A 72,089-nucleotide genomic window follows, 5' to 3' on the forward strand; every position below is an offset into this window, starting at 1 on the left:
GTTGGTGCAGAGCTCTGGCTGTCTCGTGGCCTCGTACCTCCTGCTCCACTTGACAGAGTGGATGTAGAACTCTAGTCGCATCTCTGCCTTGGGCCCAGTGTTTGACCACTGGACCAAGTGCCTCATTGGGACGGAGAGCCACAGCCTGACAAAGTACTGGTACTTGTGGCCGATGGGCTCCCGCAGCGCCCAACAGAGCTTGCAGTAGATGATGCAGTCGAGTTTCAGGGGGAAATGTGGGACATCTCGACCCCCTTCCTTGACTGGCTGACACATCCGGTTTCTCGTGATGTACTCGTACTTGCCGCCCCAGACGAAGCCAAAGATCATCCCTTGCAGCGCTCGTCTGAGTCTGGCCGGCAGCGGGTACACCACCGCCAGGTAAACCAAAGCCGGCAGGATGTCTGCTTTCAACACCATCACTTTCCCTGTGTAGGACAGCGACCGCGTTTTCCACAGACCCAGCTTCACGTTCACCTTGGCGATCCTCTCGGTCCAGGTGTTGGTCTCGTTGTCCTGGCTCTGAAAGGAAACCCCCAGTATTTTGAGGGGCTCCGTGCAGAGCTCGAGACCCTCTGGCGCCGTCATCCTGTGCTTCCAGGGCCCGAAGAACTTCAGTTTGCTCTTTCGGTGGTTGAGCTTCGACCCCGAGGCTCTGGAGTATTGCTCCATGACCTGCAGGGCCCTCCTCAACCCCCTATTTGACCTCAGGAACAGCGTTGTGTCATCAGCGTACTGGGAGATCTTCAGGGTTTCCCCCGCGCCTCTCGGTATCTCCAGGCCGTCGATGACAGGATCCCGTCTCACCGCCTCTGCTAAGGGCTCTGTGAAGAGAACATAGAGAAGGAGTGAAAAGCTGGAGATTTGCTGACGGATTGCCCCTCCACCCCACCCGTCTGGTCGCTGTGGATGATGTGGGGGAGGGCGGTTCTCAGTCTGCCGGTCAGAAGCTTGGACGGGATCTTTACGTCCATGCAGAGCATCGTGATCGGCCTCCAGTTTTTGAGGTCGGCGGCGTCTCCTCCCTTGAAGAGCAGGGAGATGACGCCTCCTCATGGTGTCTCCGAGTTTCCCCCGGCGGAAGATTTCCTGCGCCACTTCCACCAGATCTGCCGCCAGGGGGTCCCAGAAGCAGGTGTAGAATTCCTTGGGCAGTCCGTCCGGCCCCGGCACCTTGCCATTCTCCATGGACAAGAGCACCGCCTTCAGCTCCTCGGCCGTGATCGGACCCTCCAAGTCCTCCCTCACCTCCTCCGGTACTCGTGCCTTCAGCTCCTCCAGAAAAGCATCGCCTGCCTCCACCTCCGTCTGCTTTTCTGAAAAGAGCTCTGTGTAGAAAGCGGTGGCCGCTTCTTCCTTGTCGCTCTCATCCAGCACTTCCTCTCCATCTCCCCGTCTCAGGCTGTGGATCACCCTCTTTTTCTGGGCTCCTCGGACCTGATTGAAGAAATATTGCGTATAACAGGGATGCTGGCCGCTGGGGCTAAAGAAAGTGTTCTCTAGCTCAGCTGGCAAGACCTGGGTTCAAGCCATTGCAGTGAGGCATGAACTAGGGTGGGAGCAGCGAGGGGCACAAGCCCTAGAACCCGAATCCGTTACAATAACAAAAGGACAGACAATGAAATAGGGGCTATTTTGAAGTTGCAAATGTGAGATATAAAGTCGTAATTACGAGATATAAAGTCGGAATTCTGAGTTTTTAAGTCGCAATTCTGAGATATCATAGCACGTTTGTTTTTATTCCTTGGTGAAAACGGGCTTCCACAGTTTCAAGTCTGCTCTGTGATGCTCCTATGGTATCACTGCCACCTGGCGCCACCTGGTCGAAAAGGAACACTACTAAACAGACTGATCGATAAATAATTCCTGACTCTTGCATAGCGCTGTTCTTGACACTTCACTCAAAGTGCTTTACAGGTAATGGGGATACCTAAAGACAGAAATGAATCTGATTTGTAAGTCAACACCCACGGGATCTTAAATGATTAAGTGTGTCTCCTGTTTTTAACCTTCCTTATGTTCAGACAATTAAGAGAAATACATTGACTTTAAGTCTCATAACGTGATTAAAAAATGAGGAAAACTGGCGCCAAAACCTGCTTCCGGCTCGTCCTCCGGATGCCGCTGCTGCGCCTGTTGCTAAGCGACGCTCCAAGTTTGAGCGCTCGAGCTCTTCTCAGTGCTGTTTTATTCCCAGGTGAGGAGCCGCTTCTTTCCTGGAAATCCAGGGAATGACTGCGAATCACCCGCCAGCTCCTTCCAGCGGGAATCTCCTGTGTGCTGGGAGGCTCTTCCCTGGTGTTTCTGCAGACGAGGGGAGTCTTGGTGAAAACGCTCCCTGTGCTGTGTGTGTTGTGGGCTGCCGGTGTCTCCAAGAGAAACGGGCTGTTTGTGTGGGAAGATGTTCTTTCCTCAGGAGGGGAAAAGTCTGTCTGGGGCTCAGCTGGAATAACCGAGCAGGAAGGAAAGTTCTGGAAGTGTGTCTCCTCTCCGCCTGCTCCAATCCCAGTGACGGCGACACGGGGACAGAACAGGAGTGATGAGCGAGTCTTCTTTCCTACACGGGGTATTAGTGGGGTTTTTTAGGAAACGGGACAGAGAGATAGAAAAGGACACCAATGGGAGAGAGTCCTGAAACTGACTGATGAATCTCTCAGTTCTTGTCTTGGTCCAGGATGTACCCAGTCCCAGTTTAAACTGGTTTACAATGTGGGACTTCTGCCCTGACAAGACCCTACATGTGTCTCCACAGGAAACAGGAGTCCTATAACGTGTTTTTAGACAGAAACCCGCCAGAACAGACACATTAGAAGCGACCTGGAGGAGAGGTCAGAGCGGGGAGAGTCTCTGGACGAGTATAAAAACTGGGAACTTCACTTTTTACAGCAACACTTTCTAATTAAAGTGTCCCGTTACTTCACTCTCAAGAAAACAATTTAAAATAACAGAAATGCAGTAGTCCCATTTTATTAGAAAAGGATTTGATCTCCTGACTGTTACTCTCACTAATATAATACTGTCTGTGTTGTTATCAGTTACAGTTACTCCGACGCCGGGACTCATTACAGCTCATGACATTAATTACAGTTAATTAACTCTTTATCCTGAGTGTCTTCAGTCGTGAACAGGGGTTCTTCCAGTTTCCATGTGCTGTATCCAGTATGGGGTCGCGTCTTTCACACTAATGAAATGTAAAGAATGAAAACTCATTGAAATGAATTTACTAGATAAACAGCGGAATTTATTCAAACGAGACTGTATTAATACGAGTGAAGTTTATATGTAAATATTTATTAATACCTCATATTGTATTTCGGTACCTCAGCAGATATATGAACCTGGTATTTTCACCCACGGCTGTTTAAATAAGTTCATGGAGGCAGGTAGTTCGCTCTAAGTGTAACCCTGTCTGAACGCTTCACCACAGCCGGTAATAGCTACTAGTTACGAACTACAATTCCCACAACCCCCCTGGGCAACTTCCTGCGGGCGTCTGCACCACAAGTCCCTCACAGCCTGGACATGGTGACGTCACGCAGATCCCTTCCTGTGCTGGCTGCAGTCAGAGACGCGTGCCGAGAATAAACTCACACTGGATCCCTTTTTTAAAAGTTTTTCTAAGAAGTTAGTAACTATATGGGAGCGTTTCCAGAGGTTCTTATAGAACAGGAGAACTGCAGCTGGTATCGCGGATCTTCCTCTCAGACTCGTACATCTTTACACTCATTACAGGTGATGTTACACTGTCCCGTTTAAAAACTGTCTCACACTCTGTAACACACACACGACTGAACAGGACAGTTCCCCACACTGCACCTACACTTCACCGAACTCACAACACTGTTACACACGAGTGTGTTTTTCTCTTTTCACTCCGCGCTTCTGAAAGCTTCTTCAATTAACCCTTTTTATTCTTTATAAATACAAGTATGATTAGTGCTGAATACAGGGAGGTACAGTATTATTTAGACTTTATAGAAAGCTGGTAGTTTACTGTAATAACTCCAGTAAAATATCCACAATTTGGTAGAAATAAAAGATTATTTGAATAGAAATACATTCAAAATAATGTATAACCTGTGTGTGTAGTGTGTATAATGATTATGAGCCCAGTCTGGACTGGTCAGAGGAGCACAAGGACAGAAGACTGGGGTTAACAGCACTGAGCTGGTCTGTGTCACCTGAAAGTGCCCAGTGTAGAGTCTCACTGCCCCTGACTCTGGAGTCCAGCCTCTCTGATGAGTCTCTGTTAGGCTTTACAGACTGCTGTGGTTAAAAAAGAAGAGAGAAAACACAACGTTTTGGTGCTCACACCTGAAGAAGGCCGAAACGTTGTGTTTTCTCTCTTCTTTTTTTCAGCATGGAATAAACCTATTGTTCCTTTGCAGCCTACGCATGCTGACGCAGCTACCCACCTGAATCACCTGATAGTGCCCAGTGTAGAGTCTCACTTCCCCTGACTCTGGAGCCCAGCCTCTCTGATGAGTCTCTATCAGGCTTTACAAACTGCTGGGGTTAACAGCACTGAGCTGGTCTGTATCACCTGATAGTGCCCAGTGTAAAGTCTCACTGCCCCTGACTCTGGAGTCCAGCCTCTCTGATGAGTCTCTTAAGAATATTGGTCCATTAAACTGATGAGGTATAAAAACAGGAGAAAGATCCTTATACACAAATACTTTTTAATAAACAGTGAAACTCAATAATCTCAATAATGTCTTCCAATTACTGTATATATATATAAAATCTCAACATTTCAATGCAGCACATAAAGTAATACTATTGTACTGTCCCTTCCGTTGGTAATGTTCGTCTTAAAATGTTCGTTGATAAAGCTGTGATTCACTTGACTAAAGTCAATAGAAAAACCTTCATCTGTAAATGTTTTCAAGGCACTTGGCAACACAACAATCACATCATTACACAATAATACTGGCAAAAGGAGCCTTCTTCAAGAGAAGTATTGAGCTAAGATACCGTCTCTGCCATGTTGGAGTCTCCACAGGAACAGGAAGTAGGATGAGGGAAGAGGGAGGGGTTTCAGATGGGAGGCTGCTGTGATTGGATACAAGCTGGGAGGGAGCAAAGCTGCTGTTATTGTTCTCTTTAAACAGAATTTATTTAATTTAGGTTAAATACATCAGAAACATAAATTCAGATGATTAGAGATTAAAGAATGTTTTAAGCAACACCTTCCCTCAATCATCTTCTGTGGCCTTTCTCTCATTGTGCTCCTTCTGCTTCTCATTCAAACTCCTGTATGTCTTGTATGTCTCTTCTGCTTCAGGGGACTGAAATAACAAACTACTGTACTGTATCTGTCTACAATTGAGTCTCTCTACTGTCTCTCTCAGCTCCTCAGACCTCCTGCAGATCCTGTGGTCCTGTCCTGCTGAAGTGAACTGTGTTGTTGACACACTGACCTGCTGGAGCGTTTCTGCCTCCTCTCTGGCCTTTTCCTCATAGCGCTGCCTGAGCTCCTCCATCTCCCTCCTGTGTGTCTCCTCTCTTTCTTCCCTCTCCCTCTTCTGCTCCTCTCCCAGTTCCTGCTTCTCTCTCTCCAGCCTCTCTCCCTCTCCCTCTCTCCTCAGCTCCTCCTCCAGTGCTCTCCTCCTCCCCTCATCCCTCTCCTCCCTCAGTCTCTCCTCCAGCTCTGCTATCCACTCCTCCAGCACTCTGATCTTCTCCTCTCATGTCTGGATCTCCTCCTCCATCCTGCGGAGGTAGTTCTGCAGCTCCTTCTAGTGCTCTCCTCGTCCCTCTGTTTCCTCTCCTCTCTCTTCCTCACGATCTGCAGTTGTCTCTGTCTGATCTGGGACTCGACCTCCTGGTTCAACTGCAGGGTCTCCTTCACTCACTGCAACAGGAGGAGAGACAGGAGCATCAGGGAGGTTAAACATGAGAGGAGATTAATATTAATTGATGGCCCTCTGTTCATTCAGACTTCTGCTCCTGTTCTGAGCTCTTCTGTCAGTGATACACTGAGGAGTTTCAGCTCTATTGGCATTTTAGACTCTTGAGCTCAGATCAAACGTAGAAAAGTATCATTCACTCAACAGATAATAATTTGTTCAATTACAGTAAAGTGGACTAAGTCACCTCTTGTTAGAGTTTCTAATGATCTGCTGATGGGCTCTTTCATCCATTCCTGTCCTGCTGGACTTCAGAGCTGCCTTTGACACTCTTGGTCAGACAGTCTTGAGGAACAGATCAGAGAGGTTGTTGGTGTGACTGAACTTCGCTGTGATGGATTAAATCTAATCTCAATGATAGAAAACAGTTCAAGTACAGCACAGAAGACCAGTTTAAGTTGGTAGATATCAGTGTGTTAGTAATACAGTACAGAGTGGAGCACAGTATGATTTTAATTCCTTATAGGACACCAGATGGTTGAATCCCTGGGTTTGATGACAAGTAAGATAAGTGACTCGGTTATACAGCATCAATCACACTCACTGGCAGGAGGAATCCACTCCACACTGTTCCTCTTCTTGACAGGCAGTCTGGGCTCCTCTGTCTCTTTCTCCAGCTCCCCTTCCTTCATTGTTTTTCTCATCTTCTCCTTCAGCTCCTCTTCTCTCCTGCTCCACTCCTCCTCCAACCTCTGTCTGAGCTCCTCTTCTCTCTCTCGCTCCCTTCTTTCATACTTCTGTCTCAGCTCCTCTGTCTCTCTCTGTCTCTCCTCCTCCCTCTGTCTCAGCTCCTCTGTCTCTCTCTGTCTCTCCTCTTCCCTCTGTCTCAGCTCCTCTATCTCTCTCTGTCTCTCCTCCAACCTCTGTCTCAGCTCCTCTGTCTCTCTCTGTCTCTCCTCCTTGCTCTGTTTCAAATAATCAAGTCTGATCCTCTCTTCCATTTCCTGATATGTCTCAGCAGTAAAGTGCCACCCACAGTTTCCTTCCATCATGTCCTCTATCTTCTCCAGCAGTTCTGTGACCTGAGTGCGGTCGCCCCTGTTCTTGTTGTTGAGAACATGATACCTGTTCCCACATTTCTCCACCAGCCACTGGAGCTCCTTCCCTCCTCTCTCAATGTGCTGCTCAATGGTTGTGTGTCTCAGTGTGTCCCCCCTGGTAAACAGCACTATTGTGTGTCTCCAGACTCTGTCAGTGAGGAGCTGCAGGTGTTCCTCCAATGTGTTCCTTTCTTCCTCTGTGAATGAGGAGTCTACAGGTATGGCCAGGACGAGAGCGTGGGGTCCTGGGAGGCACAGAGAGACACTGCGCACAACCTCCTTTTTGATAACTTCCTGTCTGACCTGCTGTGGATCCCAGCCTGGAGTGTCGACCACAGTGACCTGCCTCTTAGCTATTTCACCTTGACTTCTCACACAATGGTTCCTAGTCTGAAACTCCTCTCTGCCCAGGATGGTGTTTCCTGCTGAGCTCTTCCCAGACCATCGTTCCCCCAGCAGCACGATCCTGATCTCTGAGAGACGCTGTGGTGCCTCCCCTGTCAGAGAGAAAGATCACAGATTATTCTTCTTCAGAAACTGACCATTGATATTTCACAAATTCTTTTCATAGATCTCTTGTATACATTCAATTTCTGATAAGTTTAAATTAGTATTATTATTTGTATTACAGGTATTGTTTTACTTTTATCAGTTCTCTCTACAGAACATATTTCTTTTCTCATTAGATACTGGCATTTTATTAATTTCACTGTTGTTTCATGGGGTTTCATTCAATTTTGTAGAAAAACTAAATTGTTGAATATGAAAAGACCTCTTTGTCATACAGAACAGTCCTACTAGCACTAAGAGTCCACCTGTGATTCCTGTATTTATAGAACCTCTACACCTGCCAGTCTGAAGGGAGTGCACCACACTGACAGGCTGATGAAACTGAGTCTCTTTAGTCTGAAGGGAGTGTCCCACACTGACAGGCTGGAGGTACTGAGCCACATACATACAAAATATTCAAAATCCTCAGTGACGATTAGTGAACATTTAGATATTGATATTTCAGACATCCTCAGAATTAACATTGAAACACAAAGGACCACTAAGACTTAAAATCAAAAAGAGGGTTTGTGTTGTTGAAGCAGATACCCTGGCTTTTCTCCAGACACAGCTGGATGAGCTCCCCCAGTCAAGACATGAAGCTCTACTGTACACAGAGAGGGGTGGGTGTGGGGAACAAGCTGCCCAGCCATGTTGTTGAAGCCGATACCCTGGCTTCTCTCCAGACACAGCTGAATGAGCTCCTCCAGTCAGGACAGGAAAAACAGCTGCATGAGAACCTGGAATCACTACTAATTATGGACCAAATAAATTCCTCTGTTGTTCATCTGTACTTATTCCTCTCTGGTATTATCAACTGTACAATAAACACAGCCTCTGAGCAACAAACAGGAAACGATCATATCTGAGCATGTCTGAGCATCATGAATACTAATGGTGTGAATCCAATACCATCAGCAAACAGACAGGTTTTACATGAATCATTTTTGCCTTAAATAAACACTTTATTGAAATATTTAGTAAGTTCCAAACAGCTTGGGTTTTACAGTACCGATCTCTGATCCCTGACAAGAGAAAGTGAAAGTAAATCAGCTCCTGTCTCTCTCCTAGTTCAGACCCTGTGTGTTTAACAGACAGAACAAACTCTCAGCAGACAGGAAGAAACTTCTCCAGATGCTACTGTGCAGAGAAGAGACCCTCAGTGACTCCCTTACTGACACTCTCACAGTTAGAACAAAAGAAAACTCACCAGGGCTGAGCGCTGAGCTCTCAGAAGCCATCTCTCTCTCTTTCCTTCTCTTCCTGCTGATGTGGGGTGGGGGTTTCCTGTCCTCGCTGTGACACAGCTCTGGTGTCACCTAGTGGATTTATAAAGTTAATTACCAACTGAACCGGTTCATCATTAAGACCAAAATAAATCACCAGAATATCCAGGTCAACTCTTACCAGCAGTCAGGACACTGGGGTCCACACCCCTACTCTCACACACAGGGGTGATATTTCTTATAGTGAGAGTGCTGCTGGAAGAGGTGTTAGTGGGGCCAGCATGGGACACTCACCCTGCGGTCTGTGTGGGTTCTAATGCCCCAGTTTAGTGACAGGGACACTAGACTGTAAAAAGGTGCCATAAAGAATTATTATTATCATCTTGTACTTCCTTTATTCTGAGGACAGACATGTCAATAAAGGGGTACTTTAATGCTATTCTTATATTCCAGGGTTAGAAAGCTTCAGCATTGATGGGTGCATTTCAAACACAATAAAAGTAAAATGGACACAGTAACATGAAAACCTCAGTGTTCATCACAACACAGTGAAATTTCCAGGTCTGCACAGCGCCATGTTCTGTGATTCAGAACGAGGCAACAAACCTTCCAGTGAGGTGAAGCAGCCCTGTGACACTGTAAACAAGCTGGCTTGTAAAAATATCTCTTTTGATCCGATGGAAATAGTGCTCTCATCTTCCTGATGGTTTTACTGACAAACTCTACTTACTCTGCATGCAGAGTTGAAACATTTCTGCAGGGAAATGTCTGCTGAAAAACCTGTAATTATTCACTCGTACATCAGTAATTATGGAGACTAATGAGCAGGAAGGACCGCATTACATCAGCATTCGAGGTAACTGGAATGGGAGTTTGTGACAACATGGTGAATGACAGTACTTCCACAAAGTCCAAGTTATTGTGATTCATTTCAAAATATGTAGATTTTTTCTACATGATCAATGAATTTATTTTGTTACTGAGATTTCATGTCGGGCGATCTAGGCCTCAGAGAAGCAGTCAGGAGATGTGATGTAATGGCGCCCCCTCTTGACCACAGGGTGCCACAACAAGTGATGGTCAGAAAGCAGAAGGTTTTTTATTGCAAGAAGAAACAAAACAAGCAGAAAATAACATACAATACAAACAAGGACATATATAACATCACCAGGGCTAAATAAAACAGGAGCATTTCACAAAAAAAGATTATGTTTTCATTCAAGTTCCTACACATCTGGAGAAAATCTGGAGAAACAGCCTTATGCCTGTTTAAAATTCTGTGTCAGCAGGCTGCACAGGAACAAGTAAAGGTTTGGAAAGGACAAGACTAGAGACACAACGTTTCAGTTGTGAATCTTCAGTACAGTAGCAATACAGGTTCAGAACAGAGAAGTTCAGTTCAGTTTCTTGTCATCTGCACAAGTGCAATGAGATGCTTATTTGCATGTGTGCTCCTATACAAGACATCAAGGAAACACCAAAAACACAGAACAGCAGCAACAACAACAAGTTAAATAACATACAACTAGAGAATAAAACACATCAGTATGAGTGGTGTGGGTGGAGTTCAGTGATCTGACAGCTTGAGGGAAGAAGCTGTCTCTGAGTCTAGACATTTGTGCCTTTATGCTTTTATAACTCTCACCAGGGAGAAGGGAGGAGAACAGTGTGGAACCAGGATGACTGGTGTCCTTAACGATACTCCCAGCCTTCCTGAGACAGCGAGTAGTAAAAATGTCTGAAATAGAGGGAGCTGTACTCCAGTGATGGACTGGGCTGACCTGATCACCCCCTGTAACTCCTTCTAGTCAGACAACAAGCTGCTGCCAAACCACACTGTAATCCCACACCGGAGCCACTCTCAATAGCACACCTGTAACATGTGGTAAGGACAGCTGAAGACAGTCCAAATTTCGTCAGCTGTCTGAGGAAGTAAAGCACTGTTGTACCTTCTCAGTAGCTCCAGTTACATGCTGGGACCCTGTTGGCGATGAAGATACCCAGGAACTTAAACCTGCTAACCATCTCTACAGCCACCCCATTGATGTGAAGAAGGGTGTGGTCCCCACCCTGCTTTCTGAAATCAATGACCAGCTCTTTCGTTTCGCTAACATTGAGAGAGGTTATTGTCAGTGCACCACTCCCCCAGGTTCCTGACTCATCCCTGTAGGCTGTCTCCTTATTAACAGTGATTCGGCCAGTGAATGTAGTGTCATCAGCATATTTGAAGATAGAAGAGGAGCTGTGTCTGGCCACACAATCGTGGGTAAACAAGGAAAACAGCAGGAGGTAAGCACACAGCCCTGAGGGACACCTATATTGATAGTCAGTTTGGAAGAAAGCTGTCCATCTACCCTCACAGTCTGTGTTCTGCTGGTCAGGAAACCCATAATCCCCTTGCACAGAGAGGTGCCGATGCCCAGGTCATTAAGCTTCCTGACCAGTCTGGAAGGAGCTACTGTGTTAAAGGCAGAGCTGTAATCAATGAATAGAATTCCGACGTATGTGTCTTTGTCAGCCAAGTGAACCAGGGCAGTGTGAAGAGCCAGGAAAATAGCGTCGTCAGTGGACCTGTTGCACCATATGCAAACTGCAGGGGGTCTAAGCACTCAGGTACAAGTGTGTTAATGTGCCTCATGAGCAGCCTTTCAAATCACTTCATTATGGTGGATGTGAATGCTACTGGCCTGTAATCATTAAAACAGGAGTATTTTTCTTTGGCACTGGAATAATGGTAGTTTTCTTAAAACACATGGGAATAGAAGATTGTAAAAGTGAAAGATTAAAAATATCCATAAACACCGTGGCCAGCTGGTCCGCACAGGACTGCTAGCTTACAGCTTCTGCTTGTGAGCTGGCAGGAGAAGCACTAACAGATGATCTGACTGTCTGAAGAGTGGGTGGGGGATGGAGCGGTAGGCATCTTTGATAGAGGTGTATCAGTGATCGAGAGTATCTGCACCCCTTGCTGGGCAGGAGACATGCTGGTAAGATTTCAGAAGAACCTTCCACAGGTTGATCTGATTAAAGTCTCCCGCAACAACAGATACAGCATCAGGGTAATTGTTTCACAGCTGTTAATGTTGGCATATAATACACTGAGTCTGTCCTGCATCACATGTATCTGTACTGTATACTGTATATGAGCTGGGAGACCCCAGTAGTGTGTCTGTCCTGCAGAGGTCTCCACACCTCTCACAGCGTTGTCGTTTCTGTGAAAGGTTGTCGTTTCTCAGAACCATGAGTGTGTTTACTCTTCATAAGAACCTCTGTAGCTGCCATTTTGTTTGTCATTTTGTGCTCTTTTCCTAACAGCTGGTGGCTTTCTCATTTATAAGCACACACAACCGAACAGGAGACACAGTGAGAGAGACAAGATCACAGAGAATCTCTCAGTAAACACACACACAAGAAGACAGGAGACAATGTGAGAGAGAGGAGATCACAGAGAATCCCTCAGTTATATACATAAACAACAGGACAGGAGACACAGGGAGAGAAAGGAGATCACAGAGAGTCCCTCAGTAATATATATAAACAGGACAGGAGACACAGTGAGAGAGAGGAGATCACAGAGAATCCCTCAGTAATAAACACACACAACAGGACAGGAGACACAGTGAGAGAGAATAGATCACAGAGAATCCCTCAGTAATATGCATAAACAACAGGACAGGAGACACAGTGAGAGAGAATAGATCACAGAATCCCTCAGTAAAAAACACACACAACTGGATATGAGACACAGTGAGAGAGAGGAGATCACACAGAATCCCTCAGTAAAAAATGAAATCCCAGCTCACCAAAATAATCACGGACACGTCGTCGACAGACAATTTCCCCGCAAAGACAGAGGAGCATGAAGCAGCGACATTAAGCGACTCTAACTTGGCGGCACCTTTCAAAATAAAAATCCCCCAAAACTGCCGTGTCCGTGATTATTCTGGTGAGCAGGGATTTCAGAAGTGATCTTTTCGTGAGAGTTTTTACTTTAAACAACCGCTCGAGTTTTCCAGAATCCTTTTCGTGAAATGCTTTGACAACTGCGATGATCTTCGTGTTCATAGTGCAGGCTGTGTTACACCATGATCACACTGCGTGTCAATGCATGGGGGTGAATACTTATGCATTCAGTTATTTTCTGTTTTTGTTTTTCATTAATTTAGTAAAAAGTCTGGATTTTTTTTCGCTTTGACATTATAGAGGACTTTTTGTTGATGGGTGGCAAACATTCTCAGTTAAATCCATCATGGTTCCATGCTGTAACTTCATGAAATGTGAAAAAGTCCAAGGGGGCTGTAGACTTTCTATAGACACTATATTACTGAGGGATGCTCTGTGTCTCCTGTCCTGTTAGTTAGAGTGCTGATTACTGAGTGATTCACTGTGATCTCTGTGATCTCCTTTCTCACTGTGTCTCCTGTCCTCTTGTGTGTTTTTATTACTGAGGGATTCTCTGTAATCTCCTCTCTCTCTCACTGTGTTTCCTGTCCTCTTGAGTGTGTTTATGACTGAGGGATTCTCTGTGATCTTCTGTCTCACACTGTGTCTCCTGTCCTCTTGTGTGTGTTTTTTACTGAGGGAATCTCTGATCTCCTCTCTCTCAATGTGTCTCCTGTCCTCTTGTGTGTTTATGACTGAGGGGTCCTCTGTGATCTCTTCTCTCTCACAGTGTCTCCTGTCCTGTTGTGTGTGTTTATAACTGAGGGATTCTCTGTGATCTCTTCTCTCCCACTGTGTCTCTTGTCCTGTTGTTTATGTATATTGCTGAGGGATTCTCTGTGATCTCCTCTCTCTCACTGTGTCTCCTGGCCAGCTGGGTGTGTTTATTACTGAGGGAATCTTTGTGATTTCCTCTCTCTTACTGTGTCTCCTGTCCTGTTGTGTGTGTTTATGACGGAGGGATATTCTCTGTGATCTCATCTCTCTCAATGTGTCTCCTGTCCTCTTGTGTGTTTTTTTACTGAGGGGTCCTCTGTGATCTCCTCTCTCTCACTCTGTCTCCTGTCCTGTTTATGTATATTACTGAAGGACTCTCTGTGATCTCCTTTCTCTCCCTGTGTCTCCTGTCCTGTTGTTTATGTATATAACTGAGGGATTCTCTGTGATCTCCTCTCTCTCACATTGTCTCCTGTCTTCTTATGTGTGTGTTTACTGAGAGATTCTCTGTGATCTTGTCTCTCTCACTGTGTCTCCTGTTCGGTTGTGTGTGCTTATAACTGAGAAAGCTACCAGCTGTTAGAAAAAGAGCACAAAATGACAAACAAAATGGCAGCCACAGAGGTTCTTATGAAGAGTAAACACACTCATGGTTCTGAGAAATGACAACCTTTCTCAGAAACGACAACGCTGTGAGAGGTGTGGAGACGTGCAGTAACACAGAAACACAGGTCTGCAGGTCACAGTACAGCAGAAATAGCCCACAGAAACCACAGAGAGACGTGCTGCACAATGTGCTTCCCTTACACTGAGAATGAAAGTGAAACAGGAGTGGTGTGTGACAACTTTTCTTTTCTTAAAATGTTAAGTGTTGCTTACAGATGTTTAACTGGTGTCCTGTGTACAGTGAGCAGGAGATGGTCTTGGGCAGTTTCATATTGAGCTCAATACACACAGTGACACAGAGCTGGGACTGTCCTGCAGGACAGACACATTGCTTGGGTCTCTCAGCTCTTATATACAGTACAGATACATGTGATAGAGGAGACAGTCAGTGCATATTCAGGCTGTATTGAGCTCAGTACACCAAGTAACACAGAGCTGGGACTGTCCTGCAGGACAGACACACTGGTCTCCCAGCTCTGATATACAGTACAGATACATGTCATACAAGAGACAGTCAGTGCAGATTCAGGCTGTATTGAGCTCAATACAGATAGTGACACAGAGATAGGACTGTCCTGCAGGACAGGCTCAGTGTATTATATGCCAACATTAACAGCTGTGAAACATTTACCCTGATGCTGTATCTGTTGTTGCGGAAGACTTTAATCAGGTCAACCTGTGGAAGGTTCTTCTGAAATTTTACCAGCATGTCTCCTGCCCAGCAAGGGGTGCAGATACTCTCGATCACTGATACACCTCTATCAAAGATGCCTACCGCTCCATCCCCCACCCACTCTTCAGACAGTCAGATCATCTGTCGGTGCTTCTCTGACATTTACTTTTTTCGAGAAATGGGCACACAGATAACTGGTAACAGATAAAGGAGCTATATCACCCTGCAACTCCCAGCTGGCAGCCCACTGGAGCTCAGCAGTGGGGCCAGCAGGGGGCACTAACCCTGCGGTCCATTTGGGTCCTCATGTCCCAGTATAGTGACGGGGACACTAGAGTGTAATAAGACTGTCCTTCAGATGACATGTAAAACTCAGGTCCTGACTCTCTGTGGTCAATACAAATCCCAGGGTGTTTCACAAGAAGAGTAGGGGTGTTACCCCAGTGTCCTGGCCAAATTTCCCCTTGGCCTTTACCCATCATGGCCTCCTGGTAACCCCCATCTCCGAACTGGCTTCATCTTTCTGCTCTCCTCCCCACTGAGAGCTGATATGTGGGGAGAGGACTGGGGCATCATTCACGGTGGGGCTGCACACTGGTGGCGGTAGTGGGATCCCCATGACAATTGAAATGGAAATCTAATAAGTAAATTGATTCTTAAAATGTAGAGAGCTTTAGGAAAATATATAACAAGGATGTAACTGCTGTGCTACGTGCAGATTTTTTGAAGACAGTGCGTCAACAAAGTACGCACTGTCTAGGTTCCTTTTAGAAGACAGTGTATCAAAACAGTATGTACTGTCTGGGTCATTAGATTAGCCGAACGTAACTGATAAGCTTTGGAAAAAATCTATTGGTGCTTCTTCTTTTGTTTTTATGATGTAATCTGTTTTGTCCTAAGGAAAGGAGAAGTATTAGAAGGGACAAAGTGCTGAACTTTCCCTTACATTGCAACATCTTATAAAATCCTGTACTGCTTGCAATGAATTGAGTCTCTGACGCACGCTGCAGAGTGACAGCAGGGCTCCCATATTGCAATATGAATAAAGACCTTACTGAGTGAATGAGAATACCTCTCCTGGCTTTTCTTTGATAAAATTCCACAACAATTTGGGGGCTCGTCCGGGATAGCCCTTGGCCGGGGACGGTGAGTTAAGCAGAGAGTGTAACGCTTACCGCCGACAGGTACTGTGTAACAGCCGGCTTACCAGAGCGGTGATGTCGCTGCCCTTCCCTGTGATAGCAGGACTACAGCTACTGGGCTGTAGAGAGATCTCTCTTTAGCTCACTGGGCTGGGTCCCTGTTGAGTGATGCGGGAGTCCCGGGTTTGAGCCCCCGACGGTGGGGGGCCGACCTAATGCGGCAAGGGCGCCCACCTGAACCCCGTTGTCTTACATCAGCTTTCACTTCTCTGCACAGACGGGTGATGGCTTTTTCCCATATTGCAATATGAATAAAGACCTTACTGAGTGAATGAGAATACCTCTCCTGGCTCTTCTTTGATAAAATTTGAAAAGCGAGCCACAGGGGTGTTCTCTTCGATAAGTCAGGGACCCGGCGAGTCTGGGACATGTGAAACGAACATATCTTAACACAGACGTGTGGTTTTGCTCTGCGGAGTAGTTAATGTGATAGTGTTCTAGAAACAGTAAGGCATTGTCGGGGTTAGCCGATGAAAAGGAAGTGAATGAAGATACTTCCACTGTAATAAAACAAATTTACTTGAGTGTGTTAAAACCTGATGTTGCCAAGAATGTACAACTATGCTTTCCTGATATTACGGACAGCGGAGACAATGGGCAATGCGAGCTCTAAAGGCAAAGCTGGGCTGAGCGGTCCATCAAAGTACAAAAGACAAATTCAGAGAAAAAAGGAAAAAAAAGAAAAAGCAGGAGTAGGTGGGTTCCCACTAAGCCCAGGTTAGAGTCCCGGCAGAAGAAAAATATTTTTATGTTCATGAACTGGTAATAGGTGTAAGGGAACTTGCACATAATTTATATATGATAATTAAGGGCCCATAACTATGAAGGATCTTTGTAAGTGGTCAGAATTGGCAGGGGAAAGTGGAATTAGGAAAAGAAGTTTCCTGAAGATGAGATGACAGGGATAAAATAGAAATGTTAAGGGGAAACTTAGAAGAGAAGGAGAAGAAAGGAAAGAAAGTGAATTGGAAAACTTATGTAATGGAAAGAGGAATCACAGAAATGATGGGAAGCTTCAAAATAAGACTAGTCTTGAAATTAAAGAACAGCAAGCTGTGACTAAAGTCATGGCCATGCGTACTAGAAAGAAAAAGTCTCCACCGAAATTAGAAAGTGGTCCGGAGCCAAAGCCTTTTCACTTGTTCGTGAAATGCCAATGTGCACTTTTCCAGGTCCAGAAGGAACTCCAGCATATATACATTGACCTTGGTCTCCTAGTGAATTATTTGCATTAGTCAAGTCTTTTCCTAAATTGCCTGATGATCGTAAAGAATTTAGAAGAAATAAAGCCTTGTTCTTGATTGTCTTAAGCCTAATTACAGTGACATAACCTTGTTGCTAGATCATATTGTTCCTAAAGGTTTACAACGTCCTCTAAAAAGGAGGAGGCAGATTGGCGGATACATGACCCACATGATGAAGAAGTATCCATCTAAATTAAACCAAACGGACATGGAGAGGAAAAGTTAGGCGGCCGCTTCTAAAAAGAGGTAAGGACTCCTCTTTTCTAAAAAGCCCCTTGTCCTCTCCATGTTGCTGTGGTGGGTTCAGGGTTATTCTGAAGCTGAGGTGAGTAGAACAGAAAAATGAGTTTATGGTGTATGTGTTTGTAGATGCCTGTTTTGTGAAGGTGGGGTAGAAAAAGAGGGATTGCTGAAGGAATAGCGTCTCGCCCTGCCCATGCGGTAAAACCGGGTGTTGTATCCTGGTCAGGTGTTGCATCCTGATACGCGGAAAAATCCAGGTGTTGTATCCTGGTACACGACTGCAGTAAGGCTGAGGGTAGTAACTCAAAATGTACTCGCAGAAGAGCCGAGTCTGGTAACTCGATTCATGTGTGTTATTAAAGCCAGGATTTGGAACCTGGACATTGTTCCAGAATTGTGATAGTTCGTCAGTTTGTCTCAACTGGGGGATTCCGCGGGACGCATGGGAGACGAGAAAATGGTTTGGTGTAAAAAAAAAAGAAATTATATTAATGGAAAGTGAAACTTAAAAAAGAAATATGGACAGAATTTAGTCTGAACAAGAATGTAGAAAAGTGTATGAACATTGGGATAAAAATAAACAGATAAGGGTTTTATTTTAGAGGAATATTTGAGAATTCAACAGAATATCATAGATGAGATGCAAAAATCCCTGACGGAAAAGCTAAAAGCAATGGCCTAACGAAACGAAGTTATATATGCAGAAAAAGAAAAAGCAAAAGAAGAAATAGAACGCCTTAAGAGAGAATCTGGGAGAAGGGTGGGAATTAGTGTGGAGATTTTTGAAAGAGCATTACCCACTGAAAACTGATTGGAGAAAAGTAACAGCATGTAAGCAGAAGAAAGTGAGGATGTTTCAGATTTTACAGAAATGTTTATAGCTTTATGGATAGTATACTCGGGGTTAGCCGATGAAAAGGAAGTGAATGAAGATACTTACACAGTAATAAAACAAATTTTCTTGAGTGGGTTAAAACCTGATGTTGCCAAGAATGTACAACTATGCTTTCCTGATATCACAGAGAGCGGAGACAGATTTGATTAAATAACTCACGAAGCATGTATGCAGAAGTGGGAGTGCTGCAAATGGTAGGTAAAAAGACTCCCAAGGAGGAGAAAAAGGAGCCGCCAGTTTGTCGCAATTATTGTGCGACTTTAATATTATACCAAGATATAAGACCCCTTCAAAAAAAAAAGGGGAACTGGGATAAATCTCCTGATTGGGCATATCCAGATGGGGGAAAAGGGGGACAAAACCCCAAAGATAAAACTACTAATAAGGTGGTGTGCAATTAAAAAAACTGTGTTTTTTTGAGAAATTGTAAGAAAAGAGGCTTGATTTCACAATTAAAGAACATGTCAGAAGCTGTAACGTGAACTAATAGATTTAATCTAGTAAGCCCCTTTGTAGCCTTCCTAAGTTTATCTCAGGATTTAAATAAAAGTGAAATAATCTTACAGTGTGCAGTAACTGGGGGACACAGGAGCACAGCTGTCCTGTTTTTAGACTTAAACAGCATAAAGATGTGATATAAAGTTTTCTAACGGGTAACAGGAGGCTACAGGAGAAGGGGGTCAATGGTTGTGTTTAAAGCAAATATAAGCTGTCACAGTATGCTTGGGAAAAGATGTACAGTTTCAACTACTGATGTGGGTGGGGGACACCCCAGACCTATTGGGCTGGGATACCCTGCAGCATTTATAAGGAATTCCTGTATGAAATAGCATTTATGTAAACTAACTCAATAGAGTTATGTGATATTGTGATTGTTTTACCTAATGAGGGAATCCATAAGGCCGGGCTACTCCAAGTATTAGATCTTCAGACGGGAAAAAAGGGGTATAAAACCAACTACATGATAAAGCCAGGGTAAATGCCTTCTCAGAATGAGCTTGTCTGGTGACGTATTGGCTTAAGGGGGGTAGTGCAGTCCAAAGACAAAATTGCCTTGACCCCAGCAGCAGAAACCATTTTTAATGTTTTGAAACAAGCTTTCTTGCAGGCACTGGCCCTGGACTGGATTCCCTCAGACGGATCATCTGTATGTAATCTGTCTGTAAGTGAAAGAAATGGGTTGTGAGCTGTTGTGCTGGTGCAGGAGCATGGAGATAGGCATCGTCTGGTGGGTTATTATTATTCAGGACCCCTTGATGCGGTGGCCAAGGAGCCGTGTTTATGTGTTGTGCAGGCTACCTGCCTGGCTGTATAAACTGTGAATAATCTGGTGTAGAACTAGCTGACCGAATGAAAAGATTTAATTGAAACTTGTAAATATGCTAAATGGAAAATTGTAGCGATTTATATAGACTCTATATATACATTTGGTGTATGCCACAATTTTGGATGGCAGTGGAGGAATAGGGATTTCCTCAACACGGCAGGGACTCCAGTTAAGAATGTTGGGTTTGTCTCTGAACTGTTAGAAGCTTTGCAGCTACTGACTGAAGTAGCTGTGGTAAAGTGTAAGTCACATAATAAAGAAATGTTTCCAGTAACTCGAGGGAACAACTTTGCAGATGCAGCTGTCAGGTGAGCAGTACTTGTAGAATAGGAGTCTGAGACCCCTGTGAAACCTCTGTTGGTGAAAAGGGGACAGGATATTCAGGCTGAGGCCTCTAAAGCAGAGAAAAGGACATGGTTAGAAAAGAATGTGGGGCTGCATGACGATTGGCTGTGGTGCTGCCAGCACACTGGACGCCCTGCATGCCCTCACAGCCTAATGCCCTTTGTAGCTCGAAAAATGCACTCTGTCGGACACCTGGGTGTGAGTCAAATGGTGTGCCGGTTACCCGAAGCTGGGTGGGGACCGGGTTTGAAGCATTAGCCACGTATGTGGTATCTCAATGTGACGCTTATCAAGGGAACTCAATTACAGTTCAGGTGCGGGTGCTACAGCTCAAAAGGCCTGCTCCTGAGGAACCTTTCATGCACTGGCAAATTGACAATTGTAAAGGGAAACCTTGGCTCTTATAATCTGTTTTCCCAGTGGGTTGCTGCCACTGCCTCTGTGACTACCAAATACTTGACGACAGAGATTTTTTTTTTCTTATAAAATATACTTTAATCAGAAAAAAAAACATCGCAAAAGTAAACATCTCACACATTAACTCTCCATGTAGTAAAAACAACGGCGGAATGGCGGTGATTGTCCGTTATCAATCATTGCAAGTGTGGGCGGATTTGCGCTATTATGAGAGTCCCTCCAAACCCTACCACTTGCTGTTGTCCATTAATCCCTGTACAGGGCCCAAAGTCCTTCACCCTCCTCCTGAGGTCCGCCAGGATCCTCTCCTCCAGCTCCCTCGCTCCCCACTTGATGTTGTGCTGGATAAGATTCTGCCCCACACCGCCTTGGCGAAGGGGTAGCTCCAGAACATGTGCTCCTGAGTCTCCTCGACGAAACACGTGTCCCGGGGGCCATGCGGGTTCCTGGTAAGCGAGTGTCTGTAGATGACCTCTCTGGTGGCCAGTCTCTTGTGTACGGCCATCCAGTTGAGGTCCTTCAGTTGATTGTCCAGTTCTTTAGGCTGCGTTCTTTCCCAAACTTGTCTGGGAACTTGCAGCCTTTCGTCGGCGACCAGATGCCCCCTCACCTCTTTGTACAGAGCTCTGTGGTTGGTGCAGAGCTCCGGCTGTCTCGTGGCCTCGTACCTCCTGCTCCACTTGACAGCGTGGGTGTAGAACTTCGGTCGCCTCTCTGCCTTGGGTCCAGTGTTTGACCACTGGACCAAGTGCCTCATCGGGACGGAGAGCCACAGCCTGACAAAGTACTGGTACTTGTGGCCGATGGGCTCCCGCAGCGCCCGACAGAGGTTGCAGAAAAAGATGCAGTCGAGTTTCAGGAGGAAATGTGGGACATCTCGACCCCCTTCGTTGACCGGCTGACACATCCGGTTTCTCGTGATGTACTCGTACTTGCCACCCCAGACGAAGCCGAAGATCATCCCTTGCAGCGCTCGTCTGAGTCTGGCCGGCAGCGGGTACACCACCGCCAGGTAAACCAAAGCCGGCAGGATGTCTGCTTTCAACACCATCACTTTCCCTGTGTAAGACAGCGACCGCGTTTTCCACAGACCCAGCTTCGCGTTCACCTTGGCGATCCTCTCGGTCCAGTTGTTGGTCTCATTGTCCTGGCTCTGGAAGGATACCCCAAGTATTTTGAGGGGCTCCGTGCATAGCTCGAGACCCTCGGGCGCCGTCGTCCTGTGCTTCCAGGGCCCGAAGAACTTCAGTTTGCTCTTTTGGCGGTTGAGCTTCGACCCCGAGGCTCTGGAGTATTGCTCCATGACCTGCAGGGCCCTCCTCAACCCCCTGTCCGACCTCAGGAACAGCGTCGTGTCGTCGGCGTACTGGGAGATCTTCAGGGTTTCCCCCGCGCCTCCCGGTATCTCCAGGCCGTCGATGACAGGGTCCCGTCTCACCGCCTCTGCTAAGGGCTCTGTGAAGATAACATAGAGAAGGGGTGAAAGGGGGCAGCCCTGTCGTACTCCGGATTCCTGGGGAATGAAATCCCCCAGGTTTCCATTCACGTTCACTCTGCTGCCCACGTCAGAGTACAGAATCTGAATCCAGCGACTGAAACTCTCTCCGAAACCGAAGCGTTCCAGCACCCTGAACAAATAGCTGTGGTTCACTCTGTCGAAGGCTTTCTCCTGGTCCAGGCTGACCACCATCATGGGCACGTTCCGGTCCTCGGCCCAGGCGATGGCGTCTCTGGTCAGCTGGAGGTTCCAGCTGACGGATTGCCCCTCCACCCCACCCGTCTGGTCGCTGTGGATGATGTGGGGGAGGGCGGTTCTCAGTCTGCCGGTCAGGAGCTTGGACAGGATCTTTACGTCCACGCAGAGCATCGTGATCGGCCTCCAGTTTTTGAGGTCTGCGGCGTCTTCTCCCTTGAAGAGCATGGAGATGACGCCCTCCCTCATGGTGTCTCCGAGTTTCCCCCGGTGGAAGATCTCCTGCGCCACTTCCACCAGATCTGCTGCCAGGGTGTCCCAGAAGCAGGTGTAGAATTCCTTGGGGAGTCCGTCTGGCCCCGGCACCTTGCCATTCTCCATGGACAAGAGCGCCGCCTTCAGCTCCTCGGCCGTGATCGGACCCTCCAAGTCCTCCCTCACCTCCTCCGGTAATCGTGCCTTCAGCCCCTCCAGAAAAGCATCGCCTGCCTCCACCTCCGTCTGCTTTTCTGAAAAGAGCTCCGTGTAGAAAGCGGTGGCCGCTTCTACTTTGTCGCTCTCATCCAGCACTTCCTCTCCATCTCCCCGTCTCAGGCTGTGGATCACCCTCTTTTTCTGGCCTCCTCGGACCTGATTGAAGAAATAGGAGGAACAGGTTTCATTATTTTCATAATGCTCCTGTTGTGCCTTGACCAGGAAAGCCTTGGCTTTCTCGGTGTGCAGTTTGCGGAGCCTCTCCTTCAGGTCCCGTGCCCGGGCTGAATTGAAGGCTCCTCCCCCGTTAGCCGAGCTGTACTCCTCCTCGAGTTGTCTCTGGAGTCGTGCAGCTTCCATCCTCTCCCTGGCCGCTTTCCGTCTGCAGTACGTCTGCGCCAGGGTTCGGGTCCTGTCCTTCACCGACTCCCACCATTCCACCACGGAGCTGTAGCCGTCCCTCAGATCGACCCAGCTCGCGTAGTCTTTCCGGAACAGTGACCTGAAGTCATCTTCCTCCAGTATCTCCCGGTTCAGCTTCCAGTACCCACGACCGAATGCCGGCAGGCTGGTGTTAGCCACCACCGTCAAGCGTTCGTGGTCGGAATATCACGCCGGGGACACCGTCGCCGACTCCAGGGAGCAGGTCGTGTACAGGAAGATGTAGTCCAGGCGGCTGCACACTCCCCGGGAGTTTTTCCAAGTCGTTCCGGCGTCGTTAGGGCGGCACCGTCTGAAGCCGTCTACCAGGGAGAACTGCTTGAGTAGCGACTCCAGCTCTGCCGAGCTAGCGTCGCTCCCCTTCTCCCGGTCGACGTTGAAGTCCCCGCCGAGCACCACCTGTCTGTTGGTGGTGCAGCAGCTGGCCAGGTCAGCAAACACTTCCTTCCGGATAGAGGGTTCCGTTGGAGCATAGACGTTAATTGCTCTTAACTTCTGCCCCCTCCAGTCGATGTCTGCGACCAGGATCCGGCCCTGCACCACCGAGAAGGAGGAAACCAGCGTCATCTCTGGGTTTCCGAGGAGGATTCCCACTCCGGAAGAGTGGACCCCTCCTACGCTCCAGCATGATTCTCCCTTCGTCCATTCCCTGGTGAATGTCAGCTTGTCGCTTTCATCCTTCAGGTGGACCTCCTGTAAGAAACAGACTGAGAAAGACTTTGAGGCCAGATCATGAAAGACTCCCCGTCTTTTCACCGGGTCTCTCAGCCCTCTCAAGTTAGTTGCTAGGAAGGTAAGTTTCACAGTCACGATTAAACTAGTGAAAGTTAAACCTCTTCTCTGTGCTTACAGTTGAAACTTGGGAGTCTACATCTGGGCACTGTTTAGCCTAGATGTAACTCCTCTCGTTCGGGTCCTGGGGGGAATATGCTGGGCTCCCTCCAGGTCTCGCAGGGGACTGAAAGGTAAACATGCTGGACAGGTCCAGTCCTACCATCAGTCCCGGCTCCAGGGCGGCTTCGAAGTAATCCTCGTCTTCCTCGAGGATACTCTTCGCCACCGCTTCGGAAAGGCTCTTTTCTTCCCTTTTTCCAGGAGTTTCGGGGACCTCCAGTTGCTCCTGGGCTTCGGGGGAGGGGGGCTCCATTTCCTGGGCTGCCTCTTCCTGTTGTTCCTGGGCCTCGGGGGGGGGGGGGTTCCGACTTCCTGTGCTGCCTCTTCCTGTTGCCCCTGGACCTCGGGGGAGGGGGTTACCTCTTCCTGGGCTGCCTCCTCCTGTTGTCCGTAGGACTCGGGGGAGGGGGGTTCCGTTTCCTGGGTTGTTACTTCCTGTTGTCCTTGGGCCTCGGGGGGGAGGGTTTCCATTTCCTGGGCCGTCTCCTCCGGTTGTTCCTGGGCCTCGAGGGAAGAAAGTTCCGTTTCCTCTAGGGCGAGGAAACGGTTCTCCCTTACCACTTTTTTTTTCTGTCCTTCCGAAGGTGGATCCGCCCTGCCTCTCTTCTCCCGCTTTCGCTTTCCCTTCTTGCTGGGAGTTATCCAGGGCCCTTCCTCCGGTCGGACATTTTGTCCATCTTCCTGGCGGCCATCTTGTGGCACCGGTGCGGCTGGGGGTGTGGCCTCGGCAGTTTCGGTTCTCTGCGGGGGAGGTGCGGGTTCTTAGTTCTCACCTCTCTCCCTTTGTCTTGAGACCGGTTTCTGCCGGCCGGCTTCCACCACCTGCGCAAACGAAGGTTTGCTTACCTTGCATTGGCGAAGGAGGTGTCCCTCGGCGCCGCATCCGTTGCACTTTTTGGCTGCCCTGCAGGTTTTTGCCAGGTGCCCCTCTTTGTTACAGTTGTGACATCTGACGATGTCACACGTGTTTGCCTTGTGGCCGGACTGTCTGCACTTCCTGCAGAAATCCGGCATTCTGGGGTAGTAAAGGTACCCCCTGTCGGCTCCGATGTTGAAGTGAGCCGGGGGGTGCTGGAAACCATCGACGCCCTCTGGGTCCTCTTTCTGGAGGACTCGGTACTGGCGTTTGCCGTACCAGACGCCGTCGTCCCTGATCTCTGTCGGTTTTCCCACCACAGTTACATACCTCCCTAGGAACGCTGTTACCAGTTCCGTCGGTACGTACGGGTTGTATGTGTGGACTGTTATGGTCCTCTGATTCGTCTTCCTCATAGACTCCGGCCTGAAATCAGAGAAACCGGGGTGCTTACCTTTTTCTCTGATCAGTCTCGTTGCCTTTTCATACGAGGCGTCCGTGGCCATGTAGGCCTCCATGTATCTCTCTGCCTTGTTGTCCTGGAGGCAGTAGAGATCTCCGGCCACCAACTGCAGGATCCCTCGCAGGAAGGTCATGAAAAAGGATTTTGCAGTCGGCATCGTCTCTGTTTACTTGGTCCAGTGGAACTGGATCAGTGTCCTCTTGTCTGTCATCTGGAGAGGAGAAAAGGGGAAAAAAAGGAGCGAAAGAGAGAGCAAAGGAAGCTAAAGGAGCAGCGAGGGAGCCCTGGCCTTTGTCCTTGTGGGCAGAGCCCAGCTAGGTGCAGGCGCAGGAGGAGAGAGAGAGAGGAGAGCGGAAAGTGCTTCCGAGTCTCGAGGTGGAAGGCAAGCATCGCGGGCAGGCCACATGTACCTGCTCCCAGCCAAGAGGCCAAGGAGGCAGAGAGAGCGAGAGAGAGAGCGAGAGAGAGAGGGAGCGGATAGCGCTTCCGAGTCTCGAGGTGGAAAGCAAGCACTGCGGGCAGGCCACGTGTACCTACTCCCAGCCAAGAGGACAAGGAGGCGGAGCAAGAGAAAGGGGGAGGAGAGAGGAGAGGAGAGAGCAGAGAGAGAGAACGTTGCTGCCGGATCCCACCCAGCTCAGCTGCTGCTTGGCCTTAACCCCCTAGGCTCAACCTAGAGCGATACCAGCTCAAGCACTCTTCAGGATCTTCGATCGCTTTCTAGACCTTTGGAAAGACAAGAACTGCGGGCATGCCATACCTGTTTCCACACTTATCCAAACTTATCCAGCAGTGATTAATGAATAAGGGTATTAATCCATCCATCATGTCTTCTGTGTGTTAGTATTCCATGTAGATCTCTGTAGACCAGTAAATTCCTCCTAAACGATAGCTACATCCACGATGTCCCTCTTGGATCCATGACAGTGATGCAGTATTCAACTCAGATGCTATCCAGCCTGTGCACCATCTGGACATGTGAGGAGGAGAATAGGATAGTTTGATCAGAACAGATGTATCTACCTGGTGGGCCAATACAGAGACACACAATGGCATGTACAGAAGCACCAGCAGCCATGGTTGCAACAGGCTATAATGTAAGGTGTGAGTAGACTAGGCTGAAGTAATAGGTCTTTCAGTCTGGATTTGAATACTGAGATTGACTCTGCATTCCTGAATATGGGGTGTGAGACTATTCCATAAGCTAGGGGCCCTGTAATTAAGGACTTTACAGCCAAATGTTTTTTTATTAATCTGTGGAATATGAAGACCTGCATTCAGTGATCTAAGCAGGCAACTTGCATGGTCAACATTAATAAGTTCCATTAGATAGACAGGTGCCTGACCTCTGAGAGCCTTGTAAGTAAGTAGAAGGATTTTGAAGTCCGCCGTGTACCTGACAGGAAGCTAATGAAGAGAGCTAAGTATGGAGGTTATATGGTCGTACTCTCTGCTCCTAGTAACAATTCTAGCTGCTGCATTCTAAATTCACAGTAAGGTGTTGAAAGAGTGGTGGGTGCTCCCTGATAATAGGGCATTGCAGTTGTCTAACATGCTCTATACTAGAGCATGCATTGATTTCTTTGTATCTTAAGTGGAGAGAAACTGCCATAGTTTTGCAATATTTCTTAACTGAAGGAAGCATGTTTTAGATACTGTTTAAACATGAGAGTTAAATGAGAGCCTTGTGTCTAATATGACGTCTTGGTTACGTGCTGAGTCTCTGAGGCAAATTTTTAATCCTCTGAGTTAAGTGCTGAAGTTATAGTAGTCCTATCAGTATCATTTTTATCAGAGTTAAGTAACAAAACGTTTTCACACATTCAAGTCTTTACTTAATTAATGCAATTAAATAAAGTGATAATAGACGAGTTGTTGTTAGGTGTAAACGAAATGTATATTTGAGTGTCATCAGCATATGAATTAAAGTTAATATTATGTTTTCGGATTATCCTACCTAGCACCAACATGTAGAGAGAGAACAATATTGGTCCCAGCATTGATCCCTGTGGTACCCCAAATTGAACATGTAACAGTAATAGCGTCATCCTTTTGGAACTTTAATCTATTTGGGATAACCAATGTCTAAAATCACCATAATGCTGGAAAATAATAGACTCAACAGTGCAATCTTCCACTTTTGTGGTGCTATTTCAAGCTAACTTTGTACTTTTAAGTCTTAAAACAAAGGTTAGATTACAGCACTCACCCACTGTCAGGAACAGTTCTTTCCGGGCCCTGTACGGACGACACGATCCGAAAGGTGAAGAAACAATAGGGAAAAATATCATGCAGGAGTCGGTCAGGAGACAGGGGGGCGTGTCCATGCAGTGCTGGTGTCCGGGGGGAGTGAATCCAGGAAGAACAATCCAAGGGTAAATCCAGAGGGGGAATCCAAGACGGGAGGTTTAGTCCAAGACCAGGGGATCCATCCGAAGTTAAAACCAGAACCGGGTTGGGACCGGCGGGGCAGGGAATCAGGAACAGGAAACTAAAACCATAACGGAGCCAAATGCAGCAGGACCCCAGGCTCTCACGATGCGGAAATCAATGAGAAGCCTCGGGCAAACGTATGCATCTGGCTTTAAGGTGGAACTAAAGAGGGGCTGGAATAAGGAACAGGTGTGGGCAATGGGACAGAACGAGGAAGGGCTGGAGCGCCCTTAAGAGGAGGAGTAACAATCGTGACACCCACAGTCTCATGACACATCACACAGTGACACACCACAGCTCATGACACATAGAGCTACTTTTGACATTTCTAAAGGAGGAAATGTGTTTTGTTCGGACTTTACTATGTTCCTCATCCTTTCACTAAACTCTTCCTCAAACTCTTATACAGTAGATTTTGTACATAGACACACAGTACCCTGGCTCCAAACCAGTATCATCTTTAGACCGTATGAAAATTTGAAAATGGGCTCCTTCTATGGGTGACCGGTGAAGTTTCAGAAAAAAAATGTACTCTGCTGTGTCACAATATATAGTGTCATAGTGTCCACATACTTGAACTGCACCAGTACAGTTGGCTCAACACCAGTATAAGTTTCACACCAATATACTTGGCTCCACACTAGAATGAGCAGCACACCAGTCAACATACTCTCAATGTCTGTTGCTCCGCTGCAAAATCATCTTCTATTACCCACTGAAATGCCACTTCGAATCTCCTCCTTGATACTGCAGACACCAAGATTGCTGGTCTTTCACCCAAAAGACCAGCAGATCCTTCAATCTGTAAGTGTAGGACACTCCCTTCAATCTAAAGAGACTCAGTTACTCCAGCCTGGCAGCTTTTTTTCCTTCAGCTCAGCTCAGTTTGCTTCAGCTCAGTTTGCTCTTCTCTACACTAATTCCAATATACAGTAATTTCTATAACATCTATAACATGGTGACCACTTTTGTACACAATATTTTAAATGAGGCATCACTAGTGCATTGTACAGTTTTAATACCACTTCCCATAATTTTAATTATTCAGTTTTCACTACAACTAAAGATTTTGTTTTCCTTTTTAACTGCTTACCCACAGCGTCCAGAAAATGTGAATGTTTCTGTCCTGGATTCAAAATTGACAAAAACAAACACGTAGTGGTCCAAGCTTAATTCAACATGTTCTCCATGTGTCAGTAGGACTGAGTGCCTCATCCTTGCAATTTCCCAATATCCCATGTGAATGTGGCACTTGGATCAGTGGTTAAAATTGATCCTATTTCCAGATCGGTGATAAAAGTTCCTCATATGGTTGCATGGTGTTCAATCCAAATATCACTCTCTCAACCACCCTCTAAAAATACTCTCATTATTACAATGTACACTATGTGAATGAGTCTCCGTGAACACTCTATGGACACAGTGTATGATCACAGTATAGAAACTCTCTGGAGAGGAAAGCGCAGTTCTCTAATCCACAAGGTCACTAAGATATTTGACAATATAAAACAAACATAGGCTAATGGTGTTTTAAGCTGTGTTCTATTGTGTGTGCAGATATGCTACATTTTTCATACATATATACTGTGTATTATCCAATAGCCATTCAAAAGTATCAGTGTCAGATGATCTGCTATACAATGTCAGATGGTGCACTCTGCCTGCAACCATCATTTGTAGCCAGGAAAGTGACTCACTGATTCCAGGTAAAAGATGTACTCTGCAGAGAGCTGTCTGAGTTCTGTTCTCAGACTGACTCTTCCAGCTGGGAATGCTGTATGTGTTACACTGTGGAAAAGTGGAAGAAATCCTGCAGCCTATTGAGTAATGAGAGGATTCATACATGAGATAAAGACTAGTTTATTGAAAAGAGGCATTAATGCGAGCAAGAGTTGATGTACCTGAAAGGATGAGGTCTAATGGAAACATATGAAGCTGAGGCAAGCGATGATGGAAGACTCCGAGGCGGATTTGCAATAATGGACAGGAGCAGTGGGAGTGATGCAGGCAGGTGACTGTGCAGCACAGCAGGACTGGACAGGATAATCAGGAACAAGACTGGAAATGACCAAAAGTGCGCAGACCACCAGGTAAGCAGGAACTGGACCAGGAACAGAAGCAGAAGTGTGCAGGATCGCCAGAAAGTAAGATGAGACTAAAACATGGAAAATAACAGATCAAGGCAGAGCGAGACAGAGTGCAGAAACAACATTCAATAAAGAACATTTTATATTTTGGTCTAAAATCAACATGCTAATTATTATAGAAAATGCAAGTTAATTCCTGAACTTTATACCATGTTAAGAGAAACATAATCCACTTTCAAACTGGAAATCAGTTAAAAGCAGAATCATATCAGCAGGTTAACAATCCATACCCTGAGTGAACACTCCTGGACACTGGTTATTATCACTCTACTTGCTCCAAGAGGAAATACCGTAGAAGGACTGGAGTGCTGAATTTCTTAGACCTCTTTACTAGGTTCATTTTTAGCATGCCACTCATTGAAGACCTGCTTAAATAACTCTTATCTCCTCAGAACCATGGTATCAATAAATACACAGCCTCATTTTGAAAGTGAAAGGGTAACTGTATCTGAGCTTGGGGGCATTCTGATGTGAAACATGAAACTTCATTGTAACACGAGGTTCTTGGGTGGTGAGAGCAAAACTACTATTCCATACTTTCTGTTTTTCTACACAGTGCTGGTTGTGAAGAGCTCATGTTCATTCTCCTAATGACTAAGGTCATGGGCTGTGAGAGCCATGTCGGCCCAGAAAACAGTAACAGAAGAGATGAGCCAGGGCTGATTGCTTCTATATTACCCCCTATCAGACTATGAAAACTGGTACAAACAAAATATGACAGGTTAGAACACAAACTCAACATTGTTCTCTATCAAAGTCACCTGAAGATCTCTTCTCTTGTATTCATCTAAAACTCAAATGTCACCAAACGTCAGAGTCAATTTTTTACGTTTATGTATAATGAATGAACAGTGCCTGCACACATGCTTTAAAGAACTCAAAATCAGGTTTTGACATATATCCTCATGTGTTGAAAATGGGTGTTGAGCAACATTTTTGTCCGAACACTGAAGAGGCAGGAGAAGGACATGAAGTAGTAAGAAAAGAAACACACACAGACAGTGCTTAAAATGTCAGGGTTGATTTTCCTCCTTCTCTTTCTTGAGGCGATCCTTGACACGAACGATTTTGCTCCGACCACTTGAGCACACAGTAGTCGGTTCTCTTGGACAGGTGGAAAGGAACAACCTTCAAAAAAGAAAGTAATTCATGAGTCAAGGTGAAGAGTTTTATATTTTGGGCTGAAATCAACATGCTAATTACTGTAGAAAGAGCGAGTTAGTTCCAGAACTTTATACCATGTTAAGAGGGGAATGATCCGGTTTCAAAACTGAAATCAGATAAAAGAAGGATGATCGTTTTTTGGGGAAACCTGCATTTCCATGAATCAAGGTAATAAATACTGATGGGTTCAAGAGCTGTCAAGCAGCCGTCCAGATATCTGAAACAGAAGTGTACATTTGAACATCGACACTAAGTACAGAGCAACAATATTTACACTTCTATGTCTGCCTTTGCTCAGTCTCAAAAGAGAAAAGCTCCTCAAGCAAGCGTTCAGTAGTTCTAGGGCTTTCCTTAAACACCTGCTTACTGTTTAGCTTTACTAAACACTGGAACAGAGTTTAGACTGGAACAGACAAGAAGGGGGGATCTTACAGTACCATCTAACATGCAAATTCCATGGGCTCTTGAGCGTAGCTTGAGCCTTGCTCCTTGGGAATAAGCTACCTGGCGCTGATCATGAGGTCAACAGCCAGCAGATTCATATCAGCAGGTTAACAATCCATACCCTGAGTGAACACTCCTGGACATTGGTTATTATCACTCTACTTGCTCCAAGAGGAAATACTGTAGAAGGACTGGAGTGCTGAATTTCTTAGGCCTCTTTATGGGCAGTTAGTTTCACAGGCATTTCTTATGAGTGCAGTTGTAATAGATAGGAAGCTTGTACTGTTTGAGCAGCACTATGTTGATTTTATCTTTGGCTTTGACAGTACTGAAGCTCTAATAGGCCACACACATTTTAATTTTAAAAGTGACTTCAAAAGTCCAGTCAACAATCTATAATCTAGAATCTGGCATCACAGCCATCCTACTATTCCAGATCTGTCATCAAGTCTCTGACCGCCTGAGCTGGTGTGAACAGGCCCCTCAACAGATATTTTGCTTTGCCAGTTGTAGTTAATAAGACCACGATCCCAGGAAGTGCAAATATATTTCTATTGTTGCAGACTTCGCTAGGTTCATTTTCAGAATGCCACTCATTGAAGATATGATATGCTTAGTTTTATGACCTGCTTAAAGAACTTTTATCTTATCTCCCCAGAGCCATGATATCAATAAATATACACAGCCTCATTTTGAAAGTGAAAGGGTAGCTGTATCTGAGCTTGGGGGCACTCTGAAGTTGAAACTTCATTGTAACACGAGGTTCTTGGGTGGTGAGAGGAAAACTGCTATTCCTATACTTTCTGTTTTTCTACACAGTGCTTGTTGTGAAGAGCTCATGTTCATTCTCTTAATGGCTAAGGTCATGGGCTGTGAGAGCCACGTCGGCCCAGAAAACAGTAACGAGAAGAGATGAGCCAGGGCTCATTGCTTCTTTATTACCCCTCTCAGACTATGAAAACTGGTACAAACAAAATATGACAGGTTAGAACACAAACTCAACATTGTTCTCTATCAAAGTCACCTGAAGATCTCTTCTCTTGTATTCATCTAAAACTTAAATGTCACCAAACGTCAGAGTTCATTTTTTACATTTATGTATAATGAATGAACAGTGCCTGCACACATGCTTTAAAGAACTCAAAATCAGGTTTTGACATATATCCTCATGTGTTGAAAATGGATGTTGAGCATCATTTTTGTCTGAACACTGAAGAGGCAGGAGAAGGACATGAAGTAGTAAGAAAAGAAACACACACAGTCATTGGTAAAAATATCAGGGTTGATTTTCCTCTTTCTCTTTCTTGAGGTGATCCTTGACACAAATTATTTTGCTCATTGCACTTGAGTGTCACAATTGTAATCCCTCCCCCTTAAGGGCACTCTGTCTCTTTCACATTCTAGCTGATTTTGTGCACCTGCCCTGTTTCAGCCCTTCCCTACGAAAGCCAGACGCTCACACCATTCCTGGCTCTGCATTAGAAGATGGACGTCCGGAGGCCTGCCTACCACAAAGTTGCCCTATGCCTGTGGCCTCCATCAACCCCTCAACTGCCACCAGCTCAAGTCTAGGCAGCCACCTTCCTGCCAACCAGTCCCCCAGGATTCAGTCCTCACGAATTGGGATGAGATAAAAGGGGGCGGCCCTAAAATTCACATTCACAGTCAGTCAGCACCCGCTCGCTGAGGACCTCTGCGCACTGTCCCATCACCGTTCTCAGGCGCAGGCTGATAGTCTCCCATCCTGGGGGTCTGGCTGTCTCGATGCTCAGCCCTCAGTGAGGCAGGAAAGGAACAAACCCCATGATGGCAGACGGGGTCTAGCACTCCTCCGGGTTTTCCTGCCCCCCTTTAGGCTGCTCCACTCCTGTTTCCCGACAGCTTCCGGCTCCGGCGCCCGACACCTCCTGGGTGAAGTCCACAGTGGTAAGCAGGTGGCCAATTCCTCCTCCCCACCTGATTCCTCTGATGTGGCCTCTGTCGCCCAGCAGGGAGCGCCCATCTGGCTGTGCCCGCCGGTTTCCTCAAACACAGCATCGGCCAGCTCCACCAGAGCCAAAAAGCCTGCTCCAAGGAGACTGGCGTGGCCAGCATCACATGGTGCTGCAACCCTGTCGCCTGGGGTGCTATCTCTCATTGCGCCTCTTACGGGAGAGTGGTGTCACCCTGGCAGGCGAAGTAGGCCACGTCTGGGATGACCGACCCCAGGGGCTCTCCCAGTAGGTGCCGTTGTTGGGCCAGCTTTGCCCACAGCAATCTGGGTGCCTCCCCTCCTCCACTGAAATGCCTCTGGATGGCCAACGCCATATAACTGTACCACTGGTCAGTGGGGACATCCAGCAAAGCCTGGCGATGGCAAGGTGGCCTGGCATCTCCCCCTGGGACCAGCTGTTCTCCCAGGCCGCCATCTGAAACTGATACTGATACCTCGGTAGCTGGTCCCCACTGGTCCATTGTCCCTTTCCCATGACTTCAGCTCAGGTGACGTGGTAAATAGTCCCCTCTCCATTGGGCACATAACCGCAGGGTAGCCCTCAGAAGGACTGCGCCAGTGGTGCCAAGGAGCGATTCTAGTTCTTGGCGCTTAAGGGTGTCCCTCATCTGCTGGGAGAACTGGCACATCTCTGAGTCCGACAGGTGCTGTAGGTCTCTGTCCATCCATCCCACCCTAACACCAATGTAACAAATTTTGGTTCTCTGACTTGTGCCCCCACCGCTCCCAGTTCCCAGTTCCCAGATCCCAGATCTTCCCTCTACCACATGGGCGTGAACCCAGGTCTCCTGCATCGCTCAACAGGGGTCTTGCTGGCTTCCTCAGCCCGGGCGGCGAACATCCGTGTTATGTGCAGGGGCATATTTGTTACAGTATTTTTTATTTATAAGCGCCTGCGAATGAAGGTTTTCTAAGCAGGGAAATTATATATTTTTTTTCCTGTTATGAAATTTGAATGTAAACGATGCAGGACGGAACCGTTACATTGAGGATTACATTATTGTATAATAAATTCAGGCAATCCAAAAACCACAAACTGTCCTAGCCTGATTATTTTTTCACAATGCAGCAAATCCGAACTTTCTGTTAAATGCGAATTACGGGCAAAGAGCGGGTATAATGTAATTTATTTTCTGAGAATGTAATCTTCGATTAAACGACTTATACAATATGTAAGAGGTTGTCATATATTTTATATTATTTTCACAGTTAAGTATATATTTTTTAAGCGATAGTACTTTAACCCTTGCAACGCTAAATCTATTAATCTTAGCCTGAAGGCACGAGATGTCATCAGTCTGAATGTTACATAATGAAGACATCAAAGTATTAATTTCACTCTCACAACCAGAAACATGCAAACGTAGCTTAAATCGCTCTCACATCATTTCCCCCGTCTTTTAAGGAAAACTATAACAAAAGTAAGAAAAAAACGACAGATCGTATAAGGGTACTAAAACTTGAGGTAGGAACTTCAAGCGCTCGACGGAAAGATCGTTTATCAGGCATTGCTGTTCAGATAATCGACTTCAGTATTATTTTATGTATCAGAGCATGTAGATCGGCCTAGCTCTGTCAATCACTACTTTGTTGATTGATAGCTATTTTATTTTAAACCACCGGTAGGTTAAAGGAAAGCGTGGCTGCAGCTCTCGGTGTAACTCTGTTGAGGGCGAACTTGAACTCATCTGGGACTGGACAGAAAGCACTGATGTCCGCTCTTCTTGCGGCAATGGACAGAGGAAGCTATAAGAAACGGAAACCTGCTTCGGAGAAGTAAACTAAACTGTAAGTTTATAAAACATGCTACTGATAACTAGAATATTATTATTATTATTATTATTATTATTATTATTAATAATAATAATAATACAAATGCTGGACCTCCTTAGCTTCCCAGCATAGAAATACTGATATACTGAATACTAAAACGTGCAGTAAGTTTCTTATACAGAGCATGTGGCGCGAGTGGATATTTTTAAAGACTGGTAAAAAATTGAAACTGCAACAGGATATCTAACCACCGCGATAACGCTAGGCTATGTGCCATGAAGACCTTCAGTTAAGACCCAGATGTCCCGATCAAAACGTAGGCGGAGACATCGATAACCACCTAACCTACCGCTTTGCTCTCTTGCCCTCTCCCTCTCCTCTAAACACATTTAAGCGCCACTCACCTATCCTCCTCGCTTAGTATTGTGTTTACCTTTTGATCTTCCCTTACCGTTGGCTGTTCATTTAGAGTGTCTTCTTGTTTCCGGACCTATTTTGTTTTTTTTTATTTTGGATTGCGGCTTTGTGTGACTTTCGGACTTGTCGGTAAAGGACTTCTGTTTTTTTTTTCCTTTTTTTGAGCAAGTCTTTCGGATTGCGAATTCACTACCGAGGAACTTCCTGGTTACTGTTCTGTCTACTGAATCCGCATAGGATCCATCCTTCGGTTTAGGAAGACCGACCGTAGCACCTTCTTTTAAAAAAATAATTTCTCTCTTTGACAGAAAACGCGAGACAAAATCACTGTGACTGTGCATGTTTTCCATGAGTCTATTGCCGTTCTTGTGAATTCTAGTGATATTCAATGCAATGGCCTCTATCCAGAGTATGCCCAAAAGTTTCCATGAAAGCATCGCCGTTCTTGAAGTGAATTCTATCATAGACTCAAATCCCAGCAGGATCTACGAATCCTCCTCTGCTCTGCGATACACAACCCCGTATTTCCGAGCTTCGACCCGGGTACTGGTGCCGCCCATCGCTGCTAAGGAGACCTGGACTGTGGGCTGGATTCAAGCCTGCAACCACATGCAGTTTTACAGTGAATACGGGGATGAAGGAATGTAAGTACCGCGTTAGCACGCGAACTGATGTTCACATTACAGTATATTTATATACAATGGGTTATCAGGGCTATCTACTAGACCTCAGTAAGAAATACATATATAGCCCTATAAAAACACGTTTCTGTGTAACCTCTAAGAAGTGCTTTACTGCATAAAAACACAAAACTGAAAATGCTCAGCACAACCTGCTACAGTATACAGTATCTACAAAAAACGTTTCAGAATCTTTTGACCTTCTACAGCCTGTATAAATTGGTGAACAGACGCAAATCTGATAACATTATTCAATAGTTCAGGAGGGTAGCTGCGTCAGCATGTGTAAGGTGCAAAGGAACAAGTAATACTTTTATACCATGCTGAAAAAATAAATTAAACACAACATTTCGGCTTTACAAAACGATGAAACCAAACCGGCTGAACACAGCAAACCCAGTCTGTTTTCACAAGTTGCTTCCACTTCTTGCCATGGGCAATAAAAGCTGCTGAGCTAAATAAGGAAAGCTGTAACTATTACGACTGCTCACTGTTCTTCAGGCTGTGACAGGAGATCACACACTATTATTGTTATTATTATTATTGTTGTTATTATTATTATTGAGAGACAGGCTCACTGTCTGTTCCTCAGGCTGGGACAGGAGGTCACACACTGTATTATTGTTATTGAGAGGCAGGCTCACTGTCTGTTCCTCAGGCTGGGACAGGAGATCACACACTGTATTATTATTATTGAGAGACAGGCTCACTGTCTGTTCCTCAGGCTGGGACAGGAGATCACACACTGTATTATTATTATTGAGAGACAGGCTCACTGTCTGTTCCTCAGGCTGGGTCAGGAGATCACACACTGTATTATTATTATTGAGAGACAGGCTCACTATTCCTCAGGCTGGGACAGGAGATCACACACTGTATTATTATTATTGAGAGACAGGCTCACTGTCTGTTCCTCAGGCTGGGACAGGAGATCACACACTGTATTATTATTATTGAGAGACAGGCTCACTGTCTGTTCCTCAGGCTGGGACAGGAGATCACACACTGTATTATTATTATTGAGAGACAGGCTCACTGTCTGTTCCTCAGGCTGGGTCAGGAGATCACACACTGTATTATTATTATTGAGAGACAGGCTCACTATTCCTCAGGCTGGGACAGGAGATCACACACTGTATTATTATTATTGAGAGACAGGCTCACTGTCTGTTCCTCAGGCTGGGACAGGAGATCACACACTGTATTATTATTATTGAGAGACAGGCTCACTGTCTGTTCCTCAGGCTGGGACAGGAGATCACACACTGTATTATTATTATTGAGAGACAGGCTCACTGTTTGTCATGCTGGGACAGGAGATCACACACTGTATTATTATTATTATTGAGAGACAGGCTCACTGTCTGTTCCTCAGGCTGGGTCAGGAGATCACACACTGTATTATTATTATTGAGAGACAGGCTCACTGTCTGTTCCTCAGGCTGGGACAGGAGATCACACACTGTATTATTATTATTGAGAGACAGGCTCACTGTCTGTTCCTCAGGCTGGGACAGGAGATCACACACTGTATTATTATTATTGAGAGACAGACTCACTGTCTGTTCCTCAGGCTGGAACAGGAGATCACACACTGTATTATTATGATTGAGAGACAGGCTCACTGTCTGTTCCTCAGGCTGGGACAGGAGATTCACAGCCGAAACGTTGTGTTTTCCGTCTTTTCCATTATTCTTTTCAGCATGTAATAAATGTATTACTTGTTCCTTAACATTAGTCTGTGCCTTATGTTGATTGAATGTAGACAGTAAGGAGTGAATTAAACAGGCAGTTATGCTTTACCTTACTTCAAACCCCTCTTACCCACTTTTGAAACTTCAGAAGTTTCTAGTTTCTGCAAGGTGACGGAGAAAGATGCTCCCCGGTGTTCCTGTGTGGTTTAACAGTACGCGCAAGCAAGGTGCGTTGAGCATCAACAGAAGCGACCTTTTAGGTTTATACCTAAAGTATACCTGATGATGAAGTGCAGGGAGGTTCACTAGCTCAGGGAAATACTGGATGAATCAGTGGCAGAAGTGGCATGTGAGCTGGGAAATCCTTGTTGACAACCTATTTCCATTAACCATTGCACAATTGCAATTCATTTAAATGGAGATTTTGTGTAGGGAGTTAGGAGAGCATACTATAGGGAATGCTGGCTAGCAAGTGAGTCTTTGGTTTGATTCCAGCATCAGGTGCTTTCTGTGTGGAGTCTGCATAGTGCATGCTGTATATTACGTTTTCTTCTGCTCCAGTTTTCTCCCATAGTCATGATGCTGACATGATGCTGTCCAGATTAATTGGCGTCTCTAAATCATGCCACGTGTGGGAGTGCCCTCTGACAAATTAGTGGCTCATCATGGGCTTGGATGCACCATCATTATGGGATGCATCCTGTCTGCCAGGTTAGACTCTGGCTCTCTGCTAAGGATAAAACAGAATATAAACCAGAAAAGACACAGCCCAGCATTACTGACAGGTGTTTCAGTGACACTATCCATAGTGGTTCACTGGTGTTCAGTGGGAAAGTGCGAGGAAGTCACTGTATCTACAAATCCAGAGCCTCCGAAACGCTCAACATGTTAGCTGTTCCACAAAAGCAGTAATAGGTTGTCCTGGTTTACAGCTCCGCCTCTTGTTTGACATGTTTTCCTTCTTTGATGCTAAGCATTTCTGATGACAACCAGTATTTGCAGTCACGGGATAGTCAGCCATTCAACTTATAACAAATACATTAAAAGACATTATTATTTTTTCCTTCTTGTAATTTGCCTGTGCTGGCAGAAATTTGACCATGTCAAGCAAGGCCTATGTATAAAAAATTACACCCAAGTATTTGGTCACCCAAGAGCTGCTTTCCTCCTTTGAGGTAGATTATTAACTGGTGGCTGTTTGGGAGAAAAAGGGTATAATGTAATGAAGGTTCTGTTAATGAGCAGGGTGATTGAACAAGTAGCGAGGGAAAAGTAACCAGGCACCACATTTAGAATGTTTACTTTTGGATGGAAGACCTCCTGGGGAAAAAATAAGGTTGCTGCTGGAAGAGGTGTTAGTGGGGCCAGCAGGGGGTGCTCACCCAGTGGTCCATGTGGGTCCTAATGCCCCAGTATAGGGGCGAGGACACTATACTGTAAACAGGCGCCGTCCTTCGGATGAGCCGTAAAACCGATATCCTGACTCTCTGTGGTCATTAAAAATCCCAGGGCATTTCTCGAAAAGAGTAGGGGTGTAACCCCGACGTCCTGGCCAAATCTACCATTGGCTCTTACCAATCATGGCCTCCTAATAATCCCCCTCTATGAAATGGCTACATTACTCTGCTCTCCTCCCCACTAATAGCTGATGTGTGGTGAGCGTTCTGGCGCACTAGGTGGATGCTGCACATTGGTTGTGGTGTAGGGGAGTCCCCATTACATGTAAAGTGCTTTGAGTGGATTGTCCAGAAAAGGGCTATATAAGTGTAAGCTATTATTATTATTATTATTATTACAATTGTAATATAAATTGTACACAGAAATAAAGCAGAATGATCAAATCCAGGGCAGCATAGTGGACTCCAGGGGCTAAGGTTCAGTTCCTGGGGTGCTGTCTGTGTGGAGTTTGTATGTTCTCCCCATGTTCACATGGGTTTACTCCCACAGTACAAAGACATGCTGGTTGATAAATTGGCCTCTGGGAAGATTGGCACTGGTGTGAGTGTGTGTGTTTGTGTCTGTCTGCGCTGTGATGGACTGGCGTCCTGTCCGGGGCGTGTCCTGCCTTGGACTCTCTGCACTGTCTCCCCCACTTCCCTGAAATCTAGGTCTAGTGGATAGTACTTGCAGCCCTGTATTTAGTCTTAACTGTGAGGTTAATGTTAACATGGCTCAGTATGGAAGAGCCCAGCTTCACTGTTTGTATAACCTTCTTCCAAACTTCCAGCACAGCACAGCACAGCACAGCGCCCCTAGAACCCCAAGCTGGCAGTGCTACTAGAGTTATTGCAGTGTTCTTGTGTTATCGGCTAATTCACAAGTGGTGCACATTTCTTTTGCTATGTCCTAAATTAAAAAGCAAAGTTTCATGTGTCAAGATGGCAAACGTTTTGGTTTCACTTTTAGATTTAGTGTAACTATCAGTATAATCAGTATAAGTGAGGTTTAATTAGCATTTAGCATGTTCATACTATGCAATATTTATACATACAGTATATATAATGGAAGTATAGAGTTGCATTCTAATATATTTTTACACATGATAAATGACTGGATTTATTTGTATCTGTTTTTATTTTTGAAAGCTTTCTTTCCTCAGTAACTTCCAGTACCTCTTGCTTTGCTCAAGAGTATCAGATTATCAGGTATTTGATATCCTCAGTGAACTGTCTAAGGGATCACTAACAGGTAGAAATCAATATTAATCCTAAGTGTGCTGTTATTTTTATAACTGCTGTTCTTTCACCATTCATATTTGCCTGTGAATGTTTGCCTTTATTTAAATCATGATCTTTAGCCAGGAACTACTGTAGCTACATGACTGGAACACGTTCTGGTTGTGTTTGAAGGACAAATAACTGAACTCTAATGACTGTGAAGTGGACCTATCAAAACATGTTCAAAACTGGTATTATTTAGGGGGAAAAAATAAGGTATTATCTGATGTTTAGTTTCTTAATCAAAACTAATTGCATTCTTCCTATGCCATGACACAGCCATGGTCAGCTAGAATGAGATGTACAGATGCAGCCATTCAAAGTGCGCGTTACAGACACGTACCGCAGGTGACGTCGCTCAGTATGACGCAAGATGACGCGCGGCACCGCAGTACGTGATTGGTTGACCGACTGGGGCACTCGTGGTCCGTTGGTCTGTCGTAGAAAGACTTACAGTAAACGTCTTTACTGTGCCCGTTGTAGATATTGAATTTTACCACTGAAGGGAAATCTTAGTAGCTGAACATAAAAAGAATAGGAGCATACTGTAACGCGTGTGAAAGCCATAAACGATATTAATTTTGGAACATAAACATACAGTGTATAGCTGGTCTTGGTACTTTAAAGAAAAAAATACACACCATTATTCCATTTCTCCCTAAACATTGTAAGCTTCGAAGTCTTTAACGTGATACCGGAGTCAACAAGTATACTTTTAGAATTTGATTAAAAGGGAATATAATATGGAATCGCGTATCTCAAGAATTTAATAACGGTATGATTATATCCGTGTACTGCGGCAGGGCTGTGTAGGGCTGTTTCGCCTGCCTGCTCATGCGAGCTGTCTTGTAGCCTACTGGTCTAGGTGTGTGACTACCAACTCGCAGGTTGTGTGTTCGAATCCAGCTGGTGCTGGACCTTACAGTTTTATTTATTTATTTTTTAATCGCGTAACATAAACATATTACCGTATGCAAACTGTACTGTATACAGTATGTATATGTATATTTAATGTCTTAACTGTGCCCGTTTAATTGAATTTAAAAAAATTATTTAACACGAACATTAAGCTGTTTACATCTTCCGCCTGAGAACAGTCACCCGTTGCTACCCAACGCAGAATGGTGATTGGCTGACACCATCTGACACCCCTCTGATTGGAGAAAAAAGACGTGCTGGTTTGCTATACATACTGTACCAGGAAGAGGATTTCTTTCTATTCAAAACGTGTATTTTAAAAGTTTAAGAAGTAAAAACCTTACAGCGTACACAGATTTCTAAACTGATCAGGATCGTTATCTTTGTCTTATGCATAATAATGTTCACCGCTCTGTCCAGCAAATTAATAATAAACTTTATTTTATATAGCGTTTTAAACGAATAAGTAATTAGATTGCTCATAAACCTAATCACTTGCTTTTTCTTTTTATTTAGGCTCAGATTTCAACTATAGATCGTATTATTAATAACCATAATAACAACCAACCAACAAAAACAACCATATAAACATAATACCAACCAAAAACATAGATAACAACCACAATACAAAATCAAATATATCAAACCATTTTACTCTCGCAAAGTCCTCCAATTATCATAATCCCGCCCCTTATGCAAAACCAAACCTTCCTCCCATCCCAGTTTATCCTGTTTATCATAAACAAAATCCACCTCAATTTTCAACATAAAGCATTACACAAAATCAATACCTCAACACTCCATACTCAACAACGATAATTCACAAACAGCCAGAACATGTAACTACACATTCCCAAACAGACCTAATTTCCATAGCCCCGCCCCTTATGCAAAACCAACATCCCTCCCCTGTTCTCTCTCTCCCCTGGCGGTTGTAATTGTTTTTATTTTCAAATAAATTTTAGCAAAGTCATGTATTTTAAAAATCTTAAGATTTTTATATTTATGTCTTTATTTAGTGGTTTCATTAGTGACAAAGGCTAAACTTTCTTGGAAAAATGTCTTTTATGTAAACCATGTTTGCTATTAATTCATTCAGGGCTAAAATATGTTCATTGTATTCTAATGAAAGAAGGGTTCCTTTCGCCGTAGTCGGGAGCCTAGCCTTTAACTAGTAAGTACTGTACTTACTGGGTTTTTGAGGGGGGGGAGGTGTCTTTCGCTGGAAATCTCGCCTCCTACTTTGAAAATACCCGTGAAACTGGTTCAATTCGTCACAGCCAGCACTCCTGCAGAGAGGGGGGTTGTACTTGCAGTGTATACAGTACATGTGTTATGCTCTTCGTTAATGTCTAAGCCGGAACATATCATTATATCTCATTTTGTATTTCTTAAAAAAAAATCGTTTTCCCAGCCTAACAGTATTGTTTTTAACCTGTAAATTTGCTGGACAGAGAGGTGAACATTATTACACAGAAGACAAAGATAGCGATTTACGTTGCATTGTGTATCGTGCTACTTTAGTACAGTTTTAAATAATTGAAAGTCTAAACAGTATCAGCTTTATTTATGGGTTTTAAATAAAGGTGATTTAAACGCGATTTAAATCAATATAAATATTTATATTGTAACGCATAGGTGACTATTCATTGTTATTAAAATGACTTAAATTCGATCATGTTGTGATATTTAGAAATATACATTTGTTTGGTGCGAGTGAAGTTTTATTTAATCTCTGAGCCATACTGATTCTTCTGGAAGCCAGTTTCCGCCAGGGAGTAAAAAAAAACACACTATGGTATTCTCTCCAATGCAGTGCAGTTAAAAACATACCTCTGATGCTGCTCCTAAATGAATATCGTTTATGACCATCAGAAGCTTTATGCTCCTTTTCTTTTTTCCAGTGGATTGAACAGGGAGAGGCATTTCATGATGTACTTTTCACTGATGAAACAACAGTGGCTCTGGAACAGTTTTCAACCATGTCGTTTTATAAAAAGGGGAGATATGTACATGTTACTGAAGCTAAAAGTTTAGCCTTTGTCACTAATGTAACCACTAAATAAAGACATATAGAAATCCCTACGTTACAGACTGTATATGGCTGGTATTGGTAGTTTAAAGAAAAATACACACCAGTATTCCACTTTCTCCCTAAACATTTTAAGCATCAGAGTCTTACATGTGGTTATTTATTGCATAATTTAATTTTGAAAGCCACTGAGACATCAGGTACTACTGTTGTATTTATGAAAAAGAAACAAAACAAAAAACATACTAACAACTGTGCCATCCTACTCCTTAGTTAATACATTTTATTATTCATAAACAGTTAACATTGTTAGCAAAATATTTTGAATTATATTTAACCCTATTTTTTCTTTAGTTTTGTATTTAACTTATTATATGATAGTCAGACTTAATGTATATTTGAACAATGAAAATATATTTTTTACAAGATTTTACATTAAGCACTTAATATTAATATGGTTAATAATAGTAAACTGTAACATGCTGTAACAAGATTGGTTAAACTGCGAAGAAAATGCTTTCAGAGAAAATGTTTCAGGTGTGAAGAACATAGATCTCTAATGCAATTTCAACCAAACCTGTTCCCACACACCCTGCCCCCACTACCATTAGAATATACACAAACATTTTAGCGTTTCATTCTGAGCAGAAGACCCTCACACCTGAAGAGTGCTGGCTGTGACGAATTAAACCGGTTTTACAGGTTTCAATCACAGACCATGTGACATGGGACTCAGTAAACTAACAGCGCCACTGGATTTGATAATACCTAACCAAAATCCGCAATATGGAAACAGAACCTGTGTGATTGTTGATAGATGATGTACTCGTAACATTTTTTCAAGACGAACTACAACATTTAAAAAATGACTTGTATGTACTTGATATCTCTAATCAATCCACGGGTCCCAGCACAAAACGAAAGTAAAATGCATACCGTTTCGCGCTTCTTATTAGTTGCTCAAAAGTAATTTGACCGTATGAAATGCATAATATAAACCTAGAAACATATACGTGAGCAGTACTTAAGCACTGTAGTATCGGTGTTAAGACATACCTCTCAAATACTGTAAATCAAGTTAAAAATATCTCAAGACCGATTCTGGTCGTAATGAAACCATGTTTCGTGTATGTTTTCTTTTTCATCTTGAAATAACTCATTTCTAAATACCTTTTTCACTGTTAACATCTTGCAGCAACTTTGCGAACAAAATATACACTCTGACAGTTCATCCTGCTACCAACATTAAATAAAACAAATCTTAAGATTTCTATATTTATGTCTTTATTTAGTGGTTTCATTAGTGACAAAGGCTAAACTTTCTTGGAAAAATGTATTTTATGTGTTGCAGAAAAAACTGACTTGCTTTAACAAAATATGTTTACAAATCCTTTCACCTGGCATTTTCGTAGTTAGAAATTATGGAACGCTCTGTTAAAAGCAAGGGAGTTTTTATGTCCATTGCAGTTCTTTTGCAACATGAATATAATTATATCGTTATTAATTTCTTGAGATACGCGATTCCATATTATATTCCCTTTTAATCAAATTCTAAAAGTATGCTTGTTGACTCCGGTATCACGTTAGTTAAAGACTTCGAAGCTTACAATGTTTAGGGAGAAATGGAATACTGGTGTGTATTTTTTTCTTTAAAGTACCGAGACCAGCCATATACTGTATGTTTATGATAAGATTTCCCTTCAGTGGTAAAATTAGTTATGAATAATCAATACTTAAACGGGCACAGTTAAGACATTAAATATACATACTGTATACAGTACAGTTTGCATATGGTAATATGTTTATGTTACGCGATTAAAAAATAAATAAATAAAACTGGAAGGTCCAGCACCAGCTAGATTCGAACACACAACCTGCCAGTTGGTAGTCACGCACCTAGACCAGTAGGCTACAAGACAGCTCGCATGAGCAGGCAGGCGAAACAGCCCTACACAGCCCTGCCGCAGTACACGGATATAATCATACCGTTATTAAATTCTTGAGATACGCGATTCCATATTATATTCCCTTTTAATCAAATTCTAAAAGTATGCTTGTTGACTCCGGTATCACGTTAGTTAAAGACTTCGAAGCTTACAATGTTTAGGGAGAAATGGAATACCGGTGTGTATTTTTCCTTGTGATATTTTAAGCTCTAGTTGAATGATAGGTGTCGCATTTTAAATCATTTTCGTAGTTAGAAATTATGAAATGCCCTGTTAAAAGCAAGGAAGTTTTTATGCCCGTTGAAGTAAAACAAAATGCCTGACAAAGTATGGCTTGGACAGATTCCAAGTGCTTGTACAAATGTGCTAAAGAAATTATACTTTGAGTATACAGCTTGTCCAAAGTCATCCATTATTAATACTATTGGTAATATCTTCAGTAAAGGCTTTGATGCATAAATATTTCTGATAAAGGTAGGTTGTGTACTTTTGTCCAACTGAGCAATCTTGCTTTCATAAAATATACCAACATTTTAATGACTGATGATTAACATGCTGTAATACACAGTTCAAAATTAAAGGCTCAAATGCTGTACATGAGAGGTTAAGCTCCCCCTGGCGGGTTTACAAGGCGACGCCGGATAGTTTACCACGTGACACCACATTAACTGCGTCATACCGCGTGATACTGTGACACGCCCACCGGGGTATGCCGCGAAATACCTCACGCATTTTGAATGGCTGCATCTGTATGCAAACTGATCTAATGAGCTCAGCAATGGTTTCTGGATTAGTACCAAATGAAGGTTAGAGAATGGCTGTGGAGAAAGTGACAAGGTCTATATTAAAACGCCTGAAACAGTGGCACACGTCAAGATGTGAATATTCTCAGAAATTTCACATTTCCCAGCAGAGTACTTGTTCACACAGTTCTTAATAGATTCAGCACCAGTAGCCTGGACTCGAATTTCCCTCTGGAGAAACCCTTTTGTGTCTATGAAATGAAGAGTGACAGGGAAGGGATTGAGAGAAATGAGAAAGAAGGAGACGCAAAAACAAAGAGACACATATTTAATCTTTTGTTTTTATGTACCTGTAATAAAAAAGGAAATGCTGCTACAGTACATAATCAATCAGTGCTTACTGTAAAGATGTACACAATTGTGTTCTGCTGTACAGTAATCTTTTTATTGCCAGGTAAAAGGTTAGGCTTAACCTTCTCTAAATAGTCATATGCAATCTCACTACTACTACTGACACTGTGCACACTACACATTGCATTTATACGATTTTCTGCACTTCTTGGTATACTGTATAAGGATTTTCTTGTATTCAATGTTCAAGAGATGAACTCTGACAAAACTCAATATAAATAGAGCTGCTATGTGTCCAGGGTGCAATACATTATGTCCAAGTAGTGCAGTATGTTGAATACAAAGAAATAAATAAAAACTGTATGTCCATGTAGCCATTACAGTGATTTGCTGAAGGAGCTGCAGGTTGGCTATTTAGCAGTCTTATTGACTGGAATTAGACACTGTTGCGTAATCTGTTGGACTTTGACTGAATGCTTTGCTACTAGGATGATTGGGTCCTTGAGAATGGACCTGGCCTTCTGAAGACATCTCGCTGAGTAGATATCCTGGCTGTTTTGGTAGCTCACAGCCGGTTATGAGCTGCACTGACTTCACCACCCTCTGCAGTACTTTGTGATCCCAGGCGGAGCAGTTCCCATACCAGGCAGTGATGCAGCCTGCCAGTCAGGATACTCTCAATAGTGCACCTGTAGAAGCTGGCCTAGATATGTGATGGCATGCTGAACTTCCTTAGCCTGCGGAGAAAGAATAGGCGCTGCTGTGCTGTTTTGACCACGATGCTGGTGTGGTGGGTCCAGGTTAAGTCCTCAGTGATGTTAACTCCCAGAAACTTAAAACTGCTGACCCTCTGCACTGCAGTTCCATTGATATAAATAGGTATGTGATCTCCCTGGTGGTTACTATAATCCACAATCATCTTCTTAGTCTCTCTGATGTTCAGAGAGAGGTGGTTCTCCTGGCACCATGCTGTCAGGGTTTCAACCTCCTCTCTGTACGCAGACTCTTCACCATCTGTGATCAGGCTGATGACTGTTGTATCATCCACAAACTGAGTAATGGAGTTTGAGTTATGCCTGGCATCACAATCATGAGTAAGTAAGGAGTAGAGGAGAGGGCTAAGCACACAGCCATGGGGAGGTTCCAGTTTTTGGAGTCTGGCTAGAGCATACAGAAGTGCTAGAATGTTTGTGAACCCTTTAGAATTTTCTGAATTTCTGCATACATTTGTAAATTTATGTAAAGCATAAAAAACAGGTTCACACACTTTTTCCAACAGACATTTAATGTTGGATCATTTTGATCATTAAATGAATGAAAAAGTATATCCTTTTGTGTTATTTGTTTCATTGGGTTCTCTTTATATATTTTTTATAACTTGGATGAAGATCTGATCACATTTTAGGTCAGATTTATGCAGAAATTCAGAAATGTATGTTGGTGCCCACCCTCACCATCTGCGGACATCAAAAAGTCCAGGATCCAATTACAAAGGGAGGTGTTCAGTCCCAGGTCCTGGAGCTTGATGACAAGCTTTGAGGGCACTATGGTATTGAATGCTGAGTTGTAATTGGCAAACTGTATTCTCACATGTTCCTTTCTTAACCAGGTGTGAGAGGGCAGTATGGAGGGCAGTGGCTATAGCATCCTCTGTTGACCTGTTCTGGCGATACGCAAATCCTAGTGGGTCTAGGGTATCAGGCAGTGAGAGGTGATGAATGCTTTGACCAACCGCTCAAGGCACTTCATGATTTCACGAGGAATGACAGCACCCGATTGGGAGAAATTAGAATCGTTTATTGGGATGTGAAGACTTGGCATAACCCGCTTGGCTGAAGGCCAACCTCCCGGCCATTGGACGGGGAGGATAGGACCCCCAAAAGAACCAAGTGGGACCCCCAGTCACCAGTGCAGAAAAGCAATGATTATTGAACTAACTCTGCCGAGGAGAGAAAGTGCCTGCTTGAGGATACCAGGGTTAGTTTCAATGTATGCGTGATAAGCCTCGGAGGACCAGCGGCCGAGTTGCTTGATGAGATACTTGGGTATGCCTTGGCGAGCGGCAGAGGACATGGCCCCTGATCTGAAGGAGTGGCCGGAGAATTGTTCAGGGGGGTATCCGGCGGTTAGAAGGATGTCGTGGAGGTGAGAGAGACACCAGTCATGATACGGCCCATCTCGTTTACGAACAGAGGGTCAGTAGGCAAAGCTCCGGCAGAGGTGCGAAGATGCGCATAATGAGATAGAGGCTCGTATGGGCTTACGTATGAACAGAGTTTGAAATAATAAATGAGAGTGCCGGACCTGAGTTGCTTTTCTTGAGATAGAAGGTCAATGTATTGTAAGATAAGATTGAGATGTCAGATAAGCAGGGTTTAGAAGAAGGATCGAAGGATGTGGAAGCAGCGGTAATTTCGGAGCATCTTAGGATGCCGAAAAAGGCTAACAAGAATAAAGATTCAAGAGTGCGGTCGACCCAGGGTGAGTGGTAACCCGACCTGAGAACGTAGACGCAAGATTCAAGAATGTCTGAGGTAAGTGGTGCGCGTTGGTCCGGAAGTGGTTTTTCAAGTCACTGAAAGCCTTTAAGAAGGAGAGTAATTTGAGGGTGGATAAGGGATGGACAAGTCGTGCCGAAAAGGAGTTTTGGAAGAAGTGGATGCCGCCCAGGTATACTTTGGTGGTGGATGCTCATACCTTGAGTGAGTTTCTACAATGGCAGACGAAGGATATGGTGAGAATAATTGAAAGAAGGGAATTTTATGTTCGCAGAGAGGTGGAAGGATTGGAAGCCCTTCCAGGCAGTCCAGTAAGAATTGAGAGTTCGAGGGTCAATCCCTGAGAGGATAGTTTGCTGGGCCAGCTGAAGATAGTGATGAAAAGGATGATTCAGAGGAACGTGAGTTCTGAATAGGGAGGTACTGTGCACGGGTTCGGTCTTGCATCTGGTGCCAAGTTCCTGAATTTCTGAAACTGAAAGCGAGAGAGAGTGTCAGCAATCTCATTAAGGTGGCCTGGAATATGAGCTGCTACGAGGATGAATTGATGTGTGAGAGAAATCCATTTAAGGCGGCGGAGAAATTTCATGATAGATTGGGATGAAGAACTTCCTTTGTTGATTATATGAACTACTGCGCAGTTGTCTGACTGGATGAGGATGGATTTTTGTTTCCAATTGTGGCCCCAAAGAAAAGCGGCAACGACAATTGGAAATATTTCGAACAAGGCCGGTGACTGGTCGGCGAGAGGGATTGAAGAGAATTCGGGAGGCCAAGGAGCTGCAAACCATTGGCCTTGGTAATAGCCTCCAAAACCAACTGAGGGGACTGCGTCTGTGAAAAGCTGGTTATCCTCGGGATCAGAGAGGAGGTCATCGTAGAAGAGAGATATGCCATTCCAGTTGGCCAAGAACAGCTGCCAAAGCCTGAGCTTGGATTTGCAGTCATCTGAAAGGCTAAGTGGTGGTAAAAAGAGGACACAGAAGAGGAGAGGTTGAGAAGGTAGGAGATGAATGATACGCATGGCATAATTGAGATGTCCGAGCAGAGTGAGAAGTTCCCTCTTTGCACAAAATTTAGCGGAAAAATAGGTAGAGATATACATCTGTCAATTTTGTCGCGAGGCAGGGAGGTGGAAAAATTGATGGAATTGAGGGTGATACCGAGGAATTGGATGGTATGAGAGGGGCCGGTTGTTTTGTCCATGGCGAGAGGTACCCCTAGTTTCCTAAAAACGGAAATAAGTGTGGAGGAGGCTCTTGCAGGTGGGGAAAGCGTCGTAAGGAAATCGTTGAGAAGGTGGATGAGAAAAGGAAGCTTATAGTTATTCAAGAGAATCCAGCAAAGAGCTTCGGCTAAGGTATTGAAAATTTTTGGGCTACTCCTACATCCGAAAGTAAGGCGGACTCCAAAGAAGAACTTGTTCCGCCAATAAACTCCGAAGAGGCGCCAGAAGTCTGGGTCGAGAGGCATGACTTTAAAAGCGCTAGAGATGTTGGCCTTAGCGAGCCAGGCACCCGAACCTGCGATTTTGATGAGAGAAATGGTGTGGTAAATTGAGGCGTAGTGGAGGGAGAAGTCTGAGCTGGGAATAAGGCTATTGAGACTTGGTACGTGGAGTTGGGGTTAAGCTTGCAGACGATATGTAATGGAAAGTTACTGAGAAAAGGTGTTTTATCCTAAAAATGTTGTTTACAGACAGAGCTGTGCTGCAGAAGCAGCTGGATACTTAGAACAAAGTGTGATAGCACCCAACTCACCAAGGGCATGGGATGTTTTAATAATGTTTATCTCTGCTGCTTGAAGAAGGGAGTATGATAAACTATTTGAATAACTGCTCTTCTTTGCTTAAAGCAAAAACCTATAAGGAATGGAAAATTACTGCTTTGCCTGTCCTTGAAGTGTTGCATCAGCTTAAAAAAGATTTAAAACAAGGGCTCTTCCTGCTTGCTTTTGTATCAGCTTTCACTTCTCTACACAGACGGGTGATGGCTATTTTCCAAATTGCAATTTGAATAAAGACCTTACTGAGTGAATGAGAATACCTCTCCTGGCTCTTCTTCAATAAAATTCCATGATGGGTATCTGGGCAAAGATTTGAACAGAGGAACAGAAGTCCCAGGAAAGAGCTCTGATGCCAGCGAAAGTGTCGAGGGCTCCCCAGTAGGTGCGCTGATTCCATTGGAGTAGGTGGGCGGCGGCCTTGGCCGAGAACTGCTTATGATAATCGTAGAACAGGGGGCCCTCGAAACGGACAGATAAATTGAGGATGATGAGCATGTAATCGTCGAGCTCCTGACGACGGTCAGGAAAGGTGGAGCACATGATGTCGCGAAAAATACTGAAAGCCAGACAGAAGTCGGAAATTCTAAGGACTGAAGCAGTGAGGGTTGGAAGATTTGAGAGTAACAGAAATCGTGCCGCAGTCGACTGTTCTAGAATCGGAGTTGTAAGTGGAGGAAGAGAGAAGGTGAGTTAGATTGACGTCCGCACCTCGTGGAATTTGCTGCTGGAGTGAATGGGGAGGAGGACTAAACTTTAGTGCGTTAGGAGGAGCTGGGAAAGGAACGGCTGTTCGGAGAGAAAAGTCCTTAGTAAATGGGAGATTGGAATCCAGGGCCGAAGGCATGGGATGACTGATGCCGTGTTGGACACCGGGGATGGGAGAAGATGAGGAGGGAAGAAGAGCAGAAAACAGATTGTGAAAGGAGGGGTTAGACAGATCTGGGGCCTGAAGCTCAGTGGCTTGTGATATGGAAGCCGAAGACTGTTGAGGAGGAATTGAAGCAGGGGCGAAGGCTGCGTGAAGGACGGAGGCAGCTGCCGAGTTGTCTTGGACGCCAGGGGGTGGGGGAAGGTAAGGGCCCCCTGCTGGCTGAGCTGAGGGAGACTTTGGCAGGGGCCGAAGGCACCAAGCCGGTGGACCCTGAGCCATGTTGGATGCTGGAGGTAGAGACAGAGGAGAGTGCAGAAATTAGATTAAACAGAGAAGAAGAGGGTTGGGGAGGGGCGTGAGCCTGGGGCCTTAGACTCGGCAACAAGGAGTTTAGGGAAGGAGGCTGAGAGGAAGAGGCTAGGTGCAGTTGTTCAGCAGAGGTATGGATTGGTTGGGGAAGAGATGCAGACACAGATATATCGAGACAAGACGGAAGATGCGACAGGCAGAGGCGCGGGCGGCCTCGGGTTCCTCACATTCGGATGAGTGGCAGCGGCGCGGGTGATGTAATCAGAGAGTGCCGGGGGGAGCTGTGGAGCCGAGGTTTCCGTTTTGTGTAGACTGCAGTTAGGTACAGGGAAAAGAGAGCTTTTTTGGAGGCGTTTCTTTTAAAACGGATGCCATATTTTCAAAGTATCCTCTGGAGGCTTGCTATGGTCCAGTTGGAAATCATGAGAGATGATCCGGGAGAAGGGGGAGCCGATGTGCGGGGGTTATTTGGAGACTTTGCCGTAGAGGAACGGGAAGGCTGGGTTTGTGATGAGAGAGGGACTACGACAGCGGAACGCAGTCTTCGGCGAGGAGTTGGATCTTGTGAGGACTGGCTGGGAGATGAGCGGCGCTGATGTGGCACGGCGGATGATGGGAGCGATGAGACGGAGGTAAGGGGAGCGGGGGGGGAGGACTGGACGAGAGGGGTAGGGGAGTCCCCTGCACGGCAGAAAAGGTCTTCATTGGAGCAGCAGATTTGTACTTCTCACTTGCACAAGAAGGGAGCATGGATTTGAGCTATGCGAAAACAAACCATGCAGAAAATGAGCGAGGAAGAAGAGAGGGTAACGTTTGATATATCACTCAGAATAAGTGGGAATTGCAGCAGCTTTGTCGAATGAGCTCGGCTGCTTTCATTCCTCCCGAACTTTCATTAAATACTCTATAACTGATGTGAGTGCAACAGGGCGGTAGTCATTCAGGCACCTGACTCTGTTTCTTAGGAACGGGGAAAATGGTGGTTTTCTTAAAGCAGGAAGGAACTATGTACTGAGCTAGGGAGAGATTGAATATGTCAGAGAAGACATCTGCCAGCTGGTCTGCACATGCCTTCAGAACGCGGCCAGGGATGGCATCAGGGCAAGGAGCTTTGTGTGGATTGGTCTTTTTAAAAACTTTACACACATCCGCTCTGGATATGATCAGTGGGTGTTCACCCTGGATTTCTGGAATCTTCCTGACTGGATCTGCGTTACTGACTTCAAACTGAGCATAGAACGAAATTAGCTCATCGGGAAGAGAGGCAGACTGCTGAGTGTTATAGCTGGGTTGTGTTTTGTAGTCTGTAATGGTGCGTATACCACTCCACATGGGCCATGTGTTGCAGCCGTGATAATATGACTCTAATTTTACTCTGTAGTTGTATTTAGCTATTTTGATAGCTTTCCTGAGGTCATATCTGGATTTTTTTGTATTTATCCATATCGCCAGAATTGAAAGCGGTTGTCCTGGCTTGAAGTTTGGCACATATCTCGCCATTTACCCATGGTTTCTGATTTCTTGATGTCCTGTTGGACAGCAAGCCTTGCTCTCAGTTCATCCAGTTTATTTTCAAGTGACTGAACATTGGCAAGAAGTATACTAGGGAGCGGGGCATGATTGTTGTGCTGCCTCGATCTTACCAGAACGCCTGCTGGTTTACCCCTCTTCCTACGATGCCGTCTTCTTCCCAGTACAGGTACGGGTGAGACACCTCAGTCCAGATAGTCGGCAGTAATTACTGGTGTAAATTTAACTGTGCCAATATTCGATCTTATGTCCATTAATGTTTGTTGGTCATATCTAATCACCGAGCATACAGTATGTGCGGTTAGCAGTACGAAAAACAAAAATAAAGAAATAAACAAGGACAAAGGATGCTCGCAGGATACTTGCAGGACTCCAGCCTTTAGTGTCGGCATCATCTTACTTGCCACTCTACATCTTACTTGTCAGATGCACTAATTTATGTGGTAATAAGCCATATCCATTGGTCCAGCCATAGTACCGTTAGGTCATTCCTTTGTTTTGCCTCCTTTCTACACTAATACAGTATATCCATGTACTTGTTTAGCAGCATGTAGTCAGTAAGTCGTCTTGCCACAATTGCCAGAAAGCTCTTTCCTTCCACATTCAACAAAGATATAGTTCTAAACTATCCTATGCCCTGGGCATTCTCCTGTTTTGGTATGAAACATCCCTCCACTACATGCCAATCTGCCTCTTCTCCATACAACCCTTAAAAGCCTCCATAGCACTCTTGTTACTTTTAGACAGTATTTGCACACTTGGCCCAGGTGCTGAGGATGATCTTGCTTTCCTGATGATGCTGGTCATTTCCTTCAGTCTAGGCTCCTGCATCCATTGGATCATCAGATTTCAATCTGTCAACAGCTGTGAGAGCTGTGTCAGTCCTCCAGGCAGTGGTGACTCCATTGGTATCTGTGGGGCCTGTGAAGTGAAAAATAGCAGATAACTCTGACAAGCACAGGTTCCTGCAAGGTTGCTGGGTTTCATCTTTCCTGTGCTGGTTTTAGGAGCTGCTGTAAACGCAGGCCTGTTAAACTATGGAGAATCTAAATTGAAGAGGGGGATTTAAAAGAACATAATTGGCCATTTTAATTTTTTGGGGGGAAAAATTACAGAATGTGCAAGAATTGGGTGGAGTGGTAGCTCTGTGGCTAAGGATCTGCGCTTGTGGTTGGAAGGTTGTCGGTTCAAATCCCACCGGCGGCAGAGGAATCTTATGCTGTTGGGCCCCTGAGCAAGGCTGTTAACCCCAACTTCTCCAGGGGCCTTGTATAAATGACTGACCCTGTGCTCTGACCCCAGGCTCTCTCCCCATCTGTGTGTCTCATGGAGAGCAGGCTGGGGTATGTGAAAAGACAAACTCCTCATGCAAGAAATTGTAAAGGGTTAATAAAGTGATGTTTTATTATTATTAACAACTTCTTAAGTGGTGCAGTGGTTAGTATTACAGCATCTCTGAGTTCACTTCTTAGGGTGCTATGTATATAGAGTTGTATCTTCTAATGAACGGGGGGGTTCTTCCCATAGTCCAAAGACATACTGGTGGATTAGTTGCCTTCTGGGGAAAATTGTTTATCTGTGTGATGGACTGGTGTTCCATCGAAGGTGTATCGTGCCTTGTGAATTTTGCTTGCCGGGATAGGCTCCCCTGCTATTCAGAATTGGATGAAGCAGTTATAAAATGTGTGGATAGATGATGGATTTACATTTAAAAAAAAGTTAATGGGCATATCTGAACAAATCTTGCGACATCTGAATGACTGGTACTGCAGAGTTTTCCCAAAGAGGATGCAGAACTTGTGTGATACCAGTGCGATCCTCTGTTTATTTTTAACAAAAACAGATGCATGGGATATTAAGAATGAATATGACTTCTGTCAGATAAAGCCAATACAGGTCAAACAGGTATATATATATTTTCTTGTTAGATGGGAACACATTTTCCTGCTGGGAAATTATTTTCCTTAGTTCTAATTATGTGCATTGCTGTGCAAAAGCCTTGGATATTTTAGACAAATTCAGGAATTACTATATGTTATGCGCATCAAGAATTGTTTCAAAGCCACCATTAATGTTTTTAACTATAGTACTTCATTTTGACTATTTTTCCTAGAGTTTAGTTTGTGTGAGTTTTTGATCAGAATAAGGGATCAGAATCTTCAACATTATGATCTCAGGAACTCAAAGTAATGATGACCCAATTAGAAACATTATAGTAGCCAATCAATCATATTTACTAATCAAATCTGACTCTTTGCCAGGTGTTCCTTGTATAAGTGATTGTTGACCTTGTCCCATTTCTTCCCCTGAATATGTTGGTAATGTAAAAAATATGCTTTTTTCAGTACAGGATAAGGAACTGTCTAGATCGTTTTAAATAAAAAGGCTAAAACTGCTGTAGAAGCCACCATAGACTTGTTTTACTATAAAGGAGGAAAGTGTCAAAAACTTGCACTGTTGCTGTGTTTCATGTTGATGTGCTAATTAATTAATTGCTGTGTTTTGTTTTAGGTCTAGCTGGGAGATCCCTGATTTAAGGGATGGTAAAATTCAAGCAATAAGTGACTCTGATGGGGTGAACTACCCCTGGTATGGCAATACGACAGAGACCTGCACCATCGTCGGCCCCACCAAGAAGAACACAGAGATCAAGGTCAGCATGGATGACAATTTCGACACCAGTGTGTCCTGGAACGTGCCCAAGAGAAACAGCAACCTGCACCAGCTGACCAGCATCCACAGGGACCAGAGCTTCATCACCTGGCTGGTGGCCATCAACCAATCCACCAGAGAGCACCTCATCCTGAAGACCATCAAGTGGAGGATGCAGCTCCACATCAAGATCGACCCCAGGAAACCCCTGGGCCAGCGTGCCAAGCTGCTGAAGCCCACTACCCAGGAGCAGCCCCAGATCCTGGCCAAGAAAGAGCCCATCCCACCCAACGCCATGGTGAAGCCCAATGCCAACGATACGCAGGTCCTGATGTGGAGGCCAAAAAAAGGAAAGCCTGTGGTTGTTACACCTCCAAAATTCTAGGGTACTATATTGAAGAAACTAACCCCCCCCAATCTTTTTTTTTACATCAGAAACATGAATTAAAAAATCTAACAAGATGCCCCAAGTGGCAAAGCTATGAACGTCTCCTGGACTTAACAACTGCAACCATTCTACCTTTAGCACAGTGATACCCGGCCCAGTTTAAATTAAATCATTGCAAAAATGGCTAGTATTATTTTTTGCTAGGCATTTTTTTTAACATTATATGAGAATATATACAGTAGGTGTGTGTGTATATACAAATTTGCACATCTTGTTTCCTGGGATAGGAAGGGTGGGAGACTTTTTTTCAAACAGGAAAAAATTTATAAAGAAGGTAGTCCCCTAATTAAGTAGTCACATTAGAAGCTAAAAAAAACTATGATCTGAGTATTTATGCTATGCAGTAATTTTGTACCTAAAAGAACCTGAAACTCCAACTGTACTGTTGTAGAGAAAAGAGGCACAGCGCAGTTCAGTGAAGGATTGAAAGAGGTTTATTAATAATGAAGAGGCCTCCCCAAGATCAGACTGACAGAGTAATCCTATCTGATTTGCTTGCCATTGTTCAAAAGAATCCTTTTATACTGTTATAACCATCTCCTCTATGTACCTAACATGGTATTGGAGAAGCACATATTTTATGATCAATATGTTAAGGGCTAACCGCTGATCCATGCTACAGACTTTCATGTATGCAACACAACAGTCTGCTTGTTCAGCGTATGTGTCCTTCGCACAAGCAATTCTTGCATGTAGGGCAAATCTTACACAGAAATCCTATAAAGATATCAAAATACTACACACACCCCTCTTGTTCATTGGACATTTTATTAAATGGTACAATGGAACAACTTATATAATACATGGATGATTCGTTTTACCTGATGCTATTTGTAAAGTTTTTGTTTTAGTGATCTTTTTTTTAATTTATCGAGTTGACATTTGCAACATATACTCAGTAATGATCCTGTAAATATACAGATAGATGCCATTGCAGACCCCAACTGTGCTATATTCCACCATGAATATTTATATGTAGTGCCACTGTGAGAAGCTCCCAGGATCTGTGCTTCCATACGCATCAAGTCAACCACCAACTACCTCAGCTTAACTCGGGTACTGCGCACCTATCGACATTGCTTTATCAACAGCCTGTTGCATTTGGGCAAGAACACTGCTTTCTTCATGGTATATGTTCTCCCACCATGGGCTAAATTTGAGCAAAGGCCGTGTTCGTCCGGCAATGTCCCATGTGGAAAGCATTTGTTAACTGTATGCAGAAGTGTGGTTTTCCGGTCACAATAGATATATATATATAGGTTTCTCTGTCAGACATGATATACCATTCAAGTGGGTAGTTCAGGTGGGTAGCTGCGTCAGCATCCGTAGGCTGCAAAGGAACAAGTAATAGGTTTATTCCATGCTGTAAAAAAGAAGAAAGAAAACACGTTCCGTTCCGGTACAATGAACCATTGTAAGCCTAATTTTTTAAGCATTTCCAATAGTGTATTTAGGTACTACTCCTAATCTGATATTCATTCACTTTTGACTGCATTTAATAGATCTCTAGCAAAATTTTCATATGAATAATTGTATTTTTCAATATACCTTGACCTAATGTATTCACTATTTCTACTAAAGCTTTACAGCATGCAAAACATAATTTTCTCCATTAGCTGCTAAACCCAGACCCTGCAATGCCTGATGAGCATATGCCTAGTTAGCACATGCTTCTGTATTTGCAATTTTCCATGAAATTATAGCAAAATTTGAACTTCCAAAGAGACCTCCAATATCTCCAAACAATTTTTTTTTCCCGAGCACTTCTTGGTGCAATTTGAGTTTGATACTCTATAATTAGTATGGATATTGTTACACTTTCTTTAAACAAAAGACAAAAGATGGACCCTATGTGGGAGATGAGAAAACAAGAAGCCGAAAACCAGGATGCCATAATCCGTAGTCAAAAAGTATCAAGTTAAAAAAAACAGGAAGTGAATCCAAAAGACCAATCCGAAAACAAGATCCAAAACCGAAGTCGAGTAAGCAAACCAGAAGTCTAGAATAACCAGGAAGCAATCAATATGGCAAAAGACTCTGAATTATCTCACGAGAAGTTCAAGCAAATACTGAGCAGGGAGATGAGAGTGAGGCAGGTTAAAGTACCCAGGAGTAGGGGTGTGTCTGATTACTGATTACGCACTGTAATGCGGAGAGGTGTGTGTCAGGTCCTCATTGGGCAAGTCGTAACAGATATGCTTTGTTGCAGCCATTGTAAAGTACTGGTTTTGTTTCTACAATTGATTACATTTTTATATTGCAATACAACAATATAGCTAAATCATAAGTTATCTCTAAAGTAACCATTTTAACATCATGCAACATTCCCTAAGAAGTCCATCTGTTGGTGGTGTCATCAATGTTGGACATATTGTTAGTTTTGTATATCCACAGGTTGTTGGATTGTTTATATTCAGTGTTTCCTCTGGATAACATTGATACATTTAATTAAATAATATTGTCCATCGACTCAATTTGTCCATACAAAAGGTTTCAAATTAGTCCATCTGGATGTAATTAAAATCAGTACTGATTCATACTCTGGGTCTTGGGATGCTCCTAGTATATGTTGTGATGCACATAATGAGTCCAGTTTCATTTCTATGAATAGCGGTTATTAGCTGACTGTCATAAGTTCCATTATGTATTCTGAGTTTTGATCAATTGGATGATAATATTTTCGGAGATTCCCACCATGTTATACATTGTCGTACTTTACTTGGATTCAAACTGGATTGAACTTGTATGGCGTTCCTGGTTTTTCCAGCTTCACTTGAATCATATTTTTACCTGGTGGTTATATTGTGAATGGTAGCATGTTTGTGCTGATAACTGATCTGTTAACCATCAGTTTGGTTCCCTTCTCCATTCACCATCTGCCCTCCCTATTAAGTGTATATATTGGCCATTGTCAATGCACTGACTCTTTGAGGTCTGTCCCATGGTAATCTGTAAAATCTAAATATGTTATATTCTGGATCCTAGTATACTGGAACACCATTTCCTGTCCTGTGAATAGAAATAAAAGAAAAATGATTAGTATTCATTGTTAAGTATTATCTTTGTCTTGACTTCCATTCAGAAAAGGTTTCACTTGCATGCAATGGAACCATTGTGCATTACCTTTTCTTGAAACTGATACACTTGTATCTCTTTTTCTGTGGTTTTATAGAATGTGGCACTATGTACTGGGATAGGGGGATGCTGTTCACAAGCCAATAGTATTTAAACCACAGCACCCACGATGCTGCAAGTGTTTTACACACTAAGCAGGTCTTCTGACCTTGCCAAGCCTTGATTTGGGTTGTGAAACCTTTTTTCGTTTTTATTAAATGATTTTTTCAATATGGCACTGTAAGACATGCAATACATGGGGGGGTAACCAAGTAATTTATAGTCTGAAACTGCATGATCAAAACATTGTTCATTATCGCAACCATTATCGGTATCTTAGCTACCTTCTATTTTTTATACAGTAGAGTTTCTTTAAAAAACACATGCCTGTCAGAAGGCCAAGGAATTGCATGGCGAATAAGAAGATTTACTCGTATTCTAATAAAATAAATATTGTGAAACCTTTGCTTTCATACAAAAATTCATCTGTGTAAAAGTGTCACTTTGACTTTGCAGGTAACAAGTTCAATATGAAAACAATGTTTCATGTGCGATAAATAACCGTACAGGAAAATATCGGGAAAAAAAATGTCTTATCTCACTATTCGCGCCAGGCGCTCGGACACAGACATGACCGTTCACTAAAGAAATTAATGAAGAAGAGGAGTGATATCATTGCAAGGCGATATCTGCTGCTGGCTGTTTAGTTTAATAATTATTTACGAGGAAAACATGGGTCCTTGCAATAACAAAAACACGCACTATAAAACGACAGAAGGAGTTTGAAAGAGCGAAAACGGGGACCTTTCGCGTGTGAAGTGAACGTGATAACCACCGCGCTACGGAAACGACAGTACACCCTACCCCCAGAGCAGGATAGGAGACTCCACATTCTACAGCGCTCTGGCAATAGAGGAGTTCTGACTAGCGAAATGGGGAAAATCTCCTTTTCAGGATGTGGAAATATTTTCCCGATTTTTTCGAAGGTCAGCACTCACTGCCAGTCACACCTCCCCACCACGCGCAATGTATCTCTCTTAGCACACTAAAACGATCGCTATTATTACACTTTTTTGCACTCTGCATACTGCTCTACAGGGCTTTTTTTGCATGAGCTGCTCATTTGAGATCCAGAAGGCAACACAGACGCGCTCCTATACCAGAAGTCGATCTCACACCGCCTTGGTGAAAAGCAGGAAACCTCAGCACTAAACCATTACTGAAAGCTTTTGAAAAGGAGCTCTGTAATATTCACAAATACTAAGACAAGGTATAAATACTTCATAGGTTTAAAATTCAGGAATATGAATGGTCAATTGTTTACAATTGGAGTTTTTATGTTACGTATGACTTATCGACTTTTTTACAATACGTGAAAAAAACAGCACACCAAAATGACAAAGCCTTAGAGCCACAGAGAGAAACAAATTGCATTTAAATTAATTTTAAAGACACGAGATAACATTGCACTATAAACGCAAATGTTTGTCTTCTTTGTGGCGCTTACTTTTTGTTGCTTTAGCAAATTTCTTGCAGTTTATTTCTGACACAAGACATAACAAGCTTGTGTATTTATGACAAAAAAGCAGGGCAACAATTTTTATTGACCTTGAAATTGAAATAGTTAAAAAGTAAGTTAATGCACATGTAGTAAATATATTTTCTCATATAATGGTGTGTTTTTTTGTCTAAAAATCCTTCATAATAATAATAATAATAATAAAAAACTTTATTTTATATAGCGCCTTTAAAGGTGGCTTCTCAAAGCGCTTTACAGGATGACAACAACAATAAATAAGAAGAATACACAAGATACAACACAATTACTGTATACAGAGGAGACCGTGGATGGTGGTACTAAGAAGAGCAGAAGGGTAAAGAATGGAACCAGTTCAGTAAAGGCTTTTCTGAAGAAGAGGGTTTTGAGTCTGGATTTGAAAAAGTTTAGAGAAGGTGACCCTCTGATATCCTTGGGCAGAGAGTTCCAGAGCTGGGGGGGATAACAGGTGAAGGCCCTGTCACCCATACAATGTAGACGGGCTTGGGGGGAGAGTAAGGAGAGCGGAATTAGAAGAGCGAAGGTTGCGAGGTGGGGAGTAGGGTGATAATAGTTCAGACAGGTACTGAGGTGCCAAGCCATGCAGAGCCTTATAGGTGAGCATGAGGATTTTAAAGTCCACACGGAATTTGACAGGAAGCCAGTGCAAGGACTCCAGGACAGGAGTAATGTGAACACTTGCACTAGACCTGGTCAGGATTCTGGCTGCTGAATTTTGGACATACTGCAGTTTGTTCAGAGTAGATTTTGATACCCCTGCGAGTAGAGCATGTCGTGGAATTTTATCAAAGAAGAGCCAGGAGAGGTATTCTCATTCACTCAGTAAGGTCTTTATTCATATTGCAATATGGGAAAAAGCCATCATCCCGTCTGTGCAAAGAGGTGAAAGCTGATTCAAAAGCAAGCAGGGAGAGCCCTTGTTTTATATCTTTTTTAAGCTGATGCAACACTTCAAGTACAGGCAAAGCAGTAATTTTTCATTCCTTAGGACAAAACAGATTACATCATAAAAAAACGAAAGAAGAAGCACCAATATATTTTTTCAAAGCTTATCAGTTACCTTCGGCTAATCTAATAACCCAGACAGTACATACTGTGTTGATACACTGTCTTCTAAAAGTAACCTAGACAGTGCATACTTTGTTGACACACTGTCTTCTAAAAATCTGCACATAGCACAGCAGTTACATCCTTGTTATATATTTTCCTAAAGCTCTCTACATTTTAAGAATCAATTTACTTATTAGATTTCCATTTCAATTCCCTCCTTTTTATTCTTAAAATGTTTAAAAGTTAGATTCTTCATATGGGTTCCCAGGAGGCTCCCATACTACGGATTCTTGCGTTCTTATCAGAATATACTGATGCGTAAACATATTCATTACCATATTTCGAAGCATTGGAATAATACATGTCATACAGCAACATAAAAACAGGAAGACAAGTATCACAGCCCCTATAATCGGTGTTAGTAACTTAAAGAAAAACATTCCCCCTGGCCCAAACAGTGATTCTAACCAGGAGAGAAAAGCCGGTGTATCTTTTATGGCTCTCTCTTTATTCACCTTGTCTTTTAGTTCTTTCAAATGCTGAATTGCGAGCGTAAGATTTCCGTAATCATCATCATCATCAGCTGGAATATATGTACAACAGGAGTCTCCTACTAAAGCACAGACTCCTCCAGATGCTGCATTTTGAAGGTCCAGCACGAACCTGTTCTGAAGTGCCATTAATCTAACTCCCCTTAATTCTTGTTTGATAGCGTCTAAGCCTTCTAATGTGATGTTAATAAAAGAGTACATTTCATAGCGAGTAATTTGTAACCAGTGGGCATTAGCTACTGCCTGACTACTCAGCCCTGAGGAAAAAATCATTTCAGCTGCAGTAAACAGTCTATTGTCCTCTGGTATTTTAGACATATCTGGACCATATCTGTCAGCCCAACTGAGAGCGCGTTTAACCCTTGACTCCCTCTGAAGGGGCTTCGTTGAATTTAACAAGAGTTTACTGGGACAATGAGAATGGAGTGGTGTAACGTGACTAGAGCACACACTCCTCTCCACTGGGGAGGAAGGCTATCATAAACTTTCGCACCACATTGCCAATACCAATCCATCAAAACCATAGTTCCGTCAGATAAAGTATGATTACTCCTGTTCTTCCTACTGAGGGGCCATGACCTTTGTTTTCATAGCAATAAGAGTGATTAACCCTTGAAGGCAGGTAACCTGCTACTTTAACAGGAGAATCAGTCCAGGTTATGTGATTTTTTAGGCAATCCCACAAAGGAGGACATTCTGCTTTTTTACTGGCAACATTGAAGTGAATAGCAAAATGTCCTGCTGGATCACTGGGAGAAACGAAGCCTAATGCTACTGTAGTAGACTTGTTTTTCTTCAGGCCGTTTGAATATGGATGCCCCTTTGAGTACAGATGCAGCCATTCAAAATGGGTGGGGTACTTCGCGGCATACCCCGGTGGGTGTGTCGCGGTATCACGCGGTGTCACGCAGTATCACGTGGTTAATCGCACGTCATTTAACGTCATGCCGGAAACTATCCGGCGTCACCTTGTAAAACCGCCAGGGGGAGCTTAACCTCTCATGTACAGCATTTGAGCTTTTAATTTTGAACAGTGTATTACAGCATGTTAATCATCAGTCATTAAAATGTTGGTATATTTTATGAAAGCAAGATTGCTCAGTTGGACAAAAGTACACAACCTACCTTTATCAGAAATATTTATGCATCAAAGCCTTTACCGAAGATATTACTAATAGTATTAATAATGGATGACTTTGGACAAGCTGTATACTCAAAGTATAATTTCTTTAGCACATTTGTACAAGCACTTGGAATCTGTCCAAGCCATACTTTGTCAGGCATTTTGTTTTACTTCAACGGGCATAAAAACTTCCTTGCTTTTAACAGGGCGTTTCATAATTTCTAACTACGAAAATGATTTAAAATGCGACACTTATCATTCAACTAGAGCTCAAAATATCACAAGGATCCTCAAGAGCACAGCAAAGACTGTATTAAAAGATACTTGTATGAGATACATGAGAATCCAGGCTTTTTTATCAATGCTTTTTTTTCTGTATACCAGATTTTATGGAACCACTTCAGAAGGGTGTCAGCCAGTAAGATTCCAGGAATCGGTACTTTAAAGGAAAAATACACACTGGTATTCCATTTATCCCTAAACATTTCAAGCATCGAAGTATTTAACTAGCATGTGAAATAGCGTGTGAAAAAGTGGTAGTTTTAAGCTTTTCTGCTAATATAATATGGAATCGCGTATCTAAAGAATTTAATAACGTTATGATTATATTCGTGTACTGCGACAGGGCTGTGTAGGGGTGTTTCGCCTCTCTCTTCATGCGATTTCCCCTGTAGCCTACTGGTCTACGTGCCTGCTTGCCAACTCACGGGTTGTGTGTTCAAATCCAGCTGGTGCTGGACCTTTCTTTTAACAAACATTTCTTCGAAAAAATAGGACAGCGATATTATGGACAATCAATTGACTTTTATATTTCAAAATATCACAACATGATCGATTCTAAGTCAATTTTGATAACAATGAATAGTCACCTTCTTCCCTTCTGACAACGGTCCCTGCTTCTGCTTCCTGCTTCTATTGTGTGTGTGTGTAATAGAGTAAATTTTTATAGAGAAATGGAGGCTGGACAGTATGCGATACAATATAAACATTTATATTGATTTAAATTGTGTTTTGATTTAAATCGCAAACGCGTGTTTAATTATATGTGTTTTTTAATCATAATCAGGCTAATGCAACATAAATTGATACAGTATCTTTGTCTTCTAAGTATCTTAATAAACTTTCAGCATAGCTTTCTACCCGTTTAGATTTATATTTCTTGGGATTTTGGGATCAAACGTGGAAGGATTAGATTGTAATAGTTTTTATTTGTCAAATACGTGATTGTATTTCTGAATGTTATGTTACACCTACAGTAGTTCACTGTTCAGGGTGTGGCAAGCCTCTGTTCTGTGGGCGACAGCGGGACCAGGTCGTCTGCACAGAGCAGGAACTCGATTTCCATAATTAATGCAGATCAGTAAATCAAGGGACAAAACAATTATTGCGCCCGGGTCCTCAATGGGCTTTGACGTGCTAATGCGTTGGTTTAACAGTCCGGGTGTGGCAAGCCTCTAATGTCTCCCGACTTCGGCAAAAGGCACCGCCTTTCATTGGGAGACAATGAACATTCTAGCCGTACATGTGAATATAGCATAAATACACCAAGGACTGTTAAACCAACGCATTAGCACATCAAAGCCCATTGAGGGTATTGAGCCAGTATTGGCTATTATATTCCCTATTATTATTATTATATTCCCTATTAATCAAACTCTAAGAGTATGTATCGGCTTGTCCCCTCCTCCCGCCCCTCTCTGTGTACAGTGGAGCCTCCTGTCCAGCCAGCACATGTCCACAGACATTCACAACAGCGACATATCATAAAACGTTTGCACATATAGTTAAATTATTAGTTGTTTTTCAGGAAGTTAAAAAAAACACTTGAATTACTTATCCAGTCTCTCGAAATAAAGTTATTTTTCAAGTTAATATTCAATATTATATTCCCTTTTAATCAAATTCTAAAAGTATGCTTGTTGACTCCGGTATCTCTTTAGTTAAAGACTTCGATGCTTAAAATGTTTAGGGAGAAATGGAATACTGGTGTGTATTTTTTCTTTAAAGTACCAAGACCAGCCATATACTGTATGTTTATGTTCCAAAATTAATATCGTTTATGGCCTTCACACGCGTTACAGTATGCTCCTATTCTTTTTATGCTCAGCTACTAAGATTTCCCTTCAGTGGTAAAATTCAATATCTACAACGGGCGCAGCAAAGACGTTTACTGTAAGTCTTTCTACAACAGACCAACGGACCACGAGTGCCCCTGTCGGTCAACCAATCACGTACTGCGGTGCCGCTCGTCATCTTGCGTCACACTGCGCGACGCCACCTGCGGTACGTGTCTGTAACGCGCACTTTGAATGGCTGCATCTGTAGGTTAAATATGTTATGGTGAAGTTGGGAAAAGATCTAGGGTCTGGCTTTGGAAATCCTGCCACTAGACTTATACATTCAGAAATGTGACTACCAACTGGTCGGGGAAAAAGTCGCATGGGTGAGGCTGTAGAATGAGGCATTAAAGCACATACATAACAAGATGCATTACATTTCGTTGACTTTACAGTATGATTTATAAATTTATACCACAAATTACTCATATCCCCCTCATTATCAGTTTCATTCAGCCAGTTTGTATACAAGGAGGCTTTGCGTTTAGATTCTTCCTCTTTCTGGGTGGTGACAGGCTTCCACATAAAAAAGGAAAAAGGCTGTGCACATCAGTCCCAAGCAGGTGATCCCCATCTGTCCTTGTGGAGACATCACTCCTGCGCTTTGCTCAGTTTGTTTGTGACCTTTTTACAGTGGGAAGCATGAATCAAGGACACCCTTTCCATGACCTTCACAGCAGTGGCAATGGTCAGCAGCACCTGGTATGGCCCCCTCCACCTGAGTGAACACCATTTCTTTTTCCTGAAGTCTTTCACCATAATCCAGTCTCCTTATTCACTCATTAGTTCTTACAGCACAGGTAAATCCCTGTGGGCTGGAGCACAGCATAATCTTAGGTTTTTTTTTACAAGATTGGTCAACAACTGGGTAATAACTCTTAGAAAAATCTACACATTGTTCCCTTGCCTCAGCTGTGCCGGTTTGCAGAACAATTCTAGCTGAAGTTGTAAAATTTCTCTTTGTTCCGTTCCTGCAAAACATCTTATTATCACTCCCAAGGGTAACCCCCATTAAAACTATATTGTTCTACCCATCAGGTTCTGCCACTAAATAAGAGAACCCTTCCCATGAAATCAGTTTTTGACCTTCATGATCCCTTCAGGGCGTACTATTAGCACAGAAGCAGCAGCTTTAGTCCACATGTTTTTCAAGCAGGATATTAACAATATGATCATAACGAATAATACCAGACACACAAATGTGTATTGAACCAGAGACCCTCTCCAGGTTCCTAGCACAGACTGTAGCCATGCACCAATGCCCCAATCATCTGGATTCTAATTATGATATATATTTTTCTTCATAATAGATGTGCTTTGCTAAGTCATTAATTTGCTCATAATTGTCTATAATACAAGTACTGTTTAGTCTTTGCTCACCTAAACAGCTGTCTATCACCCTAATAGAGAATGGCCTAAAACTGTGATTATAGCGAGGAGCATACAGTTATTTCCATTCTAATACATCTGAGTTACACTCAGACTAAAAGCAGGGCTATTTACCCATGCCAATAAACGTAAATAATCACCTCTATCAAAGGGGATTACTCCCATGAGCATCTTTTACAGCAATACAAACCCAACATGAGCTCTGATTATTATTTGTGGCTGATTGATAAAGTATTGATTCCATATCCCCATTTATCAAAGTAAAACTCCTTACACTTAACAGGCACACTGTCAGCCTCCCTCAATACTACAATAGAGAATTAGCAAATTCAACAATCCATTAGCCAAATTCGTCCCTCCAGGAAGTTTAGTTGATTGGCCCATGAAGATAACAAACAGGCTCTCTTACACAGTTCTGTTTGATCCAGCCCGCATCCCATGGCGTTCCTTCAGTATGATGTCTAGTCGATCTTTCAGAGTTCTGTTCCTTCATTCCACTGTTCCAGCAGACTGAGGGTGATCTCCATCTCACCCCGAACAATGCAGCCACAGCCTGACACACCTTCCCTGTGAAGTGTGTCCCTTGATCATAATACAAGCGGTAGGGCAGTGCCCACCGAGGCTCCTGCACACCACCTGCTCCCTGGAGTCAGCGACAGTGTCCCCGGCGTGGTATTCCGACCACGAGCGCTTGACGGTGGTGGCTAACACTAGCCTGCCGGCATTCGGTCGTGGGTACTGGAAGCTGAACCGGGAGATACTGGGGGAAGACGACTTCAGGGCACTGTTCCGGAAGGACTACGCGAGCTGGTTCGACCTGAGGGACGGCTACAGCTCCGTGGTGGAATGGTGGGAGTCGGTGAAGGACAGGACCCGAACCCTGGCGCAGACGTACTGCAGACGGAAGGCGGCCAGGGAGAGGAAGGAAGCTGCACGACTCCAGAGGCAACTCGAGGAGGAGTACAGCTCGGCTAACGGGGGAGGAGCCTTCAATTCAGCCCGGGCACGGGACCTGAAGGAGAGGCTCCGCAACCTGCACACCGAGAAAGCCAAGGCTTTCCTGGTCAAGGCACAAAGGGAGCATTATGAAAATAATGAAACCTGTTCCTCCTATTTCTTCAATCAGGTCCGAGGAGCCCAGAAAAAGAGGGTGATCCACAGCCTGAGACGGGGAGATGGAGAGGAAGTGCTGGATGAGAGCGACAAAGTAGAAGCGGCCACCGCTTTCTACAAGGAGCTCTTTTCAGAAAAGCAGACGGAGGTGGAGGCAGGCAATGCTTTTCTGGAGGGGCTCACGGCACGAGTACCGGAGGAGGTGAGGGAGGACTTGGAGGGTCCGATCACGGCCGAGGAGCTGAAGGCGGCGCTCTTGTCCATGGAGAATGGCAAGGTGCCGGGGCCGGACGGACTCCCCAAGGAATTCTACACCTGCTTCTGGGACACCCTGGCGGCAGATCTGGTGGAAGTGGCGCAGGAGATCTTCCACCGGGGGAAACTTGGAGACACCATGAGGGAGGGCGTCATCTCCCTGCTCTTCAAGGGAGGAGACGCCGCCGACCTCAAAAACTGGAGGCCGATCACGATGCTCTGCGTGGACGTAAAGATCCTGTCCAAGCTCCTGACCGGCAGACTGAGAACCGCCCTCCCCCACATCATCCACAGCGACCAGACGTGCGGGGTGGAGGGGCGATCCGTCAGCTGGAACCTCCAGCTGACCAGAGACGCCATCGCCTGGGCCGAGGACCGGAACATGCCCATGATGGTGGTCAGCCTGGACCAGGAGAAAGCCTTCGACAGAGTGAACCACAGCTATCTTTTCAGGGTGCTGGAACGCTTCGGCTTCGGAGAGAGTTTCAGCCGCTGGATTCAGATTCTGTACTCTGACGTGGGCAGCAGAGTGAACGTGAACGGAAACCTGGGGGATTTCATTCCCCAGGAATCCGGAGTATGACAGGGCTGCCCCCTTTCACCCCTTCTCTATGTTCTCTTCACAGAGCCCTTAGCAGAGGCGGTGAGACGGGACCCTGTCATCGACGGCCTGGAGATACCGGGAGGCGCGGGGGAAACCCTGAAGATCTCCCAGTACGCCGACGACACGACGCTGTTCCTGAGGTCGGACAGGGGGTTGAGGAGGGCCCTGCAGGTCATGGAGCAATACTCCAGAGCCTCGGGGTCGAAGCTCAACCGCCGAAAGAGCAAACTGAAGTTCTTCGGGCCCTGGAAGCACAGGACGACGGCGCCGGAGGGTCTCGAGCTCTGCACGGAGCCCCTCAGAATACTGGGGGTTTCCTTCCAGATCCAGGACAACGAGACCAACAACTGGACGGAGAGGATCGCCAAGGTGAACGCGAAGCTGAGTCTGTGGAAAACGCGGTCGCTGTCCTACACAGGGAAAGTGATGGTGCTGAAAGCAGACGTCCTGCAGGCTTTGGTTTACCTGGCGGTGGTGTACCCGCTGCCGGCCAGACTCAGACGAGCGCTGCAAGGGATGATCTTCGGCTTCGTCTGGGGCGGCAAATACGAGTACATCACCAGAAACCGGATGTGTCAACCGGTCGAGGAAGGGGGTCGAGATGTCCCACATTTCCCCCTGAAACTCGACTGCATCTTTTTCTGCAACCTCTGTCGGGCGCTGCGGGAGCCCATCGGCCACAAGTACCAGTACTTTGTCAGGCTGTGGCTCTCCATCCCGATGAGGCACTTGGTCCAGTGGTCAAACACTGGGCCCAAGGCAGAGAGGCGACCGAAGTTCTACACCCACGCTGTCAAGTGGAGCAGGAGGTACGAGGCCACGAGACAGCCGGAGCTCTGCACCAACCACAGAGCTCTGCTCTCAGAATGGACAACACCATGCAACTCCTGGAGACGGGTGCGGTGCTCAGTTACCAGTACATTCTGCTGGGGCTGGCACCTACCGGATTAGACAAGGGGACGCAGTTCCTGATGTGGCTGCTGCTGTCCCTCACAAAGAAAGGCCTGTGGGATGCGAGGAACAATCTCATCCGGCACAACATCGAGTGGGGAGCGAGGGAGCTGGAGGAGAGGATCCTGGCGGACCTCAGGAGGAGGATGAAGCGCGACGTTGCCAAATGGGGTTTCCCTACGGCAAAAGAGCGCTGGAAAGGACTATGGACCCTGTACAGGGACTAAGGATTAACAGCAAGTGGTAGGGTTTGGAGGGACTCTCACAATAGCGCAAATCCGCCCACCCTTGCAACGATTGATAACGGACAATCACCGCCGTTCCGCCGTCGTTTTTCGGAGAGTTACTGTGTGAGCTGTGTACTTTTGCGATGTTTTTTTTCTGATTAAAGTATATTTTATAAGAAAAAAAAATCTCTGTCAAGATCGCTTCTCGGCCTTTTGGCTAAGATCAAGTTCAAGTGGCATGCCCGCAGTTCTTGTCTTTCCAAAGGCCTAGAAGGCGATCGAAGATCCTGAAGAGTGCTTGAGCTGGTATCGCTCTAGGTTGAGCCTAGGGGGTTAAGGCCAAGCAGCAGCTGAGCTGGGTGGGATCCGGCAGCAACGTTCTCTCTCTCTGCTCTCTCCTCTCCTCTCTCCTCCCCCTTTCTCTTGCTCCGCCTCCTTGTCCTCTTGGCTGGGAGTAGGTACACGTGGCCTGCTCGCAGTGCTTGCTTTCCACCTCGAGACTCGGAAGTGCTATCCGCTCCCTCTCTCTCTCGCTCTCTCTCTCCCTCTCTCTGCCTCCTTGGCCTCTTGGCTGGGAGCAGGTACATGTGGCCTGCCCGCGATGCTTGCCTTCCACCTCGAGACTCGGAAGCGCTATCCGCTCCCTCTCTCTCTCTCTCTGCCTCCTAGGCCTCTTGGCTGGGAGCAGGTACACGTGGCCTGTCCGCGGTGCTTGCTTTCTTCCTCGAGACCCGGAAGCACTTTCCGCTCTCCTCTCTCTCTCCTCCTGCGCCTGCACCTAGCTGGGCTCTGCCCACAAGGACAAAGGCCAGGGCTCCCTCGCTGCTCCTTTAGCTTCCTTTGCTCTCTCTCTTTCGCTCCTTTTTTTCCCCTTTTCTCCTCTCCAGATGACAGACAAGAGGACACTGATCCAGTTCCACTGGACCAAGTAAACAGAGACGATGCATACTGCAAAATCCTTTTTCATGACCTTCCTGCGAGGGATCCTGCAGTTGGTGGCCGGAGATCTCTACTGCCTCCAGGACAACAAGGCAGAGAGATACATGGAGGCCTACATGGCCACGGACGCCTCGTATGAAAAGGCAACGAGACTGATCAGAGAAAAAGGTAAGCACCCCGGTTTCTCTGATTTCAGGCCGGAGCCTATGAGGAAGACGAATCAGAGGACCATCACAGTCCACACATACAACCCGTACGTACCGACGGAACGGATAACAGCGTACCTAGGGAGGTATGTAACCCTGGTGGGAAAACCAACTGAGGTCAGGGACGAAGG

At 44.5% G+C, this 72,089-nt stretch overlaps 2 protein-coding genes across 2 annotated transcripts; one reads left to right on the plus strand and one right to left on the minus strand.

Annotated features, from left to right (window-relative positions):
* Positions 1-4,664: 4,664 nt before the first annotated feature.
* Positions 4,665-8,758, minus strand: LOC148812553 (GTPase IMAP family member 9-like). Its single transcript, XM_088908578.1, has 3 exons — positions 8,709-8,758; positions 6,454-7,446; positions 4,665-5,854 (listed from the first exon to the last, which is right to left on the minus strand). Exons 1-3 carry the CDS (start codon positions 8,737-8,739, stop codon positions 5,739-5,741), a joined length of 1,140 nt encoding a protein of 379 aa, XP_088764704.1. The 5' UTR covers positions 8,740-8,758; the 3' UTR covers positions 4,665-5,738.
* A 26,878-nt stretch (positions 8,759-35,636) lies between these two features.
* Positions 35,637-56,730, plus strand: LOC148812554 (protein FAM78A-like). The gene is made up of 2 exons (XM_088908589.1): positions 35,637-36,231; positions 56,173-56,730. The coding sequence occupies exons 1-2, from the start codon at positions 35,981-35,983 to the stop codon at positions 56,696-56,698; spliced, it is 777 nt and encodes a 258-aa protein (XP_088764715.1). The 5' UTR covers positions 35,637-35,980; the 3' UTR covers positions 56,699-56,730.
* The last annotated feature ends 15,359 nt before the right edge of the window (positions 56,731-72,089 follow it).

Source organism: Atractosteus spatula, assembly GCF_055471065.1.
Source record: "Atractosteus spatula isolate fAtrSpa1 chromosome 10 unlocalized genomic scaffold, fAtrSpa1.hap1 SUPER_10_unloc_2, whole genome shotgun sequence".
Lineage (NCBI taxonomy): Eukaryota > Metazoa > Chordata > Actinopteri > Semionotiformes > Lepisosteidae > Atractosteus > Atractosteus spatula.

Coding starts and splice junctions, on each gene's coding strand:
- LOC148812553 (XM_088908578.1), bottom strand. CDS start 8,739: ATGGCTTCTGAGAGCTCAGCGCTCAGCCCTG. Junction 7,447..8,708: donor GAGCTCAGCGCTCAGCCCTG/GTGAGTTTTCTT, acceptor TCTCTCTGACAG/GGGAGGCACCACAGCGTCTC. Junction 5,855..6,453: donor GGAGTGGATTCCTCCTGCCA/GTGAGTGTGATT, acceptor CTCCTGTTGCAG/TGAGTGAAGGAGACCCTGCA.
- LOC148812554 (XM_088908589.1), top strand. CDS start 35,981: ATGGCCTCTATCCAGAGTATGCCCAAAAGTTTCCATGAAAGCATCGCC. Junction 36,232..56,172: donor GAATACGGGGATGAAGGAAT/GTAAGTACCGCG, acceptor GTTTTGTTTTAG/GTCTAGCTGGGAGATCCCTG.